Below are 72,089 nucleotides of genomic sequence, written 5' to 3'. Positions count from 1 at the left end.
TAATGAGCTGTCCTGTCCACACCTCCTTCACAACTTCTTTGGACAAGGGTGTGGCTTTCGCTCTGGGACCATGCTGCAGTGTTTACACAGAGTGTGTAGATATGGCTCATAGAAGTGCCGTGGTTCAGTCAGACCAGTTTGATCCAGAGTCTGAACTAGAAGGAGAGGCGCCTGAAGAAATCCAAACTCTACGGCTGCAGCAGGACATTTCTGAGTGGTTAGTAACAAATATTATGCCATGGTCTGGGTGAATACTCCATTCTGATTGGCTGCAGGGTGTCTGTTAAAAGGTGATAATGGACACCTAGAACAGAAGTTCCAGTCAAATAGCCTGATGGTTCTAAATTACTGTGCTGGATCAAACAGTAGTTAGTAACAGTAACAACAGAAACTTAACATGGTCTAGCTCTTAGACAGTAGACTAATGGAACGACTTCATGGTTTGCTTCAACCTGTATATTTATTTAAACGATGCAGAATAAACTTACTTTCTTCATAGCACATTTAGTGATCAGAGTGAAAGGTGGACAATATTTCTTGCATTAAAAATGATTTAGTAAACTATCTGTTGGCTTTGATTCTTTAAAAAAAATTGCATCACTCTCTGGATACACAAACTATAAGAGGTGCACTTGCCCTCTGAAATCACACTTTTTTCACATACATTAAGCAATCATCTCACTTCCCTCCACTGATTAGGCCTAATACAACAACCGAGTTCTGTGGCCAGAGGAGGTTACCTTAGCAACGTGTCACAACAAGCGACACTAAATAGTCCGCTCAGCCGCTTCTTGTTTGAAACAAATGATTTCAACGGTATAAAAACAACATTAACATGTTAATAACAGATTAAAAATGTACTTCTTTTATAAGTGACCATGGTATAAGCAGGATAATGCCCTCCGAGGCATCCATTATCAGAAATTAATGGACACCTCATCGAGCATTATCCCTTACTTATGTGTCTTGATATGCTGCTGCAGATACCATCAGGTAAATAAAGCTAACATTAGCAGCTTGGTGCTAACCAGGGTTATATGACCATACTGAGCAGAAAGAACTGTGTGCAGCCTGGACTGTTAGTTTTTCCAGACAGTACCATGAGGGACATCAATCAAGCAAACTACACTGCAGCAGTTACACACACATTAGTGGTGACTGTGGTCTTAGCGTCCATAATAACAGCTGAGAGTTTGTTCACTACCCTGTAGCACAACATTAGCTCCACTGGGCACTACAGCGACAAGTAGTCACATCCGTCCAAACAAAAGATAACAGTGTGTATATAAAGCTAGCTTCACGTGAAATAAATGTCCATATATCTTCTCTTTAATGTCCCCTGATATTATTTACTCATGTGTGTTAACCTAGTGTAAGGAAACCAAGTAACAAATTGTAACTTACGTTAACTGCCGTGCTAAAACCACATTCATCAGGCTATTGCATTAGGTAGAGCATATAGTAAAGCAACATAAATTAGTAAACTTACAGCTCCCATGTATATAGCTGGGTCACGGTCAGTTGGTACAGATCCATGCTTCAGCTTCAGGTTCTTGGTGAATCCTGCTTTGTACTGGTCCTCGTTGAGAAAGCAGTCCGAGTGAAATGGTGAGCACACACATACAACATTTTAGGAGTTGTTGTGGATGCATCTCCATCTAAAATAAAATTAATCCACTGCGTCTTCAAAACCTTAGATGTAGAGTTAAAAAAGATTTCTGTGCTCTTTTGTGCAGCCAACAACAGAGCAACCGCCGTGCTTCGCTCATACCTTCGCCATGTTTTTTTTTTTTTTACCGAAGCAGCTGAGCAGCCAAGGTGAAAAAACGCGCTGAACAGAAGGAGCAGTACAAAGAGCGGGCCTGGAGAAGTTACTCTTTTAGGATCATGACGTCATGCAGGGCAGATCTCAACTCCGTGTGTTTGAGCACACATGTTCTGAAAGCAAACTTTGTCTGGAGCAAGCAAGAGAAGGAGACAATAGAATTTTCTCATATCGGGGGTGTTTGTAGACAGGCTGGGGATGAATATTACTGTGACAAAACCAGTCTAAAGTGAATTTTGCATAATATGGGACCTTTAAATTAGAAGAGCCAACTCCTAACCCGGCGTTGGTGTTAGGACTCATGACTTTTTTCCTTCTCTTTCTTTCTTTCTTTCTTGTTGATCAATACACAAATTATTCATATTTGACAGGTTAGGCTAAAACGTGAGGCTACAAATCATACTCCATTAGGAACCATTTGGGAGCTGAAAGAGCTGACTCTTCTTTCTTTCTTCTTTGAGTGCCAAAAAAGCCTCTCTGAGAAGAGCTGAGCTTCCATCACTAGTCCAAACGTTTTTAAAAACAGGAAGCAAAGTTCATCAAAACACAATTAAAGTTGCCAGTTTGTTATCTCAGTCAGTTCAAACTTTGATTTCTTAATCTGTCCTGTTTTAACCATGTGGAGTGCTGACCCTGTTAACATGTGATGTCTGAAACTGTGCCTGTGATGTAACACTGGGGGCTCACATCTAAAGAGGCAGGTCTGAGGAAGAGCATGTTGGATCAAAACATCACTTTATGATAAATACACCTCAATCTCCATGAAACATTTATCTGAATATTTTTGTTTAAACCAAAGTTTATGAATCACCTTTGTGGGATAGCTCTGTCCTTGAAGCTCAAAGACTCACAAATACGATCACTGCTCTCTCCTCCTCCTGAGAGCCAGTCAGGTTCCCCCAGTGACCTGCTCCAGTTAGGCCCAGAGCTGCACCTGTAGAAAGTCCAGAGGAAAACAGGGAAAGAAAAGAGAACTACAGCTCGTGGACCTTGGGGATCCTCAGGACTGCAGCTTGCTGATGGGGGACTCCTCCAGCCAACACTCAGCAGATCTGAGGACAGTATCACCTGTCTGCTTTTTGCACACTTAGCAGTGACGACCAGGAGTTTGTCGATACTCGTCCTCGTGTTTGTGCTTAAGAGGTGGATCTTCAGATGAGACACAGCCTCAGATTACAGCCAGACAGCTCCTTGTTGTCTCACCGATTTTAATGAGACAGTCGTCTTGAGTTAAGTGTGGCATCATCCCTTTCACTGTAACCTGAACCCTTAAAGTCAGCCGACAGAAGTCCTGTTCCTGCAGAAAAAAACACTTAATGTGAGCGATGAAGCTCCACAGGGATGGGCTCCGTTTTCACGAGTATAGGGAGAGGAGGTCTCAGCGGAGTCATGAGGAGACAGCTGGATCCAGAGCTTACAGCTGCTCGTCATCCTCACAGCGAAGAGTTCACACGTATCTGAGCCAACATGACCAGTGCAGACCAACAGACACTGATATGTGTCCTCTGCTCTCTGCCACACACACACACACACACACACACACACACACACACACACACACACACACACACACACACACACACACACACACACACACACACACACACACACACACACACACACACACACACACACACACAGCAGGGCCTTACAATCCTCTGACATTTGGGGTTTTGAGCAGGAAGTGTCCGCAAGCCCTGATGATTTCACACACCTCTGTGGGCTGACAGAGCAGTCCGCCCCGAGCGTCTTAACACCTCCACCAATTTTCAGGAGGCTGATGGTTCGCTCCACCAAGGCGCCGTACATGAGCTACATTAAAACCGACTTGATACAGCACATCACATTATGTAATAATGCCCCAATATGTCATAATATGTTATAATGAAGTAAATTTTCCCTTCGATATGTAATAATCTGCAGTATTTTGTAATAAAATTCTTCAACACAATATGTAATAAATTTTGCCCCATTGATCACTTTTTTTATCAAGAAAATTTGCTGCATTGTGTTAAAATTACCAAACTGGATTTCTTAATTAAAAACAAAAAGACACATTATAACATCAAACACTGTTTACTGTAAGCATACCAGCCTGAATCATAAATGTTGATCAGTTTTTAAGCCTAGCAGGACGTTTTATTGGTCAAATCAAATGTGACTGAAGCTCATAGAGACAAAAAACGTTTTAAATCAGTGTTACTGTCACAAAAATCCTTATACCAAAATGCTGGAAGACATACACACGTGCAATATGGATTATGTTATGCAAATGTTGTATTCGACAGAAATCAGACAAAACAAGAAAACAAACATGGGACAGAAAATGTAACAAATGTTGCCCTTTATCCGCACTGATAGGATATGTCAAACAAACACAAATATGAGGGAAAAGAAGTCTACAGATGAGAGCTGACAACTTTTCCTCAAAACATTTCAAGTTGTTTCCTGCAGTAGGCTAACATACAGAGGTATATAAACTGGGGCAGTGCTCATACGTGCTGAATGTAACCATCAGAATAAAACTTTTTGAATCACCTGATTAACCAGCTTTATTGAGCAGCGCTTGCTCACCATCTGTCTCTCAGCTTAAGCTCTGTCTCTGTCTCAAACCATCAAACACAAATCAAATTAAATCATCATGTCACTGTATTTGTGGTATATGTTGTGAGTCATGCACAGATTTAGAAGCTTTATTCACTGAGTAACCAAAGCCAGAACACAGCAGGAAGAATGTCCGTCAGAAAAGTTCACGTTAGGGCCAGTGTGATCAGCTGGAGGGACACAAGGGCCCCACGGGCCCCACATCATGCTGCAGCCTCCAATCAGACACCCAGATCAGACCAACCTCCACAGACAGCGTGAAATATGAATGACAGCATACACATGTCAGTGAGACTGAAACTATCCAGGTGGATTCATGGATTCACCCCAGAACAACCTCACATGTTATGACGTGACACTCATGAATGTGTTTCTGTGCACTGTGAAGATTCATGAGGCCACACATTTGGCGAGTGTTAGTGGTAGAATGTGTGTGTGTGCTTCCAACAACCACAAGGGGGAGATATAAACATTTTGCATTTGCATTTAGTAGAGTAGTTTCTTCCTCCATGGCTGACTCTTTAGCTAGAAAATAAACAAAAGGCAGCAGGATGAAAGGTCTGAAGAACTGAGTTCAGACTCAGAAAATCTCTTTCAGAATTTCATTTTATTAAATTTGCTACTGAAACGCTAACGGACAAGAGAACAAACTTACCCATGTTCTGGCTAGCAATGATAAGTTATACTAACTAATGACAGATTGCTGTCAAAATGTTTCTTATTCATCCATCTTAACAAAGAATGAAATATTACAAAAAAGCATAATATGACAACATAGTATATAGTTTTAAAACTTTTTTGTTTTGTTTCGATAGCACTACTGTTAAGCATAATTGTGGCCAGTGCCCTCTGGATTGTATGCATTAGGTATGAACTACATCAGTCAATGCATAGAGCTGTCTATGAAGTCATAGTAAAGAAACTAAAGGGAGAGTTCAGTGTTTCTGTTGATGTATGTACAAGAGTTCAACAAACTGCTCTGGTGAAGCTGTGGAGGAAAAAAGATCTCTACTCTCTCAGTCAAGATGGAGAAACCTCACTGTATGCTGGAAAGTCAGTGGTTTTGAAGTCTGTAATTGGCAGCATTGATAAAAAAAAAAAGATAAATAATAATAATAAAAAAAGACCTGGATGACAGATCGGGTTTGGGTGCCACAATATTCTGGACTTAGTGAAAGAAAGGTTCAGGGAACCTCAGACAGCTCCAGACGCAACCAACTCCACAAGGCCAGATTTGGAAATATTCCCGTTCCAAGGTCCATTAGGGCCAACGTACAGGATCAGCATCAGATTGACATCCTTGATATGGGAAAGTGGACGATCAGACCTGATTGTTTCATCTACAGATACACCCTCACTGATGTCTGTAGTCTACACACATGGCTGAAACCATTAAAAAGTGAGGATAGCTTAGAAATGACATTACATTAAGAAGTGAAAATTTATTTCTTAGTTACATACTGTGGTGTTACACACCTCCTCTGCCCTCTGCAGGTTGGTGAAAGGTATGAGGAGCCAACGCTTTAGGGGGTAGTCACTGTCACCTGTAAAGTGTAACAGGAGAGTAATGGATCAGGCTTTAATGGTTGGAATTTCTGCAGTGGTGTTCATGTTGTGACCCAGCCATCAGCTGTCAGCCGTCACACGCAGCACCTGCCTGCAGTCTGCTCCCCACACTGCTGTGTGTCAGGATGAATGAGCCATGTGTTGACCTGGACCACTGTGCCACTAAATTTGCCCAAACCATGTTTGAGGTTCCAATAAGTTGCACACTAATTGTTTTCACATCTTTGGTTTTACATTTTTTGTCGCTCAGCGCCCTGAAAGCAATGTGAGTGCAGTGGGTTGCTCAGGTTATGCAGATTACACAGATTAGGAAACTGGACATTGCTGCAGATTGCCTATTAATGTTGGCCTGTTCACCAACAGAGCCAAGAAACCTGATGTACTGACTCGGCGTGTTTATAATGTCATCCAAAACAGCTGGTATTATTGTGCTGAGGGATGGCTGCGATGTCCCAGACCTGAGGACAGAATTTCACTGAATTTTACCACATCCAAAAGGGCCTTCAGACATAAAAGTGAAAAGTTAAATATTGTTAATCATATCAAACTCAGACAGCCTCTTTAACTCTAATCTATGATTACAACAGCTTGACAAAAACTCAGACAGCGCTTCTCAAACACCTGGAGGCTTCTTTTATTCACAGGTCAATTGTCAGTGAGGCTTTCTGGAGCACCCTGGGGCTGGAGCTCATCCCAAACAGGAAAGCACACCTGGTCCTCTCACTGTTAAGATGTAGATGCTAGGATCTCTCTCTCTCTCTGTGGAGTAACCGTGTTTCCTCTCTGGTGTTAGAAAAACAAGCTGATAAGAACCTGCAGTTCACTGCCTGTCCACTAGAGTCTGTCTTCAGCAGTGAATTAGTTTCCATAGAGCTCTATGCTAAAACTTTTCAGCAGAAATAAACAAGCTTACAGCTTGGAAAAAATGATTCCTCCCATCTCACACCACAGAGAACGTAGAGGACTGTTAGTCATCCAAACTTTCTGATAATGTTTAAGATAAAAATGAAGATGGAGCTGAGTGAAACTATGTGCAGAAAAGGAGAGCTGCTCTGCTGCTGAATGTGTTTCTTTCTGACTAAAAAGCTTTGTTTCCGCCAAGCAGTCCAGTTTGGTTTGTCTCAGTACAATGCGTCCTGGGACAGATCCCCAAAATACCGAGACGAACTGTCCCACTTTTTGGCACCCTTCAGTTGGGGTGCCAGTCTAAACCGATCCCATGTGTCACACTGCTATAGCTTAACTGAAGTGGCTATCGGCATCCAGCTTATATAACGCCTACCACGAAGGGGCAAGGTTGGCAGTGGAAACACAAACAGGACCAGGCTTAACTGATCCAACCAGCACCAAACTGTACTGATCTAAACAGGACTGCTTGGTGGAAACACGCAACAAGATAACAGAAGATAACCTCCACTGGTGTGTGTGTTCAAAGACAATAACAAAGGTAAAAATGGAAATATTCAGGGATTATTACTTAAAAAAATTGCCTTATCAACCAAAAATGTCAGGGACCCCTGGAGCACCTCCACAGACCCCCCTGGGGGCCATGGACCCCCTGTTGAAGATCCCTGCCTTATAGTAAAGACCATCTCTGTAGTATGCTATGTTGGTGTATGGTAGACGATTCACTGAGACGGTCATTTTTATCCTCAGATGGCCTCATTACAAAGTCTCATGCTCCCTGTACACATGCTTGTTTTTTTAAAAATGAAACCTGAAAAAAAGTTGCCTTAAAATCCGCTTAAACCTTTATGTGTTTGAGAAGGATGCATCCTGCTGAAAGTTGTTACTATATGCTCTCCTTTTAAAGCCAAAACACCCGAAGCTGATTGAAAAGCTGATTGAACACAATGAGTCAATCTGCATGACTGGCTACCGGTCCAGGGTGTACCCTGCCTCTCGTCCAATGACAGCTGGGATAGGCTCCAGCCACCCGTGACCCTGAATAGGATAAGCGGTATAGAAAATGGATGGATGGATAAATCAATCTGCAGAGAAAAAGAGCACAATTCAAACCAGCCCTGACTGATGAAGGCCGTCTTCTTCTTCCTCTTTTAGTCTAACTTTGTTAAATGGCTTTCCTTGTTGTTGTACTGTCCTCACCTGGTCTGGTGGTGGAATGCAGTTACTTTTGTTTATTTCTCATGATATCATTAATCTTCACTGGATTTTAGGAACACAGAAAATAAAGGGGACCACTTAGTTTATGGAAGAGAAATGTTACCAAATGTTAGTGCTGTTGTTTTGCTCACTTCATTAACATCCACTTGGGTAATCATCGTGCTAGTTGGGGAATTGGCTAAAGAAAATGGGGTTGGATGTTTGCAGAGTGTTTGCTCGGGTCAGCAGTGGGCGTCTGATGATGTCCAGAGGCTCCAGCTCTGAGCAGGAACTTTAAAACTCATACAGCGCGTTCATCAGTCACTGGACATGATTCATTGATCTCAAAGGAGAAATTCAATTTTCCCCTCAGATATTGAACATGCAACACACTAATGTCAGGGTGTGAGGCCTGCACATAATCAGGCCTTGCCAAAGGGCACTTTGGCAGTGCCCAGGAAGGGGACTGTGCATTCAGGAAAAGAACAAGATGTACAAGTTTTATTTTGTAGAATAGTTCTTAACCTGAACATGCTTTGCACCCATCAGTGGTGATGGGAGGAGCAAACCCTTTCAAAATAAAAGTCTCTAAAGTTAACTGGACACTAGCTCAGTCTGTCACATTCATTACGCTCAGTCAGAGCAGCGAAACTTATAACACAAGGGGTTTGCGCTGGCTCCAAGAGTCAGCTACAGAGGACTGGACCAACAGGTGTCACTACTCAACTAAACAAAGAAACCCCTCATTCACTCTCTAAACTCAGCCATCAAGAAACATACGTGTGGGAGAGTCCAGGAGTTGTTTTTAGGATGCTCCAAAAACTTCACCCTGGTCTCAGACTGAACTCCACTTCAGATCTGATTTCACGGTTTATTATCGGCATCAGTGAAAACACTCAGACCGACACAGCCGGCTGTTCGCCAACTGCAAGTATATAATACACACAGACACACACACACACTAAAAGTATACCCTAATGAATCATGGTGGCTCCTGCTTCCTGTCAGATTAACGTTGTTGTCGTCCCCTCTCAGTCTGAGCTGCCGTCACATCTCGTGCTTTCTATCATGAAAGTTAATGTTGCAGACGGCTCCTCATATTTTCTCATTATGCTTTCATTTACGTCTCCATAATGAAGGAGCCAGGAGCTGCTCTGCTGAGCATTCAGGACACAAATCAAACCGCTGTGTCTTCTGTGTTGGAAACACTGAGCAGCAACATTCAGCAGGGGCTATGCTCTCAGTGTGACACTTTGACTTTGTGTGTGTGTGTGTGTGTGTGTGTGTGTCTGTGTGTGTGTGTGTGTGTGTGTGTGTGTGTGTGTGTGTGTGTGTGTGTGTGTGTGTTTTTGTTTCCACGCTCACTGTACATCCTGCAGCATAACCGTAGAGACAGATATGTAGGTCAGTTCTATCTGTTCATGGCTGCAGATCAGACTGAAACATCAATACAGAGAGGAGATGGGTGCAGAGGTGTCAGGACAACCACTGCTGTTTGAACTCAGACTCAACTCTGTTTCTAATGCTGAACAGCCCAAAAAACTAACAAAAATCAAATAGTTCCAGATGGAAAAAAAAATCAGTGAAATTTCATACAGACTGTTAAGATGTTTCATATCAAACTGGAAAGACAGTAAAAGCAAAAACAATGCTCTGATGTCATTTTGTTCTTTGAGCTGGCTTGGTGTGTTGATCAAGTCATGTCATGATAATTTGGTAGACCGTCTGCGCAGAGATGGGTGTGACTGTGTGCCAGGGGGAGTTGATGGCGCACCAGGGGGAGGTGTCAGCAGATTCATGTTGGCGCAGTGACAATTTCGTGCCAAAAACAGTGCAGAAAGTGCGCTGAAAGCTCACCAGCTCCAACCTGGTCTATTCTCGGTGCAAAGCGGAGCGCACCCTCCGCAGCTGTAATTTGGTGACAGGTGCACATGTGTGCACACGTCAGCAAAGCCTCAGAGGCAGGTTTCCAGAGTGTCAGGCACATTTTAATGTAATAAACAATCACAGCAATCACTATTTAATGTAACCGTCTGAACCAGCATATACATTTGTATCTATATTAACTTTCCCGTCACATTTGATGTCAGATTAAAGCTGTTTGTCATAATGGAAAGTTAACCTGACGGCAGCTGGAAGTTTGATGCACATCTTACAATTAAACAATAAACAGCCTTAACATCTGATACTGAGTATATATCTGGTTCTCTCATTTCATTTAATTCAAAGAAAAGAGGGAGAGAAAAGACGAAGAAAAAAGAGACAAAATAAATGTGTGTCACTCAGGATTTACCCGTGATTCCCCATATTTCTCTGTTTCAGTCTTTATTTTTAACGTGATCTAAAAAGATGGAGTACATTATTGTAAGGAGGATGAGGTGGAGACACCGGGAGAGTATACAGTATATCACCAAAGGTTCTGCTATTTGGTGATGACAAACCAGGAGTGCAGGTGGATCAAAAGTATTCTGAATGGATAAGCCAGCTGTGCAACTGTCTCTTCATTTTGTTCTCCTATTAATGACAAAGGAACAGATTACATCTGAGCTGGCCCACACGGTGACGCGCTTCGTGTCCTCCGATGCGCCCGCTGTCCATTCTCCTGCTGCAGGGACAGCGGCTCTGAACGTCTCCGCTATCGGGTCTTTCCAGCACACTTTCCGCAGTGCTGGGGATCACTCAGACCAATCAGACGCTGCGCCTCGGCTGCAGCGCATTTAAAGGCGAGGAGAGGCGCTCATTTGATTGGTGAAAACAGCGCTCGGCTGTGTTAAACCCACTCACGGCTTTTCTCCCTTCTCTCTGCCATTTGCGCGGAGGGAGGCGTGGACGTGCACCCCTGCGCCTCTCTGCGCCTTGACTGCGCCTCTCTTGGCACTGCAGGAAACTTGCAAAGTGCGCCGGTCACGCCCTGTCAAACAGGGCGTGACCGGCGCACTTTGCAGGGCGAAGGCCGGTGCAGAGCAGGTGCACCTGTGCTTTTGCCTGGTCTACGAAATTAGAGCCCATTGAGTTATTACATGTTATATTAATATATATGATTAATTACCATACCATACCATACCAGCTTTATTTAATTATTATGGTCAAACTGCTGCAATAACCATGCAAAGACAGCATGGTTACAGCATTCCCTTTGTGTATCCTTCACCCCGCAGGCGCCATCTGATCCTCCTCATGTCCATTTAGAATGTGTTCACAGAGGCGCTCTTTCCAGTGTTCGCTGTGTGTCTTTTAAGCGGCAGCCTCTGGTCTGACAATATGAGACAATGCTGCAGTGCTAAAATCTGCTGTTCCTCCAGTGTCCACTGGAAGTCACAAACACACCAAGCAAAAAAAAAAAAGATGTTTTCAAAGCAGAATTGAACCTATTTACAGCCTGGTTCAAAGAGCGTCCCCTGAATTGTTGTGTTAACTATCAGCACACACTGTATGGGGGATGAATTTTTTTCTAACTCGGCAGTTCAGGTGATATTAAGTTCTGAGCTTGCTAATCAGAGGCACAGCTCAGGTCACATGACTGACAGGCACCCTATAGATGTAGCCTTTGCCACTTCCAAAATGGCCACAAATCATTTTGCGTTTCAGAAACAGACGGGTGACATTAGGGAGACTACGTCCATGTTTTATACAGTCTAGGGTGTCTTTACGTAGCCCACACTGTGCATTCTCCATCAGCCACTACTTGATTATTTAGTCAGAAGAGCCATCACAGATCATTTTTTTCATATTCATAAAATCATCTCCATGCTGAGGGGCTCAGCTTGATTCAACAGTTCATAAAGTGCTCGATCATGTGTTCTACTGTTGACAGATGTTATGAATACTTTTCAAAGACATTACACAATGTTATGAAGGAGCTTCATGTGAGCCGTGTGCGTGCATCAAAGGTGCACTCTGGTACTTTCTCAATAGATCTGCACCCCTAATGGAACAAACCAGAAACTTGAACCCAAAGCCTTCATACGCTTCTACCAAATCAAGACCAGCAGTCACTTTATTACCTGAAGGAAGAAAACTCACAGAACTGTTATGGCAGGACACCGCAATACGACCCAAAGCTGCTAGGGGGTGCTGCAGCACCCTTAGCACCCTGACTTCCCGCAACCTAACGGGTGTTAGCGTAATCTGACATTCAGTGACACTCAGGTTTGAACAGACTGAGATTAAGATGACTCAGTCTTTGTGTTACTGACCACTCTGGCTTCTCTCAGCTGTTCATACCCATTTCAATCAGGAAAGACTAATAAGGAAGAGAAGACAAATAGTATGAGTGACCAATTTTAATGAAACAGATAAAGAATTGATGAGTGAAAAAGTCTTTGGCGCTTAGACCCCGCAGGAAGTGATCGTTTCAGGAGCATGAGGAATGATTGATGCTCCCGTGAACTTCCCCCCGGAGCCTAGACACTGGTGGTGGTGAAGGAGTGAGATGCTTGAGTTGAGACTTGAGGGATGACCGAGACCTGATGGGGTGGTGAAGGGGTGGAGGTGGGTTTGAGGACCTTTTCGCTGAATGACAGCTGACCGGCTGCAGAGAGAGAGAGCATATTTAAATATGACAGCTACGACGGATTGGCTGAGAGAGAATAGGTGACTGACTGTGATTGGGAGAAAAAGGAGATGAGAGGTGGAGTTATGAGGAAGCGGTTAAAGACAGAGACAGAAAAGGGGCATGCCAGGAAGATAGTCTTTCTGATTGAACTTCCGCTAAGCTTCATTTCACTATGAACTGAAAATAATGAATTTCTGAAAAAATGTCCACTTCATCCCAGAAACCTGCTAGGTCCTTTCTGGTCAGTTCATTCTATCATGAGCATGCAGGAAACATGAGAGGAGGATGAGCACCTCAGTGTGGACTCAATTCAATACGTTTTTATCAAACCAAACTTAAGAATCCCAGAAGCCCAAGAGAAAACCAAATTCTTTCAAAAGAAAAAAAAAAATCAAAAACTTGGAAAAAAAAACTTACACCAGGAAACTTGGAATACAGGGACCAAAACCTAACATGATGTGGTTACAATGAACTGAACTCAACACAGGTGTGAAACAAGACACAGGTGAAACACATGAGGGGCAAACAAACAGGAGGGAAACACTAGGCCATGTGGTGGGGTCTCATCCATGAATAAATGAGTAAAAACATTCGTACTCAGTTCATCCATATATGTTCGGTGCATCAGGAGGAGACGCCATCGACCTTGACATCTGGGTCGCCAGCGTCAGCCACACAGCCCTATCCAAGAGTCACAACAAATAACGACAGAGAAACTCCACGAGACAGAGACACGAGGAAACCCAAACCCTGAAATCAACAAAACATAAACCATCATCACAGAGATGTGAAACATGCGTACACAGACCAGACCATGAGAACCCGTCACAGATCATGCAGCACAGTCATGGAGTCACAGAAAGGTTTCTGAAAGCAAAGGTATGTACAGTAAAAGGCAGATGGAAGGACAGATTACACAACGGCAATCAGACTGAAAGAGAAAAGAGGTTAATAACCTGTACTCTGTAAGCAGATAAACTGTCCCTGCTGCAGAAACAGCTGGAAGAAAAACTACAAGAATGAAAGCACCGAGGACAAATACGATAGAGAGACAGAAAGATGATGAAATGACATGTCTGTCAGAGTGAATACACAGCTCCTGATCCCTGTTTGATATGAAATGACTTTTCTTAGACACATACTGAATTTTCCACCAAGGTCGTTAAGATGAAGGTCTGATTTCTCACAAAGAGGCTTTTTTTTATCAGGCACAGCAAGGTCATCCTGAGGGGATGTCGTGACATGGATGGGCCACAGCATGCAGAAAGCCCACTCACTCACTCATTCACTGAACAGTCATGATAGCAGCAACATTACTAAAGACCTTTATCATTCCATTCGTGCTTTCTCAGAAGCAGGTCACATCACTGCTCATACCAACACTCCTTCAGAGTTTTCTGCCTAAATGAAATGTTCCCTTATTGAGAATGTAACTGCATGCAGTTTCTCTGCCGTGGCCGAAGGTGTGTGGTTGTATTTCCTCTCACCCACAGAAAAGTCCAGCGGCATTCCCATGAGCCAAGCCATCAACAGTTAATGAAAGCGGGCTGTGCAGCGCTTGTTCATCCCTTCTGCTGGAATCTGGAAGCTTCCAAAGACGAGTGGCCCGGCTGCCTGCTCAGCCTGCGGCACTTTCTCCCCCTGGTAGCAGGAGAAGCAGCCTTCTGCCACAGCAGGAGGCCAGGGTGTCTTCAGTCACTCCACAATGTTTGCACACGTTTTGCATGTTGGAGCTGGCCCCAGGCGATACTGCCCCACTGGTAGCTTTAGAAAACATACTTGGAGAACTGGTAAAAGGAGAGTGCTGGCTTCCAGCAGGTTCAGAGTTTTCCAGGGCTGAGTTAAAATGTTCTTGAGGCTGCGATGAAAACTGTCAACCACATAGATTCATGCAAAGCCGGACTGGGACTGAAAAACCGCCCAGGTCTTTGACTCAGCCCAGCCCACAATGGGACAACATCAAGACCTCCTGAAACACTTAAACAAGCTTTTTCCTGATGCCTTACATACCTGCACACCACACTTTTTTTTTTTTTTGGCACTGACGTATATTAAAAATCAATACACACAAAGATAAAAGTGGAGGATGATCCCTGAGTGGCTGGCTTCAAAATGAAGCAATGAATGGACTGCGTGCCCCACACAAAGTACCTACCCACCTCATTTGCTGAAACACAGTAACCCTCAAATTCTGAGTTTGCACATGACACAGTGTTACAGTTTATGGTGCTTACTTTGACAGAGGTATCTTGCGTTTTCTCAGACTGTGTTTAGATATGTCTGATGCCTGGTACCTGGCAATTGGTGTTGGTACTTAATGGTTCCAATTTTCAGTGTGTTAATGTGGTCATATTTATTATTTTATGTTATAATAAAATCTCAATGTTTTTCAGTTTCACTCATTTATTTCTCTCTGTATAAACTTGTAATGCTGTGTTTATGTCCAGTATGGTAAACTGCTTACTCTTCCACTCCCTCACAGTCACAACGATGAGTTTAGGTACAGAAACATGTCATTCACGGTCATGATTTTATGTCAATCAGTACTCAGTACTACACATGAAATTTGATCAGTACCTACAATAGTACCTTATTTGGTACCCATCTCTAGGCGGGCCCATGACAAACCTTTGAGGAACACCACAAGTAATTTTGACCGTATTAGAGAAATAATCTGCCAGTTGGGAAAAAAACAGAAAATTTAGTCAGTGAGTGCAGTTAGAGCAGTTTTACTTCAGTGACCTGGTTTAAAACTTCTCGCGTACAACCGGCGATGATGCAGCTGAGTAAAAAAAAACTTTTTCCAGGACTTTGAGTAAAAACATCAGTTTATAAATGGACCTGAGGCTTACCAGAACAGTAGGATGAAGATCTGAAATGTAATAATAGTTGAGGCTTGGTTGACTTAGTTTGTCGTACTCAGGTCATGACGGGGCATAGTGAGTGATTCCAGTATCACAGTTGATGTAATTCTGTGAAACTGTGTGAGAAGAAACATTTTGATGAACAGTCAGTGAGAGGATTACAGAGCCGCTCACTTTGGATTCATTCTGAAGTTAGTGGACTTATTTCTGTGGCTGAGTTGTAGTCAGTCATGTATCCTATGAGGATTAAAACAGTTTATTGTTTTTGTTTGTCTCAGTTTATCCGTAGAGGGTCAGCGGGGACACACAACTACTACTGCACACAAAGTGAATAAAAAAAAAAAAATTAAAACTCCCAGAATTCAGCTGGGATTTAGATCAGGAACAGATAACCTGAAACCTTTTCGTGCTCCTGAAACTAAACTCAGAGCCTGACGGATTGAAGTCATCCTGAACAGCAGAGAGCAGACTATAGAAATCCATTTTCTCCAGATCTCCACGAGGCTGGGCATTAACACTTAAATGACACAGCAGTGATCCCCGGAGTCAGTGTGCTCCATGGCTGGCACAGGTGGTTGAAAAGCTGAACTCCTCTGTGGAAACTCTCAGCACATCACACAGCTCAGGTCTGCAGCGCCTGGATGCTCCTCATCACGCAGCGCTGGGTACAGAGCGGGGTTTAAAGAGCATTAAGCCTCTGGAGCTGTCTGTCTCCAGCTGCATTTTGTTCATGTCTGATGTAAAACGACAGCTCTGATAAAGGCAGTGTGTGCGTGTTTCCGTGTGTGTGTGTGCACGCGTGTTTTATAAATGGATGAAATAACACTTAATTATGTGGAAGAACTCGTGAGAGGAGGAGGAGGGGGGAGGAGGAGGGATGAATAGTGTGAGGTGGGGGAGGGAGAGGAGGTGGGGCGCAGAGCAGGGACCCTGCTGCTCGCGCCTCCCCGCGGTGCGCTGGGAGAGGTTGCCTCAGAGAGGAGGACCCGCACACGCGGACGGACGCGCGGCTCTTGGCAGGAATCCACGCTGTTTGTCCGGATCAGACGGAGGCTGCTGAGGAGAGGGGATGTAATGGGTGCTGGAGCGGAGCCTGGGGATGATGAAGAGCAGGTTTCTGATTTCGAAGTTGGGCTTTTACTTCCACACGACACTCGAGGGGGAATAACGGAGACGCGGCGCTTTCACTGACGGATTAAAATCGTCATTTTGACTTCTGTGTTCCTCTGATTTCCGCTCCACATGTTGGATTCACGATGCTCCAGTTTACCTCAGGATCGTAATGTTGCCCGGCTGATGAGGCAGGATTGTGGTCTTCGCTGCCCATATTAGGACCTTTCCAAGAGAACAGGACGCTCCGCATCCAGGTCAACTGACCGTCTCATGTCTGCTTGAAGAGCCGCACAGGGACATGGAAAGACCAGGACTCTACAGGCTGCTGTACTACTTCATCCTGAACTGGCCCCTCCTCTGTGCACGCGGTGAGTGTGGGAAACAGACTGTGGTTTATCACGGCAGGCAGCTGTCTGTGCATAGACCTGTACAACTGTTGATTGATGGTGTGGGGATGGAGGAGTGCAGCTCCAACAGCTGACCAGTAAAAACACGCGCAGCTGCTCTTCCATCTCAGCTTCCTGTTCTCCTTTATTTAATCAAATAAATCCGGAGGCAGGATATAGGTCACAGCAGTTCCACTAAAACTATTATGATATATAAATTATGTCTAACAGGGGCTATAGGAGGAGGGCTTAATGCATCCATGATGGCAGAGGACCGACGAGCCCAACGGGGGCTTATGATGAAACGGTTTCCACTCGTTAATCTCTTCCTGTCTCCCTCCATCTCCAAAGCTGCGTTTACTGAAGTCCCTAAAGATGTGAGCGTAGGGGAGGGAGAGGACGTGGAGATGCCCTGCGCTTTCAAGGCAGTCAGCGCCGTGCCCATGTCTCTGGAGATCCAGTGGTGGTATCTGAAACAGGAGGTGCCCAACGGCCTGAATCATGAGCTGCAGATCAGTGCTCCATCCAACAGAGACTACAAGGTGACTGAACAGTGATCACACCTGCACACAGTTCCTGCTTCACAAACACACCTCAGTCTGCTGAAAAGCTCAGCACTGACCTGTTGCAGGGCGTTCACAAAGGCCCATGCCATAATCAATTAACCATCCATAAAAGGCCTCGGTCAGGGCTTCTGATCAGAGTTTGTGTCACAGGTTATCACCAATCGTCCAATCAGAAAAGTGAGGACTGCAATACTTAGTTAACCTGTTGATAAGGAAACTTTAGTAACTGGGACACAGCTGTACAGAGAAACTGTTAAGAACTGGAGTAGCTTTCAAACATTCAGTGTCATCCTGTAGTTCCTCTCAGCACCACAGGGTGGCACTGCATAAAGCATGCCGACCCTCAGATCTAAGCAGCAACCTCCTGTGTTCAAAGAAAAAAAAACAACAACTCAGTTTCCTTGAGTGTCAAAATGTCTTGCTTCATCTTGTTATGCTTTCAGCGCGCTAGCATGTAGCTAACATGTAGCTAACATGTAGCTACCTTTAGCATGCAGCAAACATGCATTTCACAGGATGCTGTTGATGATTTTTGGAGACAGAAAGATCACTCAGTTTAGCTAACGTTAGGCTAACTTAAGCTAACCCTAGAGAAAATCCCAAAGTGTCTGTTAGACTGCAGTGGTGGTTCTAGTCTTAAAGATAACTTTATATTTCTTTACAGTAAAGTCCCAACTTTATATTTCTTTACAGTAAAGTCCCAACCTGCTGCCTCAGATACTCTGTCAGCTGATGTTAGAGCAGATGGAGACATCCTTCTTCATTTGATTCTCTCAGAGCTGTTGTTGGTCTGCTGCACAACGTTACCCAAAGAAAACACTTTTCTCTGTTCAGATGTGTCTATGGAGAGGGATAAAATACATGCCGTCACCCAGACCCTCAAGATACCTCCTGTCAGAGGTGCATGTACCACATAAACACTGTGTCAACATTTTTAAACTTAATGAAACAAACAAAAACTGTTTTTCTGAATGCATTTCAATGGCCTTCCAGACAGAGGAATAGTTATACACACTGTGATTGGCTCTTTGCATTTAAGGGCGGGACTTAGCCATATGTTAATGACTTAATATCCAGCCAATAATTAGCTCACATGCAGCTTGTGGGGCCAACATGCAGCAAACAAGCAGTCAACATTAAGCTAACCCACAACCTAAACAAAGCCAACAAACCTGTTAGCATACACTTTTGGACCACATGTGGCATTTATCCAGCACCTTCAGCTGAGATGTGTCAAAAGTTGTGCCTGAAAATTAATTTACAGAAAAATGTTGGGTTAAAACAATGCATTTTATTGTTCATTGACATCAGGAAATGTTTCTCAGGGCACAAGTTCCCAGCACAACACAACATCGCGATGCACAAGGTGACACCTCTGAATGTCACCAGAGCATCACCAGCCTCTGGTTTCACCTTAATGCTTGACATGCAGGGACCAAAGACTGTATGTCGTAGTGGTAAGAACGGACACCAGAGCTAGTCTGAGTAAGAGCATACAGTGTTGTCACTCATCGCTCAAGTTTATTAAAACATCTTACAAACATACAAAAAATGCATTCAAAAATTAACCTAAACAGCATACTGCAGCAAACTGAAAACAGAATGGCACAGGCTTTTTTTGAAAGTCTTTTATACAATAGAAATTTGTATGTTCTTAATTTAGATACACATGTTTTACAACCACCAGTAATCTCTTCAAGTCCCTTCATAGCAAAGCATGTAGCTTTATATCACTAGTCAATATAATCTTAAATCACAATATTGTCCAAAATAATTGCAATTGCACAATTTTGCTGTAAAATGCAATGCTAATGTGAGCCATCATTCACCTCTGAATTGCTGCTATTATTTTTCACACAACCAAGCCAAAGGAGATTCAAATAAAGCCAACATAATAGTCTTAAACAAAAAAGAAACAACAAGTGTTGTCCATATAGGGGCATGGCTGACTGACCCACAGGTGAGCATCCTGTCACTGTCTGTGAACAGGCTAATGACCCGGCTCTTTACTTCATCCTTTCTGGAACAAAGCCAGGTTGACTTCAGCTTTTCCAGTGTGGTTACTGCTAACAACAAGCTTCTTAACTCACCCATTAGCTGCACAGCCAGCTTCCACATCACATGCAGCGCACAGTTACTGAACACACAGACAGCACCTAGCTTACATGCAGCTAATATACAGTCAAACAGCCAGTACACGGCTGACACAGTGTGTGAACACTTAGCAGGAACATCCCTCTGACTGTTGGTCACATCAGCATACTCTCATCTCTCCTCCCAGCTCCCTGCTTTGGGCTGCCAACACTTTACATGGCCAACACTAACATGGTCCACCATGTTTCACTCTCATCACCACCTTATAAGGTGATGGTGTTTTTCAGGGTTCAGTCAGAGCACACAGTCTGACACAGCTTGTTTTAAACTTCACATTTCAAAAATGCACAGAAACACATACCTGTTATCACATTTTCTAAGCTTGTTACTGAAACAAGGGAGGGATGATTCTGTTCGAAGTGTCTTTAAATTTTAAATCCTTAACATTATGCATGCCATCATAAATTCCAGATAGGGGACCTGGTGAGGTTGTATGTGTACATATATGTAAGTGTGTTAAAGTGCAGACAGGGGGCCATTCATTGAGCAGCTATCACTCCATTCAGCAGAATCATCAGCTTATCATAACACCCTTATGGTATGCATTAACCGTCACCCAGGAGCCAGACCACATGCCACACGCCACACGCCACATGCCACACGCCACACGCCACACGCCACACGCCACACTCCACACTCCACACGCTACGCGTCTGTGGGCCTCCAGCTGCTGGACAGGTGGAGTGGTTTAACAGCACTGTTAGCTTCTCATTCAGCCTGATACAGTGATGATTAATCTGAGTGTGAGGAGTCATGGGCAGTCACTGCTTTGGTATGAGCACATTAAAAATGTGCCGGGGGGGATGAATGGCGTCTTTGGGAACGTTAACGAGCTGTGCTCTTGCTCCATCACATGAAAGATAGACAGCTCTCCTGTTGTTGTTTTGTTGTTTGTGGTGTGTTTGTGTGAGTATGTATGTGTGTGTGTGTGTGTGTGTGTGTGTGTGTGTGTGTGTGTGTGTGTCTGTGTGTGTGTGTGTGTGTGTGTGTGTGTGTGAGTATGTGTGTGTGTGTGTGTGTGTGTGTGTGTGTGTGTGTGTGTGTGTGTGTGTGTGTGTGTGTGTGTCTCCCTGATAGAACAAGTGAAGTTTAACTGACATATTGTGTTTGTTTTGTTTCCATTCCAGGTCACTCCGAGGGCAGCCAATAAAATCAGTGTAAGTGTCAACACGCTGCAGCACACACTGCAGAGTTCCTGTTCTGTACTGGGAGAGGGAAGCACCTTCCTAACATGAGGTGTGAGAGTGTGTGAGTGTGTGTGAGTGTGGGAGATACACACCTGATCAAAATTTTAAGACCAGTTGAAAAACTGCACTAAATTACATTTTGCACTGTTGGATCTTCAGAGGGTTCTAAGACGAGTTTCAAAATGCAAAAAGAAAAAATGGGGCTGAAAACTGAGTGAGAAATTCATTGAAAACAATAAAAGGTAAATGTTCTGTTCATCAGCTGATCAAAGGTTTAGGAGCTCAGCTTTAGAAAACAAAATCTGCTCTGAAATGTGGATCAGTGTGATTTCCTGTCAGGGTTTCTTTCTGCCGTCACCTCCTGATGGTAAAAACTAAAAATCTGTCTCTCCATGAACATGGTCAGATTGTTGAGCTGCATCAACAAGGCCTCTCACAACACGCCATCACTGCTGAGGTTGGACACAGTCAGACCGCCATTTTGAATTTCTTCAGCAAAAAGTCCAGAGGTCAACTCAAAACCATTTCACTGATTGTCTGTTGGTGAAGACACGGGACGATCCTGGACCCAAAGTTCAGGCTGTTACTGGAGACGACTGCAGCCCAGTAACCATCAGACGCCATCTGAGAGAGAAGAGCTTTAAGAAGAAAACCCGTCTTCAAAGGCCTCGCCTCCTTCAACGCCACCAACTCGCCGTTTAGACTTTTTCAGAGAGCAGCAAACATGGGACACTGAAAGGTGAAGAAAGTTTGATTCTCTGAGGAGAAAAACCTGAACCTGGACGTCCTGATGGCTTCAACGTCACTGACATGACCAGGAGATCCCACTGGAGATGTTTTCACGGCGACACAGTGGAGGGGGCGCCATCATGACCCTTCAATGGACCAATGGAACTGCAGGGGACCTCCTTCATGACTGTGGACCGTGGTCTGTGTGGGAAAGACTGGGTTCTGGACTTCTTCTTCCAGAGGGATCAGCTCACTCTTTGGACCATCCTGATGTTCCCCTGATCTAAGGACGCGGTCACACTGGCCAACCGTGCCGTGCCTAAGCATGCTTCAGCCGTAAAGCATGTTTGGAATGGCCAGTGTGACCGCAACTGTGCCGTGCTCAAGCACGATTCCCTTCCGTGCTTCGGCACGCTTCGAAGAGGTGGGCTTCGGCACGGTTTACTTCATGCACGAGCACAAGCACGCGGACAGCGCATGCGATCCATTACTTATAATCACCACGAGCGCATCTCTCGACAATCATTTTAAACAAAGCGAGGGTGTTAGAGGGCTGTGTCGGGTGAAAACGACTTAATATAAGTCCAAAAGTCTCTAAGGTTGTAGCAGTGCTCTCTGTGTCTCATTGTGCTGACTCTGATGAGATAGTGCTGCATGTAAACAGACGCCTCACGATGACATAGGCGGGCTGTGCGCGTGTGTGATACCTGCTAAAGTCTGGTTCATATTGGAGCAGTGTGACTGCTGGCCGTACTCTACAGCTGGGGAACAGCTGCAGGGGGGCAATCGTGCTTAGGCCAGTGTGACCACGCTCTAAATCACTCTGAGAACATTTGGGGATGGCTGGAGAAGGATGTTTACAGAAATGGACATCAAGGGTCCGTTTCACAAAGCAAGTTTAATGAAAACTCAGTCTATTCACTCTGAGTTAAGGGAAACTCTGGGTTTTTGGTTTCAGAAGAGGAGGTTAATCAAACCTGAGGAAGAGGTTTAACTCAAGCCTGTCTCACAGAGAGGTGTAACTAAAACTTGGTGTCTGTTACTCTGGCTACTGAGTCTCTGGATCTAACCTAGTCTGGAGCAGGTTTTTCTCAATGAACTTGGAGTTTTTCTGTGTCTCCGCACTCTTTCAGAGCCACACGCCATTTCATTTCCTCACTGACATGGCATGTTTTTTTGTCAATGATCCTGTGGATGAAGGTGCAGCATTTACTGCCCAGAGGGTTAAAAATGCATTAGGAGTGGATCATCAGACCACACATGTACCCGCATTTCCATATTGGCACAGTTTCACGTCTCAATCATTTACATACACAACTTAATCCGTCCTTACATTTGAAACATTACTGCTCACAGTCATGTGCTCATGTCCCAGCAGATATTGTTTGTTGCACTGCGTTTCTTTGCAAACCAAAGTTTTTCGTATCACATCAGATATGCTGAGCAGTCAAGGCAACTGTACGCAGAGCGGTCTGAAAACTGTGCCTCCCCATGACACGGCTTTTACCAGTCTTTGTGGTTTTCCTCTTCTTTCTGTAGGCTGAGTAGCAACCTGTGTTAGTTTAAATGGGCTTAGTTATTTAACATGATACTGATGATAAAGCTGTTTATGTGTGTTAAAGCAGCATTTTTTGGAATAAAACCACTACACTACACAGTCAAATAGCCAAATAGTCGCATGTTTACTCTACAATGTAAAGCATGTTGAAAATTAAGGTGCACACTTGACTCCAGGCTATTCTAAGTTGATTAAACTGACTCAAATCAACTGTTCTGAAACCAAAAACGGAGTTTTCTATCTCAAAGTAGATCAACTCAGAGTTCAGAATTAGACTCAGAGTTGATTAAAACTGCTTTGTGAAACGGACCCAGATCCAGACAGGGGATGATCCTCCATGAGGACATCTTCTTTATGAAACTTTGATTTCTATTTTTGGTGGGTTTATAGTTTTCTTTTTTGTAATTGTGGTCTTAAACTTTTTAATTATTTCAATTTTTCAACTGGTCTTAGAATTTTGATCAGGCGTCCACACTGTTAACAGTTCATTTCTTGCTCTTGTACAATAATTAGGAACGGATTGGATTTATTTTAATTATTTGATTTGAATGGATATGATTTTAATAATCTCACTCATAAATATTAACAGGAAAGTACACAACTCATTGCCCAATGACATCACATCTCCATCAGTCCAAAAACAATGGATGGCAGTGAGGCAAAATTAATATGTAAGAAGCTCCTGTATTGTTCAAGAAGGGACAGGTGGAAGCTCAAAGCTGATTTAAAACCTACACCTACCTAATACATTACTTAAGTGTCAAGATTTTTTTTTTCAAACAGTGTTGGTTTAAAAATACAAAATACAAGAAACTCATCGACTAAAATCCTGATGAATAGGTTATCCCACACATCTTCATATGAAGCGAATTAAACCCTGTAATGGCAGTTTATACACATATAACTAAAAAAGAAAAAGCACTCTTACAAAACCCAATATTTTCTTCAACAAAATAAACATTTACATCCCCTTATTTTTTAGTTATTTATTTGTTTTAATCTATTCATCCAACTCATGGTATCTGTATCGTTCAATTAACCTCTGTTTATACCAGGACTTGAAGAGCTTTATGTAGTTGCACATTTTAAGTTCAGTGTCAAGGCTGTTCCAAAGCAAAAACCCCACAAACTGATAAGCCTCTGCTTTTTTGAGCCGTTTAAGATTCATTACCCCTACAAATATATAACCTCCATATCTGCCCAAAAAAAGTCTGGATAAATTCTTTGGCAGTACTCTGTTTTTTACTCTGTACATAATCCGAGCAGTATTAAGCTTATACCATAAATTTGAGTTCTGTAGATTTAAAGATAGGAGAGTTAGTTTGATCTAAATATCTTGCTTTGTATATCATCCATATGGCTCATTTAGCTTTTGTAGGTTTATAATTTCACCAAACAGTGAAGAGCAGATGTAAACAAACCGGTAACAGGCCATCTTGCTCTGTAAGTCAGAGTAACCTTAGTTTCCTCACAGAACAATACATGAACAATGCTGTGGTTGGACAAGTTATTCGATTGAAGTACGTCCAGCAGGGGGCACTGTGAGCTGTCATTAACAATTCTCTCAGCACTGTCTGCAGCACATGTAGCAGAGCATTATTTTCTGTCCTCTGGAACCTGGATGAGGATACCCATCAGGCTTTGAGGACTTAACCTTTGAACCTCAGTTCCTCATTTATGCATGTGTTTGGATCTTTTCTCTTGACATGTCGACCAGGTCAGACTTTAGTTTTAGGGCGAGGTGCAGCAGGTGGAGCGTTGATAAGATGTTAAATCTTAGCTCTTTAACTTAAACTCTTCTTAGTTATAACAGAGGCTCAAAGTCCGATGGTCTGCAGAGCAGCTGACAGAGGGTCATGTGACCTCTGCTCGTTCAGCTGTTGAGCTCTGCTGGTTATTAAACTCATGTTCCTGTGTTGACTGTCTGTTACAGACCGTTCGTGTTCAGGGAAACGCCATCTCACACCGCCTCAGCCTGTCCAGGGTGAAGAAGGAGGATGAGGGGGTGTACGAGTGCCGCGTGTCTGACCTGTGGGCCGATGACACTCAGGAATTTACAGTCCACGCCTCGCTGCATGTGACAGCGGGGGACGGCATGGTGGCCGAGGAGGCCGTGTCGCACATCCAGAACCGCTGGCCGCTGAGGAATACAAACACAGCACAGGGAGAGGGCAGGGCCACGTCGGTGCCAGGTCAGGGGCTGGCAGGGGGGCAGAGGTTTGGGCAGGGGAAGCACCGGGTGCATCAGGAGGCGCAGCCTGGACTCCTCCCATCCATCTCCACCACCACCGCCTCCACGGTCCTCAAGTCCTCAGCCTCACCACCGTCAGGGATCACAGCCATCCTTCAGCTGTGGCACAGAGCGGGTGAGTCAGGGGAGGGGGGAGCAGAGCCACAGTGCCTCCTGGTGGTCATGAAAGGAGAGACCACCTGGGACCTGGAGCTGTGCTGGATTTATGACACTCCTCAGGTTTGACAGTGTGTGAGGCTGAGGTGTTCCAGAAAGCTTCCTCCTGAGCTTGCAGGTTTTTATTGTCGATCCTTTCTTCTTCATTTCTGCTCCACTCTATGTTTTTATGTTTTTATGCTGGGATGAAGGAGTATGGTTCCCTAATGCTCACGGAAATTTGCCAAAGAGGAGGGATAATCTCCTGGTGGCTGAGCTTTGTGCTAACTAACCTAGTGATTTATTCAATCCCTCCAGATACACCCCCCCCTTTTATGTTGTTAGTAATCAGTGATGAGTTGCTAAAAACTGTTAGCTGTCTCTTCAGATACTTCTGATGTTTTTCGTTGAATCTACTGACCAGTTCAGCAGTCTCTACTTTTCAGAAGCTTTGATAAGCTCTGGTCTTACTCCAGGTTTGTACCAGGTGTGTTACTTTTCCATCTCTGTAGGGTTGTGGTTTGGCTCTGTGGGGAGGCTAAGGAGTTTCTGCTCTGTCCCTGAGATCTGGGCCCTGTTCTACGAAGCAGGATTACTGCCTAGCGAGGTAGCTTTGAGGATAGGTTCCTGATTCCCTGTTCTACGACACGGGATCACTCCTCAGCGAGGCGATTCTCCATGGCAACGTACGCTGAACGGCTAACGTGCTCCGGGGCAGGTTAGGTTCCAGATTGAACTCGTGGACTATTAAAACCCCGCCCACTGACCAATGAGCCGTCACGAAAAAATGGCTTGTCCGTTCTTAGAGGATCCCGTGGACATCGGAGCACCGACCCACTCTGTTTTTCTGATGACCACCTTTACTGGTACTGGTTTTCCAGGGAGGGGTTGGTAGTACATGACACTTTCTACAGGTAGTTAAAGGGAATGAAGAACTCTCATTGCTGTAATAAGATCTTCAGTGCCAACACTTCTGTTCTATGACAATATTTTATTGTCCGTCTTAAAATTGTGACTGGAATTCATGTAGGGCTCATGTGGGCTACATATCACACACAAAAAAATGTAAACACGATAGGAATGAACAAATGAATAAATTCATCTAAGAAATAAATTAGGTATGGTGCATGTTACAGTAAAAGTGCATGGTGAACAGTGCTATTTCAGGATGATAATGGCACAAAAGATTTTTTTTTTTTTTGCACTACACCACTACACTGACGCATTTAGACTGTCAGCAATTTTCTGCCAGCACTCCTTCCGTGCTTTAGCAGTGGCGACGGTGTTGCTTTTAACGTTAATTACATGTTTCACCTCGTCATCCTCATGATCACCTCCTGCTCCTCCTGTGTGAAGTATGCGGTCCTTCTCTCTCCGGCCTGCTCTGACGCTCCAGACTGCTCCATGTTCGTGATTGGTCAGATGCAGCGGGCTCTGCCTTATATGTGTGCACGCGCTCATTGCCTAGCTGGATCCACTTATGAGGTTGATAACCAGTGTCGTAAAACCGTGTAGCGAGACCGCCGGCTACCGCGCTCAGTTCAGTGAGGTAGCTCCAAGGCTATCTCGCTAGGCTGAACTTGCTTCGTAGAACAGGGCCCTGGTGCTCTTGGTTGACTTCATGTTTGGGGTGCTTCTGTAGTTTGGTTCATGTTTTCTTTTTAGCATTTATTTTACTTCCCAGTTAAGAGTGTGTGTAGTTCTGATCACTGACCGAGTGTTGACAACTCAGAGACTCTGTTGCTATTTTCAGTGACTTCTCAGACCCCTCTGGCCAGTTTTTTTTTCTGCAAGCGTCTAGGGACAAGTCGAGCGACTTTTCAGGAGTTTGGAGACTGACGTGAAACCTGTTTTGATCTTACTCCTCAATGAGCAGCAGATGCTGCTGTGAGCCCCTCCCTGTCCAAAACACAGGCAGACCAGTCCACCTCACACTCACCAGGCTCCTCCTACCAGAGCAGACGACTGTTTTCAGATGAATCATGCAGCTGTGTGTCTCATTGTGGTCACTTCTCCTGGTCCCAGGCCGATTAAGGAGGATTGATATTCAGACATTAAAAACAAAAACCAGCTGGAGAAAGTTCACTTAGCGGTGTTGTTTACCTGCTATCTGTCTCTCCTTATTATTATTAGGATATATGGTATTCTGGGGTGATGAGATCCAAACCCTGGACTTTGTGAACTGTTCCATCCCTAGTGCCTGGTTAAGGGGCGTAGTCTCTGTCTTTGTTACCTGATCCTGACTCAGAGCTCAGATTGTGATCTGCTTTAAGTCAAAAACAATCTGATCGAGCTTCACCCCCTGCTTCAGACTGAGCCTCCTGCTCAGCTCCTCCTGCTGCTGGAGTTAAAGGAGCGTGAGGGAGCAATGGTAGTCCTGACACACCTCACACACCTCACACACACCCCTCATCGGAGAGGAGCAGCGTCCTCTTACCAGGGGAGCACTTTGGTAGACTTGATGTGTATCACCTCTTTGCTTTCTGACAGCAGCTCTGACAGATGGCGGTGGGGGCGGCGAGATCCACCTCCCCTCAGCTCCTCTACCTGCCCCACTGCAGCTCCGTGAAGCATATTGTTAATAATTAAAACTCTGCCAAGTTTAGAGGAGTCTGCTGAGCCCCGAGGAGAGGATGACAGCAGCTGTGTGCAGGACAGACACACACTCTAAAAAACGCACCAAAAACACACACTCATGTTGAGATGGAGTGTGTGGGCTGCATGTGTTGTTGGTGATGACAGACCTAATCCTAAATCTGTTTAGTGTGTGTGTGAGCTGCTCTGGTGTCAAAGCACATATCACACACACACACACACACACACACACACACACACACACACACACACACACACACACACACACACACACTTCTCTATAATGTGTGTGTGTGTGTGTGTGTGTGTGTGTGTGTGTGTGTGTGTGTGTGTGTGTGTGTGTGTGTGTGTGTGTGTGTGTGTGTGTGAGACAGCGTCGACGCGTCCTTCCATTCATCGCCACAGTGAATGTAAGACCTGTCTCCAGAGGGAATACCAGAGGGGAGAGCAGCATCATGCTACTAGGCATCAAAGAACATTTAGTGTGCTGGCTTCATTTTTGAACTGTGGAAAGTAAACCTCCACTAAGCAGGATAGGAAGGATTTTCCCTGCTGTGAACAGACAAGATACAGGAGACAGAGACTGAACAGCTTGATCTAGAAGACTAGCTCAGTCCTGCACCCTGTGCAGGTGGAGGCTGGCTGGAGAGTTACAGTCAAGATGTCACCAGTTTTCTAATGGGCATTTTTGCACCATACACTTTTTTCTTTTTTTATTTTGTTTGTTTGTTTTGTTTGCTTGCTGCCGTGACTCCTGAATTTTCTTTCAGGGATTAATAAACTATGTTGTATTGTATTCTATTTTATTCTATTCTGTATATTTGCCTGTTTATATCCAACGATTTGAACTGAAATATCAGCGCATTTCTCAGTCTCTGCCATGTGGGAAACCACAAAGCATTTTAGTTGTGGAGCGGAGGGCAGGCAGAGCCGTCAGGCGGAGCTGATGCTGACCCTGACAGTTCTTAGGTCTTTGAAGGCTCCAATGGGGTCAGTGAACAGCAGACTGTGAGAAAGAGTGTGATGTGCAGAGGGAGAACAGTGACTGAGCTCAGTGTGTGTGGAGTGTGTTGAAGATGAGACCACTGACAGACTTTGTCAGGTACATTTTATAAAGAATTGCAGACTGAACAGCTCTTACCCCTAAATTCCACCGCATGTGCCACGCCGCGCAGCGCCGCGCAGCGACGCGCAGCACAGTGTTCTTGCTCCAATTGTCAAACCCCACTGGAAGCAGCACGCTGTGTAACACGCTGTGTAACACGCTATGTAGTGCGCTGTGTAGCACGCTGTGTAGCGCGCTGTGCAGCGCTGCGCCTGCTCTGCGCCAGGCTGGTCCTTGGAAAGTCACAGGCTCTAGTATGAATAGCGATATCACACAATCACCATCCACTCCCATAACTTTTGATTGTTGTTCTGCAGACTGTCCTCATGCTGGCGCTGTGCTGTAATGTTCCTCAGACTGTCCTCATGTAGGCGCTGTGCAGTGATATTCCTCAGACTGTCCTCATGTTGGCGCTGTGCTGTGATGTTCCTCAGACTGTCCTCATGTAGGCGCTGTGCTGTAATGTTCCTCAGACTGTCCTCATGTAGGCACTTTGCTGTGATGTTCTGCAGACTGTCCTCATGTAGGCGCTGTGCTGTGATGTTCCTCAGACTGTCCTCATGTAGGCGCTTTGCTGTGATGTTCCTCAGACTGTCCTCATGTAGGCACTGTGCTGTGATGTTCCTCAGACTGTCCTCATGTAGGCACTGTGCTGTGATGTTCCTCAGACTGTCCTCATGTAGGCACTTTGCTGTGATGTTCCTCAGACTGTCCTCATGTAGGCACTTTGCTGTGATGTTCCTCAGACTGTCCTCATGTAGGCACTGTGCTGTGCTGTTCTGCAGACTGTCCTCATGTAGGCACTGTGCTGTGATGTTCCTCAGACTGTCCTCATGCTGGCGCTGTGCTGTGATGTTCCTCAGACTGTCCTCATGTAGGCGCTTTGCTGTGATGTTCCTCAGACTGTCCTCATGTCGCGCTGTGCTGTGCTGTTTTGCAGACTGTCCTCATGCTGGCGCTGTGCTGTGATGTTCCTCAGACTGTCCTCATGTTGGCGCTGTGCTGTGATGTTCCTCAGACTGTCCTCATGTAGGCGCTGTGCTGTGATGTTCCTCAGACTGTCCTCATGTAGGCGCTGTGCTGTGATGTTCCTCAGACTGTCCTCATGTCGCGCTGTGCTGTGCTGTTTTGCAGACTGTCCTCATGCTGGCGCTGTGCTGTGATGTTCCTCAGACTGTCCTCATGTCGCGCTGTGCTGTGCTGTTTTGCAGACTGTCCTCATGCTGGCGCTGTGCTGTAATGTTCCTCAGACTGTCCTCATGTTGGCGCTGTGCTGTGATGTTCCTCAGACTGTCCTCATGTAGGCACTGTGCTGTGATGTTCCTCAGACTGTCCTCATGTAGGCGCTGTGCTGTGATGTTCCTCAGACTGTCCTCATGTAGGCACTTTGCTGTGATGTTCCTCAGACTGTCCTCATGTAGGCGCTGTGCTGTGATGTTCCTCAGACTGTCCTTATGTTGGCGCTGTGCTGTGATGTTCCTCAGACTGTCCTCATGTTGGCGCTGTGCTGTGATGTCCTGCAGACTGTGGTGAACAGCTGATGCTACACTTTGACGACTTCTTTCTTTTCATAATGGACAGAGAACTGCTGGTGATGTGTGTTTTCAGTTTGGTTGCATAACCACAGCTGTTGTTTTTTCTTCTGGAGGATGAGTGACGCAGTAGATAAAGAAACATCTGAGTCAGAGGCTACCCTTTATTACTGAACTCATCTGATGCTCCTAACTTTGTTTTGAGCTGCATGGTGATACCTGGAGAGATGTTAATGTAAAAAAAACTTTCCACACACAAAGAAAGAGCCTATACATTAGAGTTTTATCTACACAGGTGTTAATCTACTTTTGGAAACGGGTCAGAATGTAATCATGCTCTGATTATTTTTATTTGGATTTATTCTTATTGACTTATTTCATTTAGAGTGTTCTGATGTTGTCAAATCAATGATTTAAAATCATACACTGGAATATATTGTTTATCCATGGATGTTTCCGCTGTATTCCTTTCAGTCGTCATCTGTAGCAGCTCCTCTTCTGTGTAGCTACTTCGGTTCATACAGGTATCCTTTTGGTTCCAAAGTGAATGAAACTTCATCGTCGCTGTCATAGTCACTCATTTTGAATTTCCTACGCTGCCTCACAATCCTTAGAGTACAAACAAAAGAATTACGATACTTGATCAAACTTACACGAGGCTCGAAGCACAGCTTGTTTACATTCCCTACAGCTGAAAGGCGGAGGGGGGACGGAGCGCACTAGCGCTGCGGGGAAGGACACATGACCAGTTAGTTAGGTCCGGATAAATGTTTATATTTCCGAAGACTTAATGCACTTAAAAAATTTTTTATGTATCGTACTCTTAAACTGTGGTATTACTTTTTAATTTTAGTTCTTGTAGGCAGAGAAAATAGCCTTTGAATTTGGTACGGTCTTTCCCTGTTATTGCCTATTTCCTCGGCACCATCGATTAAAGTTTGTGTCTTACTGAGGGAGAGGAGACAACTTTCTACTGTATCTAATGTCCTTAGTGGTCACATAGAGCTCATACAACCCCACTTCAAAAAAACTGAACTATCCCTTTAAAGGACGTTTATGGTGAGCTGAAAACTGAGGTGGATTTCTCTTCCATTGAACCTGAGCGTCTGCTCACCCAGGCCACCAGCTGGCCTGCTGATTGGATGATTGGAGTGCTGGTATTTGAGCAGGTTAGGAGCCTCATGTTCCCGTGACATTTTTAGCTTAGCCTACATGAATGAACAGAAGCTGTGTACAGAGAGCCGCAATGCCAATTCACTTTAATCTGTTTCGTGGAGCAGTTAACGAAGGATCATCCAGATCCACATCAGCATGTCAGCTGGATTAAAAAGCTCCTCTACTGGGGCGTCCTTGGTGTATGTGGATGTGCGCCCCATGTACAGGAGCTTTAGTCCTGTAAGCAGTCATTGGTTGGGCTCCTGGCCAGGATCACTCTCTGCTCCTCGTGTCTGCTTTCAGCTGACACAAACTCTGTTTCTCATCCAGACACGTCAGACAGCTGAAGTTCCTTCAAACGACTGAGCAAAGATGGACCATGAGCCTCCTCTCTGCTCAAAGACAGAGAGCAAACAACAACTGAAAAGAGGCTGAATCAGAGCGACACACGCAGCCACAGCTCAGCTGGGTTCGTGCAGAGGTCTGACAGAAGATCAGACCTGCTCATGATGTCACACACAGATCAACATGGTGGGAGACTTCAGATTAAAGCAGCAGAGGCAAAGATTTGTGCCTTTCCTCTGAAGAGGTGGAGGTTAATTCATCACGCTGAACTGTGGCGTGCTGTTTGTAACGTCTCTAATCTGCCTGACTGGATTATCTGTGACTGTACATGAGACTCTGCCGTCTTTAAACAGATTGAGTGTGTGCATCATTTACTGTACAGCTCAGACGTTTAATACGGAGCAGTTTGATCTGAGAATACAAACAGCAGAGTGTGTGTGTCACTGACATCACCGTGACCTCACTTCCTGATGTAGCACAGAAGACTTTCCTCTGCTCTTAATCCGGATCATCCTGTGTTGTCCTTTTTGCTCAGATTCCTGTTATCCCGTGTTATGATTCTAATTTTTCCTCTGGGCTGCAGCAGGACTCAGAGCGTCCTTTTGTTTCATGTCCTGCTGAAACGAACACAGTCAGCCCGCCGACCTCACTCTGCGTCCGTCATGACCGGCAGAGCTGTTTGGGTCATTCCAGTGAAAATCTGATCATCTCTTAAACCTTTGAAACAGCACAGCCTTCAGCACGCCGCTTCGCCCGAGCCGTTTCTCTACAGACCACTTCACTGTTTGTAAAGAGCTACGGCTGGGCGAGCATTTTGGCAGCAGGCGTGCTGCGAGCACAATGGACAAGTGGCATGAGGGCACTAACCATCAAATTTTTTTATTTTTTTTAACCAGCTAACTAACTTAATTTATAAAGCTCTTTAAAAACTACCACAGCTGTACACAGAGTGCTGTACAGATAGGTAAGACACAAAGATAAAAACTGACAAGAAAAACAGACTCACATAAAGAAAACAAATTAAAACCAATCAAAAGATCAGACAAAAAAATTATGTCTTCTTGAGGTTAAAGCCAAAGAATAAAACTGGGTTTTAAGACGTGTTTTAAAAGTGGACAGTGAAGGGGCCTCTCTAATCTGCACGGGCAGATCATTTCATAATCAAGGAGTTGGACCAGAGAAAGTCCTGTCCCCTCTGAGCTCCTTCCTGGACCTCAATACCTGTAGGAGCAGCTGGTCGGCAGACCTGAAGGACAGAGGGTGCCTCTCAATGTGTTAACTTTGTGTCTCCTCCGTCCTATCTCCTCCACAGCATCGTAAGTAGTTTCCCAGTCGCCATTTTGAAGACTGTCCCAAAGCGATAATTGCGCTCAGAGGAGAGAGGAGAGAGGATGGAGGAGACTGATCGGAGGAGCTATGATACAGGAAACACAGAGCTGACTTTGCAGAAGTCTTTTCACTGACAGACACGTCCCATATGGAATATCATTCTCTGATTGGACGCTGCAGCGGCTCAGACTTTACATGAAACTTCACAAACACAACAGAGTTTAATGAGAGAAAAGACGAGCTGAGGACAGGCACAGAGGATCGTTCAGAAAATGATCATAAATCTGGTAATAAAGTGTTCGCTGTGAGTTTAAAGCAGAAAACACTGAACACAACCATCATCAAATCAATATAACAGAGGATTAATACAGAAAACTGACTGATAAATAATGTCTTCCTGAGACACAATAAGATGGGTTATATTAATAAGCTTCAGAGTTCATGATCAGATGGGCTCTAGATATAGGCTTTACACCGATCATATCGGCTATATCGGATCGGCCGATATTTGGCATTTTTTGTAATGATCAGGATCGGGCGTCACGTCATAAATCACCGATTGATTAATGACGTCATGGTCGTGTTGAATTTTTTTTATCTGTCTCATTTACTCCAAACTAGTTTCACAGCATCTACAAGTTTATTTGTTTGTATCTGAGAGCAAATGATTCATGATTAAAAAAAACTTCATTTTCGTCTTTGTGCCTCTTCCTGTTTTGAGTACTGTCGCTATATGACGGACAATTAAGTTTATTTGAATCTTCAGCAACATTCAGGCGACACAAACAAAGATGTCGGAAGTGTGGAAGTTTTTCAAAGTGACAGAAACAGATATAGCACAAGCTATCTGCTGTATATGCAACGCTACAGTACCTCGTGGGGGAACATCGGCAAAAAATTTCAACACAACAAATTTAATCAGGCACTTGGAAAAGAAACATCCGGAGGAGCATGTCGAGTTCAAGAAACGCAGCACGGAGAAAGAAAAAGAAAAGTAAACTCCAAAACGGATGCTAAAGCAAACGACTTTGGACAGTGCTGCTCGTCCGTATAGTCGGGACAGTGAGAAGGCAAAGGTTGGCACAAGGAAGCTGCTGGAGTTTATTGTGCTGTCTGACCTGCCGTTTAATATTGTGGAGAACCCTGCATTTCAACGGCTGCTAACTTACTTTGATCCACGCTACCGCCTCCCAGGGCACACGTACTGCGGTGAGACAGGTCTGAGTGAGCTACGCCGGGATGTCCATTCACGTGTAGAGAGCCTTCTGATGGAAGGCAATTCTTCTATCAGTTTCACTACAGACATTTGGTCCTCAGACGTCAGCCCAATGTCACTACTGAGTTTAACGGCCCAGTGGATTGACCCAAACTTTAAACTCCGAGCTGCCGTCCTGCACGCACAGGAATTCTGCGAGTCACATTCTGCTGCAGCGTTGGTGACAAAATACGAGAACATGCTCCAGACTTGGCAGATTCCCAGAGAGAGAGAGTCCACGTCGTACTGCGAGATAATGCCACAAACATGGCAAAAGCCATGCGTGAAGGAGGACTGCCGACTTTGCCATGCATGGCACACACGCTTCAACTAACGATCCACGACAGGTTATTGGCACAGCCCATGATAACGGACATCCTCGCGACGGGGAGACGCATCATCGGTCACTTTAAACGCTCTCCTCAAGCATACTGTGCATTTCATGATGTGCAACAACAGCTGGGCCAGAAGATGAAAAAGTTCCAGCAAGACGTTACCACCCGGTGGAACAGCAGCTTCTATATGCTCCAAAGCCTGCTGGAGCAAAAACGCGCATAGGTGGCTTATGGAGCTGAGCATGAAGTTCCAGCTTCCTTCAATGCCAACCAGTGGGGTCTGATAGAACACATCATAACAATTCTGGAACCATTCGAGGAGCTCACAAGAGCAATAAGCTCATCCACTGCATCAGCTGCAGACGTGATTCCATCTGTGTTGGCTTTAAGATGGTTCCTGAGCAGAGATGCCCCCTCAGATCGTTGTGTGGGGACTTCAAAAGCTGAGCTACTGAGAGCTGTAACCAGGAGATTTGATGGGATTGAAGATGAACCCCTCTACAGTTTGGCAACTCTATTAGACCCAAGGTGAGGAAAAAACATTAAAAACTAAGATAATCTGCAAAATATAATTAAAATTAATATACAGTAATAAGATAATGTCATTTAGAATAGCCTTACACCCTGATTTAGAATATCAAACGTTCTGTTAGTTGGATAAAATTTATTTTATTCAGCTTATATATTTGCTTTTACACAAATGCCTCAGTGTCAATTTAACTCAAGTGTACAAGTGAAATCAAACAGACCATTTAGTTACAGTCAGTCTTATTCTAAGTTGCTCTAAAAGAACAAATGCTAAGTTAAATTAATGCAATGTTTTATTATTTTGTTTTACCAAAGGTACAAGGATCGATGCTATTCTGCAGAGCTGAAGGCACACACACTGGGGCAGCTTTAAGAGCTTCTGGATGCACAGAGTGTCCCTGATGAAGCACAAGGACCTGAAGCCGGCAACGCAGTTGAGCCAGCTGAGAAGATAGCACAACCCGGTTCCTTGTCATCGATGTTGGGTGAGATCATGCAAGAAGAAAGGCCACAGAAAGCCACTACAGCAATGTCACAGCTGAATCTCTACCTGTGAGAGCCTGTCATCCTTCAGGATGCTGACCCCCTGGCTTACTGGAGAGCCAATCAGAATCGCTTTTCTGACCTCACAACTGCTGCAAGAGCTTACCTGTCTGCACCCTGCACTAGTGTGGACAGTGAGCGCCTATTCAGCACTGCATCCAACATCCTGGATGCTCAAAGAAGCAGGCTTTCAGCCAGGAAAGTTGAGATGCTCCTCTTTGTTAGAAAGAATCTGCCATTGATGTTTGAAAAGGCATAAGCATTTGGCCTAAGAGTAATATGGCAAGTTTACAATCACCCCATCCCATTTTGAATTTTATTTTACTTGTACTGTATAGTGCTACCTGGCTGCTATTTATTTTTATTTATTGGAAATACAGGTGGCCTGGTTGCCATATTTTCTGTTGACCTGGGTGTCATTATTTATTTTTTAGTAAAAATGAAAGCCAGTAGCCAGTGTTCTGGTGCAGCAATACTGCCCTTAAAGTTGTTAATCACTAAGTTTTGTATCAGTGTTCTGAGGCAGCATTACTAATACTAGTGTCTAGTGCCTTTTCTTGCACAAGTGTGTAACTGTTAATTTCACAGGAAAGTAATTAATTACAATAAAGTAATTTAATTACTATAAGTTGTGCTAATTATTTTTGTCTTGGGTTATATTTTTGATTGTCCAGACTAAACTTAACTGAACTTGTCAGTCCTTTAATGGCCTCCAGAGGTCATTGATGTTTAATCCAAATCCAAATCCACTTTATTTATATAGCACATTTTAAAAACAGACCAACGTCTCCAAAGTGCTGTACAAAAGCAAAAACCATAAAATAAATAAAACATTACAAAAAAAATAAATAAATAAATAAAAACATGAATTAAAATTATAAATAAGATAAAATAAATTAAAATACACAGAGAACCACACAACTCACGTGGTGTTAAAAGCCAGAGAATAAAAGTGGGCCTTAAGACAAGACTTAAAACAGTTCACTGTGGGGGCCATTCGGATGTGGAGGGGCAAAGCGTTCCAGAGTTTGGGACCGACCACAGAGAAGGCCCTGTCCCCTCTGGTTTTAAGTCTCGTCTTAGGCACCACGAGCTGGGACTGGCCCTCAGACCTCAGAGCGCGCGCCAGGATGTAAATTTGGAGGCAGTCTGTGATGTATTGAGGGGCCAGTCCATTCAAAGCTTTAAAAACAAACAAAAGGATCTTAAAATCAATTCTAAAATTAACAGGGAGCCAGTGCAAAGAAGCTAAAATTGGGGTGATATGTTCGCGCTTTCTGGCCCCTGTTAAAAGTCGTGCCGCAGAGTTCTGGACTAACTGCAGCCGTGAGAGCGCATTTTTGCCTATACCCGTGTAAAGCGCATTGCAGTAGTCCAGGCGAGAAGAGATAAAAGCATGCACGACTTGTTCAAGAAGATTAAAAGATAAAAAAGGTTTTACCTTTGATAAAAGAAGAAGGTGATAAAAACTCGATTTTAAAACCGCATTGACCTGCTTATCCAGTTTAAAATCGTTGTCTATGGTGACGCCAAGGCTGGTGACTTTGGGACGCAAATAATTTTGGAGTGGTCCCAAGTCAATGAGTGAATTACTAAATAAAATAATCTCTGTTTTTCCTTCATTTAATTTAAAAAATTTTGGGCTAACCAAGCCTTGACGTCACCAAGACAGTCGAGGAGGGGTGTCAGGGGGCTGTGGCTGGTTTTGGTGATGGGCATATAAATTTGGCAGTCATCAGCGTAAAAATGGTACGACATGCCGTGCTTTCTGAAAATCTCCCTGAGTGGGAGGAGGTAGAGGGAAAACAGAATTGGGCCCAAAATAGAGCCCTGGGGGACTCCGCAGTGCAGAGGAGCAGAAGAAGAGCTGGAGTCCCCCAGCCTCACAGAGAAAGACCTCCCACTCAGGTAAGACTCAAACCACTTTAAAGCAGTCCCCCTGACACCCACACAGTTTTCCAGACGAGATAAAAGAGTTGCATGGTCCACTGTGTCAAAAGCAGCAGTCAGGCCTAAAAGCACTAAAATGGCAGAGTTACCAGCATCAGTCATTAAGAACAGGTCATTAAAAACCTTAAGAAGTGCGGACTCAGTGCAATGAAGGGCCTTGTATCCTGACTGGAAGGGGTCCAAAATGCCACTAGCATCTAAAAATGGATGCAGTTGGGCAAGCACACATTTCTCCATGATCTTAGAAACCAGTGGGAGTTTGGAAATGGGACGGTAGTTTGCTAAAACCAAAGGGTCAAGGCCAGGCTTTTTAAGCAGAGGTTCAACAACAGCGCTCTTACAAAAGGTGGGGACAGTACCAGAAACCAAACTGCTGTTAATTATCTCTCTCACAAAGGAGCCAATGGTGTCCCAGACCACTTAAAAAAATCGAGGTGGGACAGGGTCTGTTGGAATGGAAGAGGCTTTAAGTGTGTTCACTATCCCAGAGAAACCCTTGTATCTCAGTTAGATTGGGTCATGGCAAGATTGATACTCAGGAAACAGCACATAAGTATATATGTACATAAACAAGTAGTTTAAATATTGCTCCTCACGTGATCGGATCGGTGATTGGTTATAAGTGTATTTGAACTCACTGATCGGTGATCGGCCCAAAAATTGTGATCGTGTAAAGCCTATCTAGATAAAGGTTAAATTATTCATAAATAATCTGACAATTACGCATTTTACCGTAAAAGTGATCCGTGAACTTCTAAACAGCACACAGAATAAACAGAGAGCAGGTTTTCTTCATAGTAACGTGTTTGTTAAACTGGTTAAAAGAACAGACAAAGCTCTGTTACTGTTTCTGTTTGATCAGAGTTATTACAGCGCACATGCCCAGACGCACAAACAGCTGTTAGAGCTGACTGACAGATGATCCAGAGGTGATCAGCTGATGCCGTCATCAATGAAATACGTCGCTTCATGTGACGCCGAAGGAGAGGATGTCCCATTGCTCTAAAAATGAAACTCCTCCATCCTCTCTCCTCTCCTCATTTCCTCTTGTCTCCTCTCTTGTGGGAGGGACCAAGAGGAAAGTGAACGACACAAGTGGAGGAAGGAAGGATGGAACTTTGGAGCTTTGAGACGCCCCCTGAGAAGCGAGTAGGGCTGAAGAAGCTCAGAGAGGTAAGGCAGGGCCAGACCATTCAAGCATTTAAAAACAAACATAGGAGTTTTAAAATCAGCTCTTAAGGCAGGGGTGGGCAATTAATTTTTACTAGGGGCCACATGAGGAACCTGAATTGTGTCAGAGGGCCACCAACTGTCTTCCATCGTAAAATGCTCTAAATTAAATATTTTGAATAGTCGGAACTGATTATCAGAAGAATAAAGCACTCTGTAAATGTTTATATTAGGTGATGTAAAATTGTGGTGTATAGGTCAAGTAGAAATAAAAACAGTTATTGAATCCTAAAATGAAAGAGAAAATGTCTTAAGTTTTCGTCTTTGTCAATATCTGTCATACATGAACTCACTTTTACCGATCGAGATTGCTGGCAGACTGCCAACACTCCTGAATATGGAGGGAATCTCCCATTTTTTAAGCCCTTTCTCCCGCTGTTCTCCTGGCTTGTGATTTCTCCTGATAGTCCCCAAAATTTAAGTTTGCTTCTGTGAGCTCTAATATTTTACTAAGTCAAATCAAGTCCCGTGCTTGGGCGTTATATCGAAAACTCAGAAACCATCCACCCCCCTCTCTTAGTTGGTTTGATCCAGAGACGCTGCAGGAGACCTCAGAGACAGAGACAGATAACGGTGCAGCACTTGTTGATGAAGACTTTATCAGAGCCTTAGCTGTTTCCTTTCTTTTTTGGAGAACTTTGTCATGACATGTCGTGAGTTAGACTAACGTAGCTCTGCTCTAACGCAGCATCCTCTCCAATCAGGAAAGAGCAGCGTGAATTTTATAGTGAGAAGGCTGACTCTAAAATAGTGAAACGCGTATCGTTGTACTGAAGACAGTGCCGTCGCGTACATGCGCTGCGCGTGTACGCGACGGCACTCTCTTCAGAACAGCAGAGTTCAGGTGGAGGAGACTGACTGAGCCAGTGAAAGAGAGGGAGAATTCAATCCACAATGTCTTGTTCAGTGGTTGTGATAGATGGAGTATTAAGACATATGCACCCCTACAAGTTTTATGTTTATGTTTATGATTGGCCTCACGCGGGCCGGACAGGGACGTACAAAGGGCCGGATGTGGCCCGCGGGCCGTAGTTTGCCCAGGTCTGTCTTAAGGTCACAGGCAGCCAGGGAAGTGAAGACAGTACCTAAATAATAAATAACACCGATTTGACAGATGGTCATTGACTCCTGAGTTCATGAGAAATCAGTGAGTGGATGGAAAACATCAACAAGCAGACAGAGGAGAACATATTGTTTGAGTGGAGAAATCCAGCCTGTACTCAAGAGAGGAGTTTAAACACCAGTGTATTAATCCTTATGACTATATTATCTGTGCACTCTTACCTGTCAGGGTTTTTTTTTTTTTTTGGTTTGTGTCTTTGTGGATTTGAGGTTCTTGTTTTTGATTTGGTACCTGTGTTGTGTTTGTCTTTTTGTAATCCTTCTTAGTGTCTCTCTGTCCTCCATGTATTCGTCTCTGTCTTGAGTTTCTCTGTGTTTGGTTTGGTTCTCCTTGTGTTTCCCTCCTTGTTGATTGCTCCTTATGTGTTTCACCTGTGTCTTGTTTCACACCTGTGTTAATCACTCCCCAGTGTAAGTTTCTCTGTTTCCTATGTCCTGTGTGGGTTCATTGTTGCTGTCGTCATCGCTTGTGGCTGTCTCTGTCTCACGTGCTTCTCGTGCTTTGGTTCCTTGTGAGGTTTTTGAGGGTTTTTTGGTTTTGTTTCTTTTGTTGTTGTGACGACCCCATCTACTGGCTGTCCAATTACAGCTGAGTTTTTTTGAGATGTTGAATTTTGAGTTTAGTTAAAATAAGTGTTTTGTTTTATCTGCATCTGGGTCCTCCTCTTTTGGTTTCCAGGGTTTCATGACACTTAGCAGACTCTGTGAGATAAACTACATGTGTCAGTAAACCAGAAAACCTCCCAAACCAAAGACGAGAACCGAGCTCCAAGAGCTGGGTCATAATAAAGGAACCAGAAAACTATGTCCAGACAGAAAACTGCAACAAATCTATCAGAATTTGAATGGTTTTGTATTTTAAAATCACTAATAAGCTGGTAAATAGTTTAATGATATACTGTAGTTTTACTTTGAGCATAAAATCCATCAGTTAAAATGATTTATTCATGGCCAAACCTGGTTAACTGAGGTTGGATAAAGGAGACACGTTCAATAACAGCTACGGACATTGCTGGTGTTTCAGTGTTAAGTGTGACCCTGTTAACTGGTGACTGTCATCTGACAATCACTGACATGTTTGGCTGAGAGTCACCAGTTTACACGGTCACTCTTTACTATCAAGCACCGGTTGCTCTTTAATGGTCAGGACTCCATGGTTTGGTATCGTTTCTGACAACTGACCTCAGAACAACCAGACATGTTCCCACTGCTCACAGCTTTAGATTATTTTTTAAAGAGTGATAACTCATCTGAATGAATAGGGCTAAAAGCTGCTTCTGCTGCTAAAATGTGTGTGCATATTTTTGATGACGTCGACTGTAAATTGGCCTATATGTGCCCCTTCAAAGGACGATGCCCCTGAAGTGGACAGGGCTGCAGTCCATCGGGGCCTGACAGAAGCTCAGGGCTTTCCCCTTTTTGCTGAAAGCTCCTCCTCTCAGCAGGACGCTCTGTCCCACTATCTTTGCTCTCATGCAGAGTCTAGTCGGACTGAGGTCCAGCAGACTGACGCATAAGCCATCAGATCATCTGAGTTCCAGCCTTAGCATTTCATTTATGATTCCTATTTGACAGAAAGGATTAAAAATCTATATCTTTTCCCATAGAGTCAAACTTTAACCTTTACTGTTTAACTTCACAACCACAAAAGACAGACAGAGCAGAGAGAGTATTTCTCATGCTCCCCCTGGTTTGGAGCTTTAGGATCCTCCTGTGATGTTGACTGAGAGTCTTGGTGTTGCTCAGGTTTCTCCTTTTGTAATGCTCTGAAAATACTTGTGACCAGGAGCAAACACTGACAGCGGTCCATGCAGGAACGGTTCACTGAGCTCGCCTTTAAGGTGGAGAGGCTGTCTGTGGCAAAACCAGGTCAATTATTCAGAAGTCATTTCAAAATCCGCCGAAAATATTTTCACGGTTAAGCTGTCTTCATCACAGCTCATGAGACACAGAAATGAGGGAGACAGAGTCAGTGAGCGCAGCTCCTCAGAGGAATCAAAGATTCATGACGGTGTCAGAAAATATGAGCCCAGTGCTCTGACTCTGATCTGAGTGTGAGCAATAAGAGAAACAAACCAAAGAGCCATGTGTTAGAAAAATCTTACAGCAGGGATAAACATGTTTACAGCCTGGTGGACAAACAGTTTGTCTCTTATAGTTTGTTTTTGTCTTAAGGGATTCAGCTTCATTGACCTCCTATCACACATTTACATGTAAATAGTACAACATGTCACCCTCAAGGTCATGGTTTTAAGCCCCATTTATTAACTAAGCAGAACAACATGAAGGAAAGTATAAAAGGAAACAGTTAAGAAAAAATCATATGACTGATACACACCAGATACATCTCCAGTCTGGCTCCGCTCCGTCACGGTACTGGATCAGACAGGTTTCAATTCAAGTCAATGTGTCATCTTACACTGGATCTGCTCTGTTGGAGTCCAGCTGCATGGCTGGTCCAGCAGGTCGCTGTTAATTCATGGCCATCCTCTATCCTGTGACGCAGAAATCCAGCATAGGGAAGATCGAGTGGGACACAGAAACCACCTTACAGCACCCAGTGACTTTCAAAATAATAATAAAAAAACAGATTGTATTTCAATGACAACCAGGCATGATGAGCGGAGCCAGACCAGGAGTTAACAGGTTTGAGGTTTTACAGCCCAACATGAATGAAGAGAGACCGATCAATGGGGGGAAGAGCAGGAACTCCTGGGTCTGTGACTCCAGCTGTCTGTCAGTCCTACAGCTCAATGGACTGAACACAATTCCGGTGTTAGACCGGTAGACATTAAGTCACTGTAGAGCTCTTGGGGATAGGTTGATGAGGCAGTCTTCAGGAAGGTTGTAAGGAGTGCAAACTGACATCAGCAAAAAACGTCAGCTAAAGATGTCAGCTAAAGATGTTAGCTAAAGATGTTAGCTAAAAATGTTAGCTAAAAAATGTAAGCAAAAGATGTTAGCTTAAGATGTGAGCTAAAGATGTCAGCTAAAGATGTTACCTAAAGATGTGCACTAAAAATGTCAGCTGAAGATGTCAGCTAAAGATGTTAGCTAAGATGTTAGCTAAAGATGTCAATCAATCAATCTTTATTTATATAGCGCCAAATCATAACAAATGTTATTTCAAGACACTTTACAAAAACATTTACAGGTCTAGACCCGTAAATGTTAATAAAATTTTATTAGCAGAAACCCAACATCAAGACAAGATAAGGAGTCTTATCTTAATCCACCATGAGTACAGGACTTTGCAGCATTTAGCAAGTTACAATAGCAAGGAAAAACTTCCCTTTAACGGGCAGAAACCTCGGACAGAACCAGACTCATGTTAGACAGACATCTGAGGAGACTGTGTTGGGGTTAGAGAGAGACAGATAGAGAGAGAGAGAGTGGGAGAGAGAATAATGGGGGGGGGGGGGGGGGATACACACACACACACACACACACACACACACACAGAAAGAGAGAGAGACAGACAGACAGACGCAGTCTGAAGTTTGGCGCTGTGGCGACAGTTAAGGTGAAACCAGCAGGCCGTTCCCGACAACAATCCAAAGCCGTAGCAGCTGGAGTCTGGCAGGAGCACAGCAGCAGGCCGTCTACTTCACCGATCCCCAGGAACCTACAAGACAAACTCAGATCCTCCCAGAGAGGTGTATGGTCAGTAACTATAACAGGACAGTAATGCTAAAGAACTCAGCTTAACATGTTAGCTAAATATGTAAGCTAAATATGTCAGCTTTAGATGTTAGCTAAAGATGTGCACTAAATATGTCAGCTTTAGATGTCAGCTAAAGATGTCAGCTTAAGATGTTAGCTAAAGATGTAAGCTAAAGATGTTAGCTAAAGATGTTAGCTAAAGATGTTAGCTTAAAATGTCAGCTAAGTGTCAGCTTAAAATGGCAGCTAAAGATGATAGCTAAAGATGACAGCTCAAGATGTAAGCTAAATATGTTAGTTTAAGATGTTAGCTGAAGATGTCAGCTAAAAATTTCAGCTTAAGATGTAAGCTAAAGATATTAGCTTAAGATGTTAGCTAAAGATGTCAGCTAAAGATTTTAGCTAAAAATGTCAGCTAAAAATGTCAGCTGAAGATGTTAGCTCTAGATTTTAGCTTTAGATGTGAGCTAAAGATGTCAGCAAAAAATGTCTGCTTAAGATGTCAGTTAAAGATGTCAGCTTAAGATGTGAGCTAAAGATGTTAGCTTAATATGTCAGCTTAGCGTTAATATGGAACCCACATCAGTTCTAGGTAAACCCTGCCCCAGCTGCTCTGAAAGGCCTATTGATGCAGCCAAACATCGCCCACGCTGTTAGTGTTGCAGCCAACTTCACTCGTGTGCTTTGATAAGGCATCTGATCGACCCTCATACGGACTTCAGCATCTGATACATTTGTTAGGTCGTTCATCTTTTCTCAAAGGAAACGTTTCACACCGCATGACCCCAGCAGAGCACACCTCCATTCAGACTGTAACATTGACATTCGTATTTTTATTACAAATTTAAAGTTAAGATGATGTGTGTTTGTGTGTGTGTGTGTTATTGAATGAATAGTTTTGTGTAAAATGTTTTGGCTTTGCTAGTATGAGTAGCCCACCTTCAAGGCAGAGAAGTGTGATATATTTATGCAAGCATCCCAACAGGATTTGTTCCCTCCATATGTGAGAATAAAAGGCATTTTTTCATTTTTTATCACATAAATGTTCATTATTCCACTCCATTTATGTAAGGCCAAGACAACAATATGAGTGAGCGGGAATCAACATTATTGCACAGGAATCAACACTGTTGCATATGCAAGTAAATTCAGACAAACAGGCGATTTTAACACAAATATCAAGTTAATTTTGACTCATATCAGCTCATTTATTCAACCACTTGAACCCCAGATGGTTGAGCAGAGTCCCTTGGGGCTCTTTACTAGTGTATTTTCCGTGTGTTGCGTCTTGCATGATAAATTTACCATTTGACATCTCAGTTTATTTTATAACGCTTGCACGTAAGTGTGTTAGGCGTGGTTTGACTGCATCACCAGGGCTGAAGAGTAGCGGGGCGGGGTTTTCCTAGAACTGATGTGGGTCCCATAATAACGCGTCAGCCAAAGATGTTGGCTAAAGATGTCAGTTAAATATTGTCAACTAAAGATGTTAGGTATAGATGTCAGCTAAAGATGTCAGCCAAAGATATCAGCTAAAAATGTGAGCTAAAGATGTCAGCTAAAGATCTTAACTAAAGATGTTAGCGAAAGATGTTAGCTTAAGATGTCAGCTAAAGATGTCAGTTAGCCCCTCAGACAGCTGGTGAGTGCAGTCCCTTAGGACCTGTCCTGTAATGTTTTAAGAGCCTGGAGCTTTGTGAGGATGGGTCTAACTCATGAGACTGTACGGGCGCTTCAGACCGAGCAGTGGTGACAGAGATGTGGATGTCCAGCAGCAGTAACAGCGAGTGCTGCTGAGTTATAATAACTGTGTCAGACTGTGTGAGACACACAAACACATCTGATCCTCTTTATGCCAGTCCAGAGGTCAGTCCAGATAAACGATGTGTCATGAAGACTTCATGTTGGTGTTCCTTGGTGTCTGTTAGAGACACATGAAGAAGACTTCGAGCTGTGCTGCTGCTTGAAGTGCATCAGCCTCATGAACTGCCTCAGTGTTGTTGCTCTTCAGTGGGATGGCTCATTTTTCACAAGATGTATCATCAACAGAGGAAAAGTCAGGTGTTTAAAATCTAAGAGTTTTTCTTCTTCTCCAGCCCATTTTCTGTTTTCATTTACTGGGTTGGTTGCAGTGTTTCACTTGCACACTGCCCCCTACTGATGAAGATGATGTACAACCAAGGAGTCCACATTTCCATTTCATTGTTACGTTGGTCTGAGGGCGGGTTTGAAAATGAAAATATGAACGGTCGTTTCCTTTCTGTTTGGATTATGTCATACGATGTGCTTCCCTTAACATGAAAATGTATTTACTTTATTGCATTGTTATTTGAGTTATGCCCTAAATACTCTTCCACATAGAGCAGCTGGTCAGGGCCAACCTGTTGCAGAGGGCGGCTCCAACAGCAGAATAAATCAATACACATTTACATGTTCACGTCTCTGCAGGAACAAAAGTGGTATACATAAAGTGTTGGTGTTTGATTCTTGCAGATTTATTGCTTTTCACTCACAATGTTCACGTGTCAAACTATAACTCTCTGCTGAGAGGGTCGGAGCGCTCAGAGCGACATATGGAGCGTGCAGCACAAACCAAGGGAACCAAAGGTCAAACGTGTCAGTGAAGAGGGGTGATGGAAAAACATCAGAAACCTTTTTTTAATGAGAGGTGATTAAAGGAGGGTACATCATTGATAGGGGGCCTCTCTATGTAACTGTGTAACAGGCGGTGTGACCAGGGGGCGCTAAGAGCAGAGGGGAGCTGACACACTGCCCAGCGCTCCTTAAATACGATGTTGACTCACCGTAGAACATCCGGAGATGTCATTTTATTCACATTGAGTTGATGTTGTGGTCTACTGCACAACTTTATCCAACAAAGACACTTTTCTGGGTTGAGGTTTGTCTTAGTTTCCTGAGGTAAAAAATGCACGCTGTCACCCAGCCTCTCAGGATACCTTGTGTCAGAGTTGCATGTACCCCATGAACAAACTTTAAACATTTTTCAACGTCATATCTCAGAAAAACCTCATTAAACACTACAAAAACTGACATTCTGCAATACATTTCAATAGGTGTTCAGGCAGACAATATCTGAGTGGATGAGAATGACTATACGCACTGTGATTGGCTCGTTGCGTTTGAGGGCGGGACTTACTCATGGGTCACTTGCCAAACCAAAGGTTTCAAAACATTTCCCCAAAGAAATAACCATTAAATAATTACAACAGAAGATAGGATGGACAAAACAACATAGAGCTACGTCACTAAGCTCCCTAAAGATTAAAACAGAAACTGAACTGACTCTTCATTCAAAACATTAACAGAGGCAGGAATGCATCATGGGAATGTGATAGAGGCCAACATCAACAGCTGTTGAAAAGAAACTGGAAGCAGAAAGTTAGACACAGAAAGATGTTGTGCTTGATCAAACAACAGAAAACACAAGAGCCACCTCTCACCACCTCAGACAGGGAGATGAGTCAGCACAGAGGCCTGAGGTGAATCCCAAAGCTCCAAACTTTCATCCTTCCTTCCTCCTGGTGAGGAGAGGAGAGGAGAGGAGAGGAGAGGAGAGGAGAGGAGAGGAGATGAGATTTGTTTTTAGAGAGATGAGTCACCCTTTGAAGTGATGTCTTTCAATGATGACGGCGTCAGCTGATCACCTCTGGATCATCTGTCTGGCTCTAACAGCTGTTTGTGTCTCTGCACATGTGCACTGGCATCCCATATGTGTCATTCAGTAAAAAGACTCCTGTGAAGGCTGATCCTGTGTCTCCTTTTGACCAGCATTTATAGATCAGGTCTGACCCTGGAGCTCAGGTGTTCCTCACATGTTCTAAATCAGGGCCCGTCTGGCACACACCTGACCCTGCTCTGAGATGATCACCTGACTGAAGGCACGGTGGCCAGAGTTTGATGTTCCTCTGTGAACAGTTTAAACGCTGTCTGATTTGATGGGTGTAGTATTTGTTGTCACTGATGCTCCCTCTGTGGGGTCTTTGTGGCTGGTAAGGTTCATAGCCATGTGCTCTGTCAGCAGGAGCCCTCACACTCTTCTGCCTGCCTAACAGCAGCAGTCTGTAAGCCTGAGACTGGGCTGAGCTCCTTCCTGCAGGACGAGCCTTGGTCTGGCCTCGTTTTGGTTTTCTCAAATATTCATCTTGTAGACAGTCCTTATCTTTTGCCCCAGCAGTGGGAGAGTAGCAGGAGGGGCAGTAAGGTCCTGTCCCAGAGAACCCCCCCCCCCCCCCCCCAGACGGGTTCCAGGATGAAGGGAAGAGCCAACTCTCAGGTGTGTGTGAAGGTCTTGAACCTTTGGACGATCTTTGACAGGAACAGAGGAAAGATGGGCTGAGGTCTTTGGTCCAGACATTTCCCCAAACAAGAACTTGTGATCTTCATAAGCCCTTTGAAAGCTGAGGAGGACTGAACAGGGTAACATGAACTGACACAGGGTGCACATTGATCCTGGGGCGGAGGGGGCTGTTCGTGCTGTCCTCACTGAGCCTCTGTCACATTCATGTATGGAGTGTCTGAGGCTGGCTGCTCTGTTTGACTTGTTCAAGTTTTCAGGCTCTCTGAACGGTGCCCTCCCTCAGTGTTTTTGCTTTTGGACTGAGACGCTCTGTCAGGAGATAGAGTGTTTGTACTGCCATGAACTTAGTATCACACTGCACTAAGTTGTCCATCTGGGTGACATCTGCTGGATCCTCCAAAAACTCAGTTGGTGTTTTGTTACAACCAGACTGCACAATACTCATCAGAGTTAGCACAATGGGGAACACAGAAAATATGGCTTCAACTTCACTTTTTGGCTTATGTTAAGGCCTGAACCACACGTATGTGGATATTGGATATTCCTAAACACACATTTTTCTGCCCATTGGGCCTCTCAACCACACGAACACGGCGATTTCACCCACATAAACAGAGATTTCTAAATAAGGATAAAGAAGTGAAGAAATAAAAAAATATCCGGTTGAGTGGATCCATGTTGCGGTGTTAAGCCGAGCTGGTGTTGACGCGATGACGTCTCGCATCTAGCAACATGTCACTGTGTTTGACTGCGCATGCTCATAACGTTCTTCTTCTATGGTTTTCACATTTTGCTAACCTGCCACTTATCGGCCAGGCTTGGCATTGCAGGCTTCAGAGGTGATCGTTTTCAGTTTGGCCTCTTCGTATGGACATACCGTAAAATACCAAATAAAGGCAGGTTTCCAATTAAATGCCAGGTTCCAAATAAACGCCTGGTGTAGCAGCACGTTTAGAAAAATAGACACCGGTTCCAAATAAACGCCGGGGGTATGGTAAGTTACTCGGCGCAGCCTACGAGCTGCAGTCAGCGTCTTTTGTTTTTTTTTTCATTCCACGGTCGTAGTTACAGAACACACATGCAAACGCTGAGCTCACAACTGACAGTTGACTCTTGAAAACTGATTTTTGTGAAAGAAACATAATCAGACTGTACTTTATTAGTAATGGTGCGACAGATCATGATTGATCCGTGATCCGTTCGGATCGACGTAATCGGTTCGGCACACACATGACCCTACAACAGTGTTTTTGTGCAGCAGAAGCCCAGAGCGCTCGCACCAAACACCTCCTCCCAGCTCGTCTGCTCGTCTGCCCCATCTGAGTGCAGACTCAGACGGGGCCATATTTTACTTGACCCAAAACACAAATAAACGGACTCCGACCGAAAAAGTCTGATATGGGTCTGCATTCACGCTTTATTTAGAGAATTTTCAGCACGTTACTTTCACACAAAAACACTGCTGAATAAGGCTCTAGTTCTCATCGTGTCGTAAAACGGCGCTACCTCCGCTGCAGAGCCACAGCTGGCTACGAGGCACTCGCCGCTTAGTGTATCAGTCCACGCGCGGCGTGCCAGATATGAACAAACGCAGGTAGTCTGTCAGGACGAATTATGCAATAACAACGTAAAGATGAGGAGGCTTTGAAGAGTCAAAAAAGAAGACGTTACCACTTCCACTGAATGTTATTTTCTGGGAAAGGAATTAAACGCCTGTTCCAAATAAACGCCCGGTCCCAAATAAACGCCTGGTCTGCTCAGTGATTGAAACAAATAAACGCCCCGGCTACTATTTGGTTTTTTACGGTAGATATTTCTGTGGTGTGGACGGAGATTTTTTTTTAAACGAGGACAAAGATATCTGATTAAAAAAATATCCATATGTGTGGTTCAGGCCTCAGTCACTTTACGACTCTAACACTCCTGCTGCTGTCTGAAATGATTGTTGAGAGGAACAGTACATCGTGTCCACAGCGGTGGGTTAACAGGCTTGTGCTTGTGCATGACGTGAACTGTGCCGAAGCACACCTCTCTGCGGTGTGTCAAAGCTAAGGAAGTAAACCTTCACTTCTAGCCAAACAAACTGGTCTTAGGGCTGAAGTGTGTTTGAGTACGGTACAGATGGCCGGTGTGACTACGCCCTCAGATGATGTGTGGCCCGTGGGAGGAGTCCTGTGCTCTGTGGCTGGGGATGGGGAGCTGATTGATAATGGTCGATGTGAAAATAAGCTGCTTCTGTTGTTTCTAAGATCTCAGAATTTGTGTTTCTTGTGTTTTTCTCAACACCCCTCTGCCTCTGTTTCCTCAGGTCGCTGTGTGATGATCTCTCTGGACCCCCTCCTCTGCATATCTGTCCTGCTGCTGCATGAGCTCCTGCGCCTCCTGTTGGCCCACTGAAAGACTTGAACCAAATGAGTGTCCACCTGCAGCCCTCTCACTCTCTATACCAAAAACAGACGCTCACAGGAAACCACATCACTGCTGGGGCTCTCAGAGAGACAGGGACTCATGGCTCTGCAGACAGAGCAGGAAGCTGCAGGACTGCGTGCAGAGCAAAGTGTGTGGGGAGAAAGGATGGAGTATCAGTTCTGGCACACACACATACACATACACACACACATGCACCGATGATACAGTGTGGCTACAGCTCTGCACCGGCTTTATGCACAGCCTCCTCAGACTCCACAGACTCACCGTCCCTCAGCAGCGCCCACTGTGAATCTTTACGTCACCTCAGAGTTAGTCCTGCTGCTCATACAGACACTGTCAGCTCTTCTGTGGAAGTCATGTGACCTTCACCATGTGACCTCCATCATGTGACCTCCACATCCTTTTTTTTCTCTGGAATGAAGTGGTTTTAACCGTCAGTTTTTTTCTGTAGACGTCTCCTTTACAGAGCTACCATCCATCCTCTGTGTTAGTTTGTACATACGCCATGTCAACCTCCTACACACACACACACACACACACACACACACACACACACACACACACACACTCTTGTGTTCTCATAGTTGTGTTCCATTTGAACAGGGGAGATAAGCTGATATATTTTGGGGACATATGGCACACCTGAACATCGTTGTTGTTCTTCACCTCCAATAATCTTTATTTTTATTAAATCTGTGGTGACTTTGATTTCTATGAGACAGATCTTTCCCACAGCAGCTCAGATGAACTTTATTGTTTTTGTAATAAAAGGTAGATTTCAAACAAACGTGTTGTTCTTGGACCTTTTTTGCTCCAACATGTCCCCACTACAGAGTCAGGAGTGACTTTTCACCTCTAACACTTAGAGACATTTACGGGCTGAAATATGAAGACATAAACTCTCTTCAATAAAGCAGAAACCCTCCCAAACCAAAGATGGGCACACAGAGACTGGGACCTGGGTCATCATTGAAGGGGACATATCATGCTTGTTCCTCCTTTTCACTATGCCAGACTAGGATGCCTGTAAAGCATTTCTGCCCTCAGTACAAGTCATTTAGTTCCTTCATTGCCCCACAAAAGCGTTCTCAATATCCTCAGTTAAGGCCATTCTGAAGATCTCGTTGAAACGCTCAGTTTCCAGAATGACCTCCAGTAACCTCGCAACGTCACAGCCCTTTGTGCTCTGATTGGTCAGTTCTATCAGAGGGGCGGAGGGGGTAGAGCCAGGGGGCGGTTTTTGCAGCATGGCAGCATTTACAAAATCGCCACATTGAATGGAGCAGACCGAGCGAGTTTGCTGTTTGCCAAAACTACACCATAAGGCATTGATAGCACTAATAAAATGGCAGAGTGTAGGATACGTCCTTTTGTATTGGACCCCGAGTCAGACCCGGACGGTTCTGCAGCTCAGGAGGAAGAAAATCCACCTGGACACAGATCATCTCAGGACGCTTCAGTGTGGTGAGTCAAACCAGTACTGTAACATGTAGAGTTTATACGTTTATGCTCGGCTCTTGGTGGGTGTATCCCTCGGTGGCGGTTGTGTGACTAACTGACATCACAGAGGAGGAGCTGCTTTATCAGATTACTCCAATAAATAGAAAGGATCCTCATGTCTTCACGAAGGTTGAAATCTCGCAGCCAAATGGCAATGACCTATTTTCAGAGGCATCAAATCTCTTTCTAGGATATCAGAAAAAATATAATATCTCATTTTTGAAAATTCAGGGGGTGTAAGGTCTTGTTTTCAAATTTATTACATCATATGTAAGTATTAAATCAGGGATCATCTGTCAAAGTGATGATACGTTTAAAACTGTGGTCTTTGGTTGTTAGTTGCCCCACGTTGCTTGACAAACTCTTATACTCTGCAGTGTTTCTGCAGTCACAATGAGCGTGCATCTGCTGTTGTTAATGAACAAATAATCCCTCTAAAATATTGATTTTTACAACCAACCACTGATCAATCTGACATTAATCTGCTTACTGCATGAATTCAGTTTGGAGAACCATACCTCCTCTGTATGAATGGAGCTAAACACAGCTCCCATTGCTACAGGAGGTGAAATTCAACATGTTTACCGCCTGACACAAAGTAATTACTGATGTGATACAGATTTCAGTCATAACTTAGCTTCCATCCTGGTCAGTGAGCCAGCAAAAACAGTGCATACAAAGAAATAAAAAAGTCCTGTGCAGTGGCTCTGGACTGCCCCCACATGAGAGGAAGTTGAGACAACCTCTGCTGATTTTCGTAAAGGGGACATATCATGCTGATCCCTGATTTAATACTTACATATCATTTAATAAATTTTAAAACAAGACCTTTCACCCCCTGAATTTTCAAAAAATGAGATATTGTATTTTTTCTGATATCCTAGAACGAGATTTGATGCCTCTAAAAATAGGTCATTGCCATTTGGAGATTTCGACCAACGACACAAGGATCCTTTCTTTTTATTGGAGTAATCTGATAAAGCAGCTCCTCCTCTGTGATGTCAGTTAGTCACACAACCACCACAGAGGGATACACCCACCAAGAGCCGAGTATCCCCCCTCAAATGCTGGATGCAGGGACTCTGCTCTGCTGAGCAGCTTGGCTTTACATGGTGAATTAGCAGTTAAAACACTATAGTTTTAGCAGACGTCGTAATACTTGTGAGACTGTGATATTTGCATTCTTGTTCTGACATGCACTGTGAACCTGGACCACAATAATGCTGCGGTAATAACATAGTGATGAACTGACGGTAGAGGCGATCTTTAGACTACACTTTCAGCATGATGGATAAAACAGACAGAGAAAAGTGAAGGAGCAGGATGGAGCCCTGTTATAGAAATAGTTTATTGGTAAAGTCTGCCTATATTTCCACGTATAAACTCTACATGTTACAGTACCGCTTTGACTCACCACACTGAAGCGTGGATTTTCTTCCTCCTGAGCTGCAGAACCGTCTGGATCTGACTCGGGGTCCAATACAAAAGGACGTATCCTACACTCTGCCATTTTATTAGTGCTATCAATGCCTTACGGTGAAGTTTTGGCAAACAGCAAACTCGCTCGGTCTGCCCCATCCAATATGGCGATTTTGTAAATACTGCCATGCTGCCAAAACCGCCCCCTGGCTCTACCCCCTCCGCCCCTCTGATAGAACTGACCAATCAGAGCACAACGGGCTGTGACGTTGCGAGGTTACTGGAGGTCATTCTGGAAACGGAGCGTTTCAACGAGATCTTCAGAATGGCCTAAAATGAGGATATTGAGAACGCTATTGTGGGGCAATGAAGGAACTAAATGAGTTGTACTGAGGGCAGAAATGCTTTACAGGCATCCTAGTCTGGCATAGTGAAAAGGAGAAACAAGCATGATATGTCCACTTTAATGATCATTTCATGTCAAAGTCATATGAAGAGCTCTCAGGACAGATACATCACTAATAGTTTCCTTCAGCTGGACCTGCTGTCTTCATCACTTCTTTTTGACAGTGCCAACCCTCACTGCCCCCTGCAGGCCTGTTACACCACCTTTACAGGGACAGCAAAACATCAACACCAAACTACTGTGATGTTTGTGGACCTTGTTTTTTTTGCAGGGGTGCTCATTTGCATAGGGGGGATTTGCAGTGTGGCTGGTGGTAATCATTTGCATGTGCTTTTTCTTTCTGGTCACCTTTGCAAAAGTGTAGAGGGTTTAAAATCCACACAATCCCTTTGTGAGTCAGGTTGATGCTGGTAGTTGGTATTTCAGATAACTTTTCTACAAGCACTTCGCTAACCTTGCCTCTAGGAGATGAACAACTCAATAGTCCAGGATCTCTTAACCTGACTGTTTCTATATTTCTGCCAATGAAAAAGACAGTTTTGTTCAGTATTTGGCAGCGACTGTCTCGATGACCTGCATGAGTTTTAAGATAAGAAACTAAATTATGAGCTCACAGAGAGCTGTCAAACGAGTCACGCCCAGCAGTGGGGTCATGCACTGGAGCTGATGAGTCAGAAGTGATGACCGGCTGTACTCACAGTCCCATCAAAGCCAGTGTGTGACAGAGTGTGTTTGTGTGGAAACGGGTAAAAAGCTGCTCCATACGACATTCAGCTAAAGTAAAATCACAGCATGTTCTCTGTGGTGTCTGAGTCTGACCTGACAGTGTGTGGACGTCCTTAGGCTGTAACACACTCGCTGTGGGTCGGCTCAAACTGGGATCTCAGCACAAACATGACGTGATAGAAATGTGCAGACGCTGTGGATGTCAGGGATGATCAGGGTGTGTGCATGCTGCGTTTGAAAAGAAACCCTTCCATGGCTGAACACTGAGACTGAAAGTCATTCATGAGCCGTACGGTTAGAAAAAAAAAAGAACCAATGATAAAAACATGAATTAATAAGACAGATAGAGATCTCAGCAGGCAGCTGCCTGCAGCATGACACCAAAACTCCATTTCCAACCTCCCTGATGCAGCGCAGATTATTCCTCATCCAGAGAACAAACATGATGTCAGAGCGAGCTGCTGAATTAATCTCATCTCACGGACCAGAGCCAGAGGGTGTGTCTAACCTGGAGCTTACGTAAGCCTCAGTGCGTCTCGCTGATAACATCCAACAGGCCCCACCTGAGAGTGCTTCACCTCGTCTCACCTGGGCTGCTTAAAATACCACGGCCTCAGCAGGGACCAGAATACAGACGCTCTGATGAGTGCTGATGGGCCTCCATGTCAACCCGGCTCCACCACCGTTACTTTACTCTGTGTGTTTTTAATAAGGCCGTTTATGCAACGAACTAATCTGTGCAGCAGAGTCCAGTCCAGAGGTCTTCCCTGGTCCAGGATTACAGACCTGAGTCCTCGCTGCATGAGGCCAGGGGTGAAACCAAACAGACACTGCTGGGAGGAGCTGAGGGCAGGAAACTGTTTCCTGAACCTGAGGTCATGGACACCGCCAGCATGGGGGACAGGCCTTAACAGAGTCCACTTCATGTCCCTGAAAGAGGACCTGAAAAACCAGATCCATAAAGGCTGGATGATGGTTCCCATGTGAATGTGACACACGGAATCAGCACAGGGGAATGTGTGTGACTTTTATCCTTCTGCACAGAATCTGTTGGCGTTTGTATCACAAACACATCTACCACAGAACTAAACCAGTGAAGAAGAAGTGTGCATTTGTTACTCTGTTTATTTATTTATTTTTTTTGCCCATTTGTCTTCCCTGCCAAGTGTGGCTGCAAGGACCTGCTCATCTCATGGTAATCAAGGTGATCTCTGTGTGGTTTTTGTACCTCGGACACTAGGAGCCCCTGATCAGCCGCCATGTTGTCTGCTCATGAGATCAGAAAGGTTCTCACTCAAGTCAATCAGTCCATTTACACTGGATCTCTGGATCTGGTTTGTCAGGGTCCTGCTGCGAGGTCTGGTAGGTGGCAGGTGATGCGCAGCCATCCTATTTATTTTTCAACAGACACCAGAGCTGCAACATGTCAATTCAGCGTAAGGAAGATTGAGCAGCATGGAAAGTTTTGACCAGAAACTACCAAAAAACACCAGTGACTTTCCAAATAAAACAAACTGTGTCAAAACCAGGTTGTATTTATCTTGACTATGACAAACAGTCATAATGTTTGGGGCCAGATCAGGAGTCAACAGGTTTGAGGTTTTACAGCCCAACATGGATGAAGAGAGGATGATTTATAGAGAGGGAAGAGCAGGAACTCCTGGGTCTGTGACTCCGGCTGTCTGTCAGTCACACTGATTGATGGACCAAACACTCAGCCGGTGTGGGTTGATGGACCCAGTCAACACACAACAGAGCAGAGCTGGACTGCAGACGTACCTGGTGTATTTGAGGCGTGAGGCTCAGTGAGAACTATTTGGTGTGGATTGCTAAGAGCAGAGATGTCAAACTCGTGCCATGGAGGGCCCAGAGGCTGCAAAAACTCCACCAGCTGATTTCACTGATCACATTCAAGCAGAGAACAGGGACTAATCAGTAAAATCAGCTGGTGGATTTTTTGGTTGGAAAGAAAACCTGCAGCCTCTTGGCCCTGCATGGCACAAGTTTGAGATCCCTGAATTACAGTGTTTTTTTCAGAAGGAAGACCCAGTTTCCCATGAGAACCATCACCCACTGTGGTAAAGTCGTGACCTTTGCCAAGGCCTGCATTTGTTTGTTTGCTGGCTCTGAAACCAATTTTCAAACCTGCTCTTTATCCTTTGTTTAACCCTTTTTTCCTTACATCACTTAAATGTTTCGGTGCTTTTCTTATTTTCTGCTAAGATTTCAGTGAATTGGTACCTTCGTCCGAGTCAGAAACAGCTGGATGAGGAAGAATCCGTGTTCTGGTTTAAGCACTGCAGGCCAGATGTGGTTTTGGACATCTGGCAGAGAAGTCTTTGCTGAGCTGAAGCTGACACATCTGACTGCCCACTGGTCCCTGCACAAATCTGATTGGAATACAGGTTAAACAAGGTCAGGGAGGATAACAGGGAGGGCGGGGTGCAGCAGATACACACACGCACACATACACGCACACACAGACTGACAGATGCATACACATGCAGAGAATTCTTGTATGTATTTAATCCCCGATGCATGCAACACAATGCACAGAAACTGAACAGTTGGCCCAGATTACTTGCGCTGTGTGTTTTTTTTGTGTCATCCGAGCTGATCAGGCTGGAGGTCGAGACAACAGTGTCACTCCCATTTGTTTCATCCATGGCTCTCCCTCTGTCAGCGCAATCCTCCTGTAGGCTGCAAACATGTGACATATCCACGACCGCTCTTTCTTCTGACATTGACCAAGCCTAGATTATACTCAGCCTGCTTACAACACACACACACACACACACACACAGGCAACATCATAATCTCAAGTCCTGTGACAAGCTTAGAGAGGAAAAAGCTGCTGACATGGAGAGAGACATGGACCAGTGCTGCAATGACATCACACGCCGCAGCCGCTGAGACCTGAGCGCCAGAAAATGAGCATCATTGTCACAAAGAAAGGATCGACCCTGGAGCTGTTTTAACCACAGCAGTGACACCATTATGATAATAACATCTGCTGCAGCTAATCGAGGACTTCGCCAAACAGAGGATTGTTGGTGGGGAAGTGGATTGCGACTTAGTCTGTGATATTTTCCCAAGTGGACCCAGGAGTGAGTGGATTCATTACAGACAGCAGAGTGACAGAGCAGGGATCCTGAAACAGGCGGTGGAGGTGCTGAGGGCAGAACAAGGAGAAACAGAATCAGCTAATTCTACTGAGACACTCCTAGAAAAGCTTACAAGCACGAGAGCTTTGATACCGCCGCTAGCTGACACGGACTGGCTGCTTTAGAGGAGACAGAGCTGAAGAGGAAGAGCAGCCACTGATTCCCACTGACGTGAGACAGCTTAGAGTGATCAGAGCAGCTCCTCCACACATCACACCTCCTGTGACTGCAACACAGACACAAACACAAAGCCCCCACAATCCCTGAACAAAATACCAACAAGGAAAACACTAAAATATGAGAAATCATTCAGAGAAAACAGAACTGAAGAAAGGCATAGGCTGCAGATTTGAAGAAAACTGACAGTAGCAACACAACCTGACAGAAAATAAGCTAATAACCAGTCACCAGATTCCTGAGGTTGAAAAACCCTCTGGGGACTGAAAAAGACCTGCAGCAGGCACTAAGATTTCAGTTTGTTCATTCAGGGGCATGCTGACACTGAAGGACTCCACTGTCTCCATCAAACCCCAAGACCCACAACCTTGAGAAGAGCCAGCTTGTCTTTGCCCAAAAACCAATCAATTAGCCACAGAAGTTTTGCATTTCTGTTCTTGAAACATTTTGTGATTCTGCATTCACAGTTTGACTGTAAGAGAAAGAATGAGGTGAAGCATGGCGGTGTCTCTGTGATGCTCTGGGGCCCGCTGGCTTCCACTATCATCTTGAAGAAAGCAATTTGGATTTGATACAGTATGAGGAAATCTTCAAAGACAGTCTCATGCTGCATTTGGGGAAGCTGAAACTTGGACTTTCAAACAGACCTGCAAGACAGTGGTTTCTGGATCAGCATCATGTTCGCACCAGTGCACAACAGATTAAGCTCTACTCAGGACCAAAGATGCTCATCACAGAAGACTGACTCACACTGAAACCACTACAGCATTAAAAGCTGTGTTGTTTATCAAATTAAAAAAAAAACAACTTGCAAATTAGGGCTGTGACTTTAACGGGTTAATTAGATTAACTAATTACACGGCACATTAAGGCGTTATAAAAATCAACGCAAGATTAACTCATTGGCTGCCAGCCATTTTCAGAGCATCTTGAATGATCTTTTAAGACCCAAATAATAATGTTTTCTCTGACCATGTAAACACCAAAGTTACCAAAGAAGAGTGGACTCTCTACTTTTATGTCTCTCTTCCTGTTTTTGGTCCAAAATATAAAATTTCAAACTTTTTTGATCGCGTTCACCTCGGGCGCTCCATTCTTTGATCCTCTCCATGATCTCTGTTGTCTTTTCTCACGATGGCGCCGCTCTTCCTCTCTGAACTATGGCGACACATCCTCAGTTGGAGGGAACTGCCGGAACTTTTCTGACTTGCAGCGTCTCGCTATGTCTCTGTCATCTCACATTTCTCCTCATATCCATGCTGAGCTCTCGCCTAAAGAGCGCACCACCCACAGTAGTTTACGTGCAGGATTTTGATTGACAGGCTCCACCAGACCCCGCCTCCCTCCGCTGAAAAATATAATTTACTTCTATAGACGCAGTAAACAGTAATGGAATGTCAATGGCAGAGAACACAGACATTTTAATTAATATTGACCAGTTGAAAAAGAAAGGATTTACAAATCTTCTCTTTTTTATGTATTCATTCGATTAGTCATGCACTATAATTTTGTAATGCCCTCGAATTCAAATTCTTTATGTGGGGACCTTAAGCCAGATATAAGATTAAAATGTGATTAATTAGATCAATTAATAACAAATCCTGTAAATAATTAGATTATTGTTTAATCTCCTGACAGCACTATTTACCACATAACGGTTGATGAATGTTCTTGAAAGTAGTGTCCACAAAAAAAAAAAAACATCTTCTGAACAAACTAAACAGGATTTTGTTGTTTAAACTTGTGTATGAGAATATTCAATGATTTAGTCATCTACCAAAATCTGTTTGAATTGAAGTGTTGCTTCTGATGTTGAATATTGATGTGATTAAAATGTGATTAATTATGTTTAATTAACTACAAATTAATTTGATTAATTTTCTAAATCAAGTCCCACCACTATTGCAAATATTTGTTGTGTCAATCAAAGTTAATCTGGTAAATTTCACTAACAAGCTTAACTAGAGTCCCATGGTGTCCACGTTAGTGTAATTCAGGACAGAATCGGGAAATGGCCGATTAAAACTGTATCTACTTTCAAAAGCAGGACATCATAAAAATGGATATAATCTGACCAGAAAGCTGCCAATGTGAGGAGAAAGAAAGTTTGGAAATGTTTCAGGGGACTACTTAATCGTGGCACCTTGTGCCCCACACAAGGTGCCCCCCAGTCTTCTCCTTGGGCAGCTCCTCACAAACACTCACCAGCCCTCTACCCAGCTAAACAACATGGGCCCACCAGAAACATTGGCTAACCTGGCAAAAATACAAAACTCATCTCTTACTCTAACGTACAGAGCCGAACAGTTCAGAAATAACTTTGATGAGTCAGATGAAATGCTTTTTTAAAGAATTAACTATTTATGACTAGAATCATGAAAATATGTGCGATGACCACACATTGCTCAAAAGTCATGTGACAAATAAAGACAAACACTGTGTTACTGCCATTTTCCATTTACTGTCTGTCAGGTGGTATGTGGTATCTGTGTGTATAGCTTTCATTTAATTCATGTTTCTTTTAGCTAAATTGGTGTTAAAAAGATATAAAAACTTAATATAACATGCATGTGAAATTTAATTTGGTGTCTTAGTTGACATACCTCAGTTGTCAATGATGACGTAATTTTCTTTGATTGAAGGAGACACTGTAATGCTCTCAGTTTTGTTTTTCTCTGTTTATTAAAGGACGGAGGCGACACATCGTTTCTACCATTGTTAAACCATAAACACGCGTAGTTTCGTATTCCTCCGTCCAGAAGTGGTTTTAGGAACATAAGAACTAAGTCAACGTTGGAAAGCTTTAGCCACTACACACTGTGCTGCTAATGCTAGCCAGGTCAGGGCACACCTCTGGACGAGCAGTAGTTGATAAGTGCCTTTTCCTCCTGCCTTTGGGTCAAACCTTGCTACACTATCTGTGTGAATAGTTTATCAGTGCAGCTGTGTTTCTACAGCTTAGTTTGATGCTGTGAATAGCAGAGACAACAGGGGTTTTAAATGTATTTTCACTTACTGTTTTATTGTTTGCAGAGCTCCATACTTCAGTGAAACTGAGGGCCCGTGTCGATGGTCAGTGTCACCAGGAGGAAAGGCAGTGATGTTTCTGTCTCGCTGGGAAAGTCCCTGGAGTCTCAGGACACAAGCTCACTCCTTCAATCCTAACTATCCACTCCTGATTACATCTCTGTGTCTCCTTTAAGATGTCCAATCAGCAAAAACCTCTCTTTGTCTAAATCTAGTGATTTGTTAGGACTGAACCTTTTCTTGAACTTTGTCATTTCTGCTGTGAAAACCTCCAGACCCTGCTGAAAACCCTCCCAGAACAGAGTGAGTGTCATCTTCAAAAGATTCAAACATACTGTTTATGATTCCGCTGAATTTTTATATAGACTATGGACTTTTATGGGCCCAACACAGACCCCTGGGGAATCCCACATATTATATCCCTGTATCTTGTGTGGACCTTTCCTAACAAACAGTACTCTATCCGGCAGGTTGCTGCTTGTGAAGTAAAATGTTGCGGTCTAGGATGTCACAAGCTTTCCTTAAATCAGTAAAACCTTAGAATAGAATAGAGAATAGAAATTGAAGAGAAAATACTTTATTTATCCACGAGGGGAAATTCAGAAGTCACAGCAGCATTTAAGGAAACAAAAGTAAGAAAGAGTATAAAAAGTGCAAAAAGGTCCACAAGAGAATAGATGACAACAGAGGGTCCAGGACTGAGCCTCCCCAGCAGTCTGTTCAGTCTCTGTCTCCTGGATCCTGTCTGCCCACAGCAGGTGAAGCTCCTCCAATGTGGCGCCGGCGTCCGATGTCAGCTCCGTCAGCCACGTCCGTGAACAGCACGATGCCACTCTGCCCTCTGGCAGCCCCTCTGCCGCTGGGCTAGCATGGCTAGCTTGTCTGTCCCACCGGAGATAGATCCCACGTTCCCAACAACGATGGATGGAAGGACAGGTCCACGTCGTCACCTCCCAGCTCACATCTGAGAACCAGTACGCCGTCCTCAAGAAGTCACACTTTCTGTTGTCTATAGAGTTTCTGACCTCTTCAGATAGATTGATTGAGGCCTTACCTGTTGGCCAGATAAAACTAAAAATACCAAATCGTTTCTCTCAGACACAGATCTATAGAGTACAGAATCAAAGAGACTGCTGTCATGACTTCATGCTCTACTCTAAGTTTTTCTGACTTCAGCGCCTTGAAGCAGATTCTGAGAAACGAAGCAGAACTCGTGCTCCTTGAAATCTCCTCATGGTGTTGAGTGTTTTTGGGCCATTTTGTCACTTTTAATCCTCTTCCTGGAAACAGCTGCCTCAGTGATGTAAGAGGCTTCATCTCCATCAGCCTCACGGGGCGAGGACTTGTTGGGGCATTGCCAGAGTAGAGGTCTAAGATGGCTGGACCGGGGCGAGACTCTGACTCTGACCTGTCAGGGTGAATCACTGGCAGGGGCAGAGACTAAAAGGAGTCATGAATCTTCATAACCCTGAAATGTGTTGGAGGGGAGATGTCCAAACCTGCAGGATAAAAGTTAATGTCCCAATAGTCAGTTCTTTGAGTTAGACACTACAGGCCGAACATTTGGCAGCAACTTTAAGTTTCTGTTCACCGTGCTTTTCCTAAAACCAGCATGAGTTTGAAGTATTTTGGGATGCAGTTACTGCATGCTTTTATTAACATGCACCAGTTTCCTCAGTTTACCTTCAGACATACATTGATGTTACCAGACCATTGCTGAATAAATAGCCCTGTTTTCACCAAGCAGTCTGGTTTGGATTAGTACAGTTTGGTACAGGTTGATTTGGCAAAGCCTGATCCACAGCCAATCATGGCCCTTGCTGCTGCTGTCACAAGGTAAATGACAATTCTTTCTGCAGTGTCGTAGCTCCACCTTCTGGGTCGGATCGGTAAGTCTGGCTCCCCAACAGCAGGGTAACAAAAAGTGGGACAGTAGGGGTCTGTAATTTGGAGGGTCTACACTGGGATTAGTCAGTGGGAATACTGGAAAGTGCATATCGTACTGAGTTGATCCAAACTGGACCACATGGTGGAAACGGGGCCAAAGTCAACCAAAGAAAAGAGGGGCTAAGTTTTAGGGTCTAGAAGAGTTTCAAGAGTCACATCTTCAGTGTGAAAGTAAAAGAAAAAAAAATCACAGTTTGCATTATTTACTTTAATTGTATGGAGTTTGAGAGTGTGTAAAAACATCATAGTTTGAAGTCAAGGGTATCATGGAAAAAGAACAGTGTCAATCCACCTTCCAGAACCATGCAGCACCATGCAGCTCCATCTGGACCGAGACTTGTGGATCTAAAGTTGGTTTTGCAGCAGGAAAATGGCCCTAAGCACTCTGCCAGGCTTTTTCAGGGTTACCCAGACAAAAAAGAAGAGGAGGGTGTCTCCAAAAAGTGGTTTGGACCCCCTCGGTTTCCAGACCTCTCCTAATGAGATTGTGTGAGATGAACTGGATCGATCAGTCAGAAAGCACATCCTACAAATATCTTGTTGATGAACTTAAAGTTCCTGTGAGGAGTTTCTAAGGACGCGGTCACACTGGCCAACCGTGCCGTGCCTAAGCACGCTTCAACCGTAAAGCACGTTTGGAATGGCCAGTGTGACCGCAACTGTACCGTGCCCAAGCACGATTCCCTTCCGTGCTTCGGCACGCTTCGAAGAGATGGGCTTCGGCACGGTTTACTTCATGGACGAGCAAAAGCACGCGTACAGCGCGTACGATCCATTACGTATGATCACCGCAAGCGCATCTCTCGACAATCAGTTTAAAAAAAGAGGGGTTATAAGAAGGCTGTATCGGGCGAAAGCGACGTAATATTAGTCCAAAGCAGTGCTCTCTGTGTCTCATTGTGCTGACTCTGATGTGATCGTGCTTCATGTAAACAGACGCTTCACGATGACGTAGGGGGGCTGTGCGCGTGTCTGATACCCGCTAAAGTCTGGTTCATAAAGGGGTAGTGTGACCGCTGGCCGTACTCTCCAGCTGGGGAACAGCGCTGCAGGGGGGCAATCGTGCTTAGGCACGGTACGTTTTGGATGGCCAGTGTGACCACGCTCTAAGTCATCTTGAAAAAGACTTACAATCCCTGACAAAAACCTCAAACCTGTTGACCCCTGGTCTGGCTTCACTCATTACGTCCTTTTTTTTTGTCATAGTCAAGCCAAATAGCATCTGACTTTGACATGGTTTGTTCTACAGCACTTCTAGATTAATACCCGATCTTAACCCACATTTAAAGTGAGATTATAGGTTTTTTTTTTAAAGGATTCCTAGCTCATACTTTGTAGCTTCCTGATTGGATCGAACGGGACCGGATTGATTTACAGCACGCTGAAGTCTCTATGACAACACCACGCCAGCTGACAAAGTTTGGTAGAGAAAAGAGATAAAACACAGAGATCTGTGTTTTTCTCTGCTGAATTTCTGTGATTAATTTTGTAGTGATGGTGGACACAGGAGCCTAACTGTCAGACAGAAAAGGGGCAGAAGAAACTCCACCTTCAGCGAAATCTATCCAAAACTGATCTCATTGTCCCTCCTGTTTGTCCCTTGGTTCAACCACAGATCAGTGTCCTGCTTGAGTCCAATCAACTTATGCCAAAAACTCTGCAGAAATCTGGGTGTCCTGGTTGATGACCAGCTGACCTTAAAAGTGATACTCCGGGATGGAATAAGTTGGGTCCTATCACAAGGGTTAAGGCAGAAATTACCCCTACAGCAGTGTTTTTGTGCAGCAGAAGCCCAGAGTGCACGCACCAAAAATTATGTTCATTTTGTTGAAAATGAAACTTTGATCTTTTTTGTACAAATTTGAACTCTTACCTGTGGTGTATATATTTACATAGTCATACATGAGGGGTTCCTGATATTTCTGCTGACCAGGGAATCACACGCCAACCTTTTTCACCCTTAGTTTATTGGGGTGATGTGGCGTAAGGCTGTCCTGGTCATTGTCTCCTACATGCTGCTGCCGCTCAGAGACCTCAGTGTGACTGCTCCTCTGTAAAAACTGCCCTTTTAAAGCTGAGTAACACCGGTCTCCTGCTGCCCCGGTCACGTCTGTGGCAGCAGATAAACCCACAGATCATAAACCTCCTGCATCTCATCTCAGAGTGGTTTTGATCAGCCAGTTTCTGTATTGGATGCTCATAATTACATCTGGATGATTAGGTTTGCAGGAAGAGTAGATGTAACACATGAAACTGACGCAGCCTGTGAATGCCCCCCCTGGAATTACAGAGAGCCTAAGGCTTTCTGAAGAGCACTAATTACATTTCCACACAATGAGGCGTCCATGAAAGCTGACAAATGAGAACCTTTCAATTTGCTTTTATTTTCTCCCTGACCTGCCGTGCTCCGCCGCTCCTTAATCTCCTCTCCAAAAGGGGTTAAGAGAAAGTGGATTTAGCAAATGTTTGGCTGATTTGATAAAGTGAAAGCATTCTAAATGTAAATGCCAGAGAGCTGGATTAGTGGAGGTGTGGGCCGTGCAGGTGGAGTTAGTTTAGGATGCTGAGGGGAAGATAGTGATGGAGTGCTGGTCCTTTGGTCGGAGCAAATTTCTACCTGTTTTTACGTCTCATTGCACAGACACGATGGGGATACCTGACAGCAGCACACACACACACACACACACACACACACACGACTTCTTATTGATATGCAGTGAATCTGTGGAAAAACATGCTCTCTCACTTCTGCCACTCTTATCGAAAAATACTCATGTGTAAAGTGATAACTTCACTGAGACTGCACTCCTCAGCTCTGATATCGGCATGTCTGGCTGATGTCTCCACCTTCAGCGAAATCTATCCAAAACTGATCTCAGTGTCCTTCCTGTGTGACACTTGGTTCAACCACAGATCAGTGTCCCGCTTGAGTCCAATCAACTTATGTCACAAACTCTGCAGAAACCTTGGTGTCCTGATTGATGACCAGCTGACCTTTAAGGTTCACATGACATCAGGAGGATCAGGCCCTACCTGACACAACAGGCCCATGTGATTTAATGCATCGACTCCTGCAGCTCTTTTCTAGCAGGCCTCCCTGCGTGTACATCTAAACCTCTGCAGATTACCCAGAATGCAGCAGCACGTCTGGTCTTTAACCAGCCCAAAACAGCACAGGTCACCCAGCTGTTAACTTCCTCTTCACTGGCTTCCAGTAGCAGCTCCAATCCAAATTCAAAGCTCTTCCTCTAGCTTACAAAACAGTAGCCACGTTTACATGAGGAGTTTGTTGTCTTTCCAAATGGAATCTTTCCAAATGACTTTTTCTGAAAACAATAGTCTACATGGAAAGGAATATTCCAATCTCTGGTCTACATGCCCCGCTGTAATCAAACAGAATAGTCAATGGGGCATGCGCAGAAAAACATAAACATCACGGGATTTATCAAAGCCAGAGGACCACAGTTTTTTTATCATGGTGTTGCAACACTCTGTATTGCGAGTGTCCGTCCAGTCTTGAAATTATGTTGAGTTCTTCAAAGTTTGGATCAAAAGCTAACTTTCCTCCAGTGCTGACTGCTCGCCGCCATTTTTAAATTTGAGGAACGTCTCTAGTTGCGTCTTACGTCATATCTGAGCATGCGCTGAAAGAATGCACCCTGACAACTTTCCGTTTGAGTGGATACATGATACCTCAATCGGTTTGGGGAAAGGAATATTCCACCCCTGTGAAACCGATTAAATGTCCATTCGGATTGGCTCTTTTCTTTCAGAATGAGGTGTATACATAGGTTAAATTCTTTCCGTTTGAGCAAATAAACCGAATGCAAGTGGAATATTTGGGTCCATGTATACGTGGCTATTGACAGGACCGGCTTCTGCCCACCTGGGGTCCCTCATCCTGGTCTACACCTCTTCTGGCCCTGAGAAAGACGCCTGGTACGTCATTCATTCATTGATTTATCTTCTTCCTCTCACCCAGTTCAGGTTGGGGGTCAGATCAAAGGGATGTCTTGTGTTTAGAAAACTGCTAACCACAGTCAGAGTACAGCTAGGTTGGTTACAAAGCAATTTTCAGTCTATAAGAACATTTATTCTTCAAACACACAATTTTAATGCAAGTCCAAAATACAATTTGAGTATTTTTTAAGCTATTAAAGTATTTATTCCTAAGTTGTTTTGTGCAACAAGTTTGGCTGTTTCCAGGGTCCAGGGCAGACAGATGAACTTGGTTAACTCAGATTCAGTCTGATTGACGGTGACTCTTTCTGACTGGATCTTCTAATTAAATGGGAAAATAAAAGACACATGTCTTTTATTTTCCCATTTAATTTAAGAACTTTTTGCATTCAGTGATTATTCTTCCTAGTATCATACACCTTGTGAACACAAAACCCTTTGCCCAAGAAAGGTATCATGGAGGGGTATAGTCTGGTCTAGTCTGTTTTATCCCCCTGGTGTTTGGATCAGGCTTCTTTATATCCTCTAACTGGGCCGGGGCACAGAACAAACTCAGGTATAGTTTGGATGGGGGTTTATTTGGCCTGCCACACCAACATTGTCTGTTTCAGGCTACTTAAAAAATATGGAAAGTATACATAAAGTAAATAACAGTTTTATATTGAAACAGTAATCATCAGGACAAAGTTAGAGAAGGTGAAATACAAAGGAAAAAAACTATCTGTAAGTAAATAACAAAAGATACAAAAAAAAAAAATAAGAGTGGGTGTCAAATTAATTCCTGAAAAGTGTCGTAGTGAAAATTCATTATTCAAAGTGTCAAAGTCTGATGCAGAAATAAAAATGCCTAAGATAAGAAGATGAGTATGAGCAGTCAGGTGAACCTGTTAGATATTGATGAAGTTACACATAAATGAACTGTTGCACTGAGTTCCTGCACAGTGAAACACGGTGATTGTTTTTTTTTTTTTATCTGTACTCCCTGCAGAGGGGAAGCAGTTGTAGAGTCTCATGGCCACAGGTAGGAGGAACTTCCTGTGGTATACTCTTGTGAACTTCATGGTCTCAGTCTACCACTGAAGGTGCTCTGACAAAGCTTCAGCGTGGCACAACAGGGGTGAAAGTCATTGTCCACGATGCTGAGCAGCTTCCTCAGCATCTTCCGCTCTGATATTTCTACATCCCCAGAACAGAGCCAGCCCTGCTGATGAGCTTGTTCAGTCTGTGAGCATCAGCCTTCAGTCACCTGCCCCAGCATGCTGCAGCATGGAAGATGAAGCTGGCTACCACCCAGTGACAGAACATCTGCAGCAAAGTTAAGAGCTCTCTGACAAAGTACAGTCAGTGCTGACCCTCATAATACAGAGCATGCACGCCTTTAGTCCAGTCCAGTTAACTGCCTATGTGAACACCAAGGTATCGGTAGTCCTCAGCTCAACTCAACTAAACTCACACCTCTACTCAACTCGACTCGACTCGACTCGACTCGACTCAACTCAACTCAACAACTCAACAAGTCAACTCAACTCAACTCATCAACTCAACTCATCTCAACAACTCAACAAGTCAAGTCAAGTCATCTCAACTCAACTTAACTCAACTCAACTAAACTCAACTCAACAACTCATTAACTCAACTCAACTCAACTCAACTCAACTCAACTCAACTCAACTCAACTCAACTCAACTCAACTCAACTTAACTCAACTCAATTCAATTCACCTAACTCAACTCAACAACTTAACTCAACTCAACTCAAGTCAACAACTCAACTCATCTCAACTCAACTTAACAACTCAACTCAACAACTTAACTCAACAACTCAACTCATCTCAACTCAAATCAACTCAACTCAACAACTTAACTCAACAACTCAACTCAACTCAACTCAATTCATTTCACCCAACTCAACTCAACAACTTAACTCAACTCAACTAAACTAAACTCAACTCAACTCTACTCAACGACTCAACTCAACTCATCTCAACTCAACTCAAATCAACTCAACTCAACTCAACTCAACTCAACTCAACTCAACTCAACTCAACTCAACTCAACTCAACTCAACAACTCAACTAAACACAATTCAATTTAACTCAACTTAACTCAACTCAACAACTCAACTCAACTCAACTCAACTCAACTCAACTCAACTCAACTCAACTCAACTCAACAACTCAACAACTTAACAACTCAACTTAACTCAACTCAACTCAACTCAACTCAACTCGTCTCAACAACTCAACAACTTAACAACTCAACTTAACTCAACTCATCTCAACTCAACAACTCAACTCAACTCAACTCAACTCAACTCAACTCAACTCAACTCAACTCAACTCGTCTCAACAACTCAACAACTTAACAACTCAACTTAACTCAACTCATCTCAACTCAACTCAACTCAACTCAACTCAACTCAACTCAACTCAACTCAACTTATCACTTTTACTCAACTCAACAACTAACATCTCAACTCAACTCAACAACTCAATCCAACTCAACTCAACTCAACTCAACAACTCAACAACTTAACAACTCAACTTAACTCAACTCAACTCAACTTATCACTTCTACTCATCTCAACAACTAACATCTCAACTCAACTCAACAACTCAACTCAACTTAACTTAACAACTCCACTCAGCCTAACAATTAAACCATCTTAAGATAGGTCAACAAATCAACTCAACTCAACTCAACTCAACTCAACTCAACTCGTCTCAAATCAACAACTTAACAACTCAACTTAACTCAACTCATCTCAACTCAACAACTCAACTCAACTCAACTCATCTCAACTCAACTCAACTCAACTTAACTCAACTCAACTCAACTCAACTTATCACTTCTACTCAACTCAACAACTAACATCTCAACTCAACTCAACTTAACAACTCAACTCAGCCTAACAATTAAACCATCTTAAGATAGGTCAACAAATCAACTCAACTCAACTCAACTCAACTCAACTCGTCTCAAATCAACAACTTAACAACTCAACTTAACTCAACTCATCTCAACTCAACAACTCAACTCAACTCAACTCAACTTAACTCAACTCAGCTCAGCTCAGCTTTATTCATAGAGCACTTTAATAACAATACTAGCTTATACAAAGTGTTTTAAAGGTGGCGCAGGCACAAATAAGTAATATATAAAACAAATAAATTTTAAAAAGTTGCAGGTACTTAATTTTTTAATTCACTGTTGAAACATTTCAAGAACAATTTAAACAAATACTAAAACAGATTTTATACGATTTAAACCATTGTTGTTGATGGAGTCAAAGGCTGCAGTTAGGTCCAACAGAACAATAATAGCACAGTGACCAGAGCCAAGGCCAGGAGGATGTTGTTAAAAACTCTTAATTCAAGCTGACTCTGTGCTATGGAGCATTTTACAGCCAGGCTCCAAGACCTGATTCAGAACAGACTTTAACTTAAAGTGATCAACCTACTCCAAAATTGTTAAGATAAAAGTGAGCTTGGAGATAGGTCTAAAGATGGCCAGCATGCTGTGATCAAGGCCAGGTTTCTGAAGTCGCTCCACAATGTCCGCCTCTGATCCACTGATGGTGACTGGGTTGGAACAGGCCCTCTGTTTCATCAAGTTCATCACCAACCTTCTTGTCAGTCCACACCACTTAACAACTCTGTCCACCACTGTCCTGTTCTCTGCCTCCTGGTCTCTGATGATGCAACCAACTTCTGCAGGTGGCAGGACTGTAAGAGGGACCTGGAGTCTGAGGTTAGAGTGTGAACAGGACGGGACAGGATGGGCCCCCTGTGGGGCCCCTGTGCTGCTCACAGTGGTGTCTGATGTAATGTCCTGAGGCCTCACATACTGTGGGCAGCCTGAGAGGGAATTAGTGATCAGGCCACCAGTGGAGCCTCCACCTGCATGTCCAGTACCTTAACCCTAATCAGGGCAGTGGGATAGAACCACTATGTTCTCTAGGTGATAGGATCTTCAACCTCCCAATCCTCCAGGTGAAAGAAGAGAGACAAATATACCTCTGTCCAAAAGGCAGGACTTCCCTGATCCTTGAGTTCAAAGGCCTGGAACCAGTGGCGTAGCGTGTCAGTGGAAAAGCAGGGTCTGTCAGTCACAGTGCTTCATCATGCTCTGCAGGAGGCAGTTTGTGACATGCCTCCTTTATGACATTGTTTTTCAGGTAGTGAATGATTCACACCAAATATTTGACACCATGAGTCTGGGTCAGCTTGGCTTACAAAATACAGCAACAGTAGTTTTCAAAATGCTCCAAGGGTGTGGCACAACAGCATCAAAGTGTCCGTGTAACAACTGCACATGGATGAAACTGTTCAACCACTTCAGGAAGTTGAGGTAACACCACTGAAGACAGTCAAATGTTTCATGAACAGTTTAATCAAGTTGAGCCTCTCAGAACGATAACGATGTTATGGAAACATGACACTCATGACTCATGACACTCATCAACATTTCAACAGTGACTCACTGCAAATGTGCACATGGATTATTCCAGTTTGCAGAGCGTGCAGATGACATTACCTGGTGCGCAGAGGCGCGCAGCAAACAGCAGGCAGAGCAGCACTGAGCATGCACAGACAGTGGCATAGCACATCTGACAGCTGTTCAACAACCAAAGCAAAAGAAAAGACAGCCCACCACCCCAAATATAGAAACTGGGGACCCCAGAGGTGGTTACCCATTTCTCTCTGCTGTGGAAATACAGTTACACACCAATC

At 44.0% G+C, this 72,089-nt stretch overlaps 1 protein-coding gene across 1 annotated transcript; it reads left to right on the top strand.

Annotated features, from left to right (window-relative positions):
* The first annotated feature begins 16,480 nt into the window (after positions 1-16,480).
* On the top strand, positions 16,481-51,071 carry vstm2b (V-set and transmembrane domain containing 2B). The gene is made up of 5 exons (XM_074666747.1): positions 16,481-16,998; positions 17,368-17,558; positions 20,864-20,893; positions 25,144-25,576; positions 50,910-51,071. Exons 1-5 carry the CDS (start codon positions 16,929-16,931, stop codon positions 50,996-50,998), a joined length of 813 nt encoding a protein of 270 aa, XP_074522848.1. The 5' UTR covers positions 16,481-16,928; the 3' UTR covers positions 50,999-51,071.
* The last annotated feature ends 21,018 nt before the right edge of the window (positions 51,072-72,089 follow it).

This window comes from Halichoeres trimaculatus, unplaced genomic scaffold (genome assembly GCF_033239565.1).
Source record: "Halichoeres trimaculatus isolate MK-OKI-2021-1 unplaced genomic scaffold, fHalTri1.1 fHalTri1_scaffold_3, whole genome shotgun sequence".
Classification (NCBI taxonomy): domain Eukaryota; kingdom Metazoa; phylum Chordata; class Actinopteri; order Labriformes; family Labridae; genus Halichoeres; species Halichoeres trimaculatus.
This window is presented reverse-complemented; position numbering and strand designations above follow the sequence as displayed.

Coding starts and splice junctions, on each gene's coding strand:
- vstm2b (XM_074666747.1), top strand. CDS start 16,929: ATGGAAAGACCAGGACTCTACAGGCTGCTGTACTACTTCATCCTGAAC. Junction 16,999..17,367: donor GCCCCTCCTCTGTGCACGCG/GTGAGTGTGGGA, acceptor CCATCTCCAAAG/CTGCGTTTACTGAAGTCCCT. Junction 25,577..50,909: donor TCAGCTGTGGCACAGAGCGG/GTGAGTCAGGGG, acceptor CTGTTTCCTCAG/GTCGCTGTGTGATGATCTCT.